This window comes from Xyrauchen texanus, chromosome 9 (assembly GCF_025860055.1).
Source record: "Xyrauchen texanus isolate HMW12.3.18 chromosome 9, RBS_HiC_50CHRs, whole genome shotgun sequence".
Classification (NCBI taxonomy): Eukaryota; Metazoa; Chordata; class Actinopteri; order Cypriniformes; family Catostomidae; genus Xyrauchen; species Xyrauchen texanus.
The window spans coordinates 46,107,461-46,168,860 of NC_068284.1; the positions used below are offsets into that span (position 1 = coordinate 46,107,461).

General features: G+C 39.2%; 2 protein-coding genes across 2 annotated transcripts; both read left to right on the forward strand.

Moving 5' to 3' along the window:
• Positions 1–9,726: 9,726 nt before the first annotated feature.
• LOC127649590 (neurturin) lies at positions 9,727–44,707 on the forward strand. Its single transcript, XM_052134772.1, has 4 exons — positions 9,727–9,832; positions 11,053–11,514; positions 37,008–37,281; positions 41,868–44,707. The coding sequence occupies exons 3-4, from the start codon at positions 37,035–37,037 to the stop codon at positions 42,320–42,322; spliced, it is 702 nt and encodes a 233-aa protein (XP_051990732.1). The 5' UTR covers positions 9,727–9,832; positions 11,053–11,514; positions 37,008–37,034; the 3' UTR covers positions 42,323–44,707.
• Positions 44,708–54,729: 10,022 nt separating this feature from the next.
• capsla (calcyphosine-like a) lies at positions 54,730–59,808 on the forward strand. The gene is made up of 5 exons (XM_052134566.1): positions 54,730–54,799; positions 55,370–55,486; positions 57,942–58,119; positions 58,381–58,590; positions 58,760–59,808. The coding sequence occupies exons 2-5, from the start codon at positions 55,410–55,412 to the stop codon at positions 58,817–58,819; spliced, it is 525 nt and encodes a 174-aa protein (XP_051990526.1). The 5' UTR covers positions 54,730–54,799; positions 55,370–55,409; the 3' UTR covers positions 58,820–59,808.
• The last annotated feature ends 1,592 nt before the right edge of the window (positions 59,809–61,400 follow it).

Genomic DNA, 61,400 nt, shown 5'->3' on the forward strand with positions numbered 1-61,400 from the left:
GTTTTAGCTTTTTTTGTAGTACTATGTTGTTTTGTTGCAACTAGTTGTTTAGAGTGATGTCACCATTATCTGTGTATATGATCTCCTCTTTGGTCGATAAGAAATGTTTTTGGCCGATACCGATTTTAACAAATAACTATTGGCCGATCCCAATGTTTAGCCACTTTCCAGAGCACTGTTTTTCTCAGGAATTGTTGCTTGATGTAAAAAAAAGGGGGTTATTTTATTCGGCCAATAATCGCAAGGTTGGTGGTTCGATTCCCGGTCCACACGACCCAACATGCCGAAGTGTCCTTGGGCAAGACACCGAACCCCAAGTTGCTCCCAATGGCAGGCTAGCACCTTGCATAGCAGCTCTGCCGCCATTGGTGTGTGAATGTGAGTGTGGATGGGTGATTGGGACACAGTGTAAAGTGCTTTGAATAACGCTAAAGTTAAAAAGGCGCTATATAAGTGCAGACCATTATATAAATATCAAATTCATATTATGCAAACATATTAATTTGGCCAAATCCATGGAAATGTCAATCACTTTAAAAATAAAAAGCTACCAGAGGAACAAAACACCCTTTTAAATCCTATAGTGATTAAATCCTATAGTGTGTAAATTGATAATGGAAAATGCTGTCCAGACCGCTAGAGGGCGCCACTTGCTTACACAATGCTGATTGAAGCACTAACTGAAGAGCTGAGTGCAGTCTATTTTTAAACACAGCCTTTCAAGCTTGTGTAATCACGTAAGACCTTATTGCGATTTCAATCTTAACTCAATCAATCGTGCAACCTTATTGGATACATTTACATTTATGCATTTGGCAGACACTTTTATCCAAAGCGACTTACAGTGCACTTATTACAGGGACAATCCCCCCCGGAGCAACCTGGAGTTAAGTGCCTTGCTCACGGACACAATGGTGGTGGCTGTGGGGATCAAACCAGCAACCTTCTGATTAACAGTTATGTGCTTTAGCCCACTACACCACCACCTCATCGTGTATAGGTAAGTGCCGCTTTCACAAGTGTCACGTAACAAAGATTTTTCTTCATTAATGTGAGAACAAGAAAGAATAAAAATTAAAAATTACATGTCCTTTGGAGTACCAACCTTTCTAAATACATTCTGTGGGTTTTTACAAAGTGTGATGATAATGAATTATAATTGAACACGTCGGTTTTTCGATTTGCCTATAGTTTTAATTTGGTCATTAATTGTCTGATAAATATCGGCGGCCGATACATCAATACTGTTAACGCTATCTCAGTTCTCCATTTGCATGTGCAACTGAGGTACAGATGTCTTTGCATTTCTGTTGAGAAAGACATTTATTTAATGAGTGACCTAGAATAAGTCATAATCTTCATTACAACAACATGTACAAATCTGAGTTAAGTCTACTTGCATAAAGTTACCAAAACATAAATAGTTAAGTTCATTCTAGCTATATAAACACCAAGTTAACTGAACTCATTTTCACATGTTTTGCCATTACTCAGTTCAATTGAGTAGAGTCAACCTATTAGGGTTTTCAGTGCAGAATTTTACATTAATATAATACAGGCATCACATTTTAGCTAGCCTCCAATCCAACACCTTATTTTCAAGAAAGGTCTGTGAAAATATTTGGTTACTTAAATACATATTTATGCAATACAAATGACTTGATTTATGTCAATAACGTGTAATACCTCGTCTTGTTCCAAACCCTAATGTTTTCCTTTTTTCCGACGTATGCAACATTATTTTCCTATTAAAATCACGGTAAGGATAGGGTTTGGTTTATGGTTTAAACTTAGGAAAAATCATAATAACATTGTTGGTTGGTTTCTTTATTTTTTCCTTTATTTAAAAGTATTACCTACTACTAATTACGACATGTCTTGAGATCAGGTTGACAGTTTCTAAAATACTTTCAAACAATCAAGTTGCTTTGGAAATACAGTATGTTAATGTTTTTATTTTAACCAGATCCCATTTGAGTTTAACTGATTTGCTTCAAGACCCAGATTTTACTGTTGATATGCCTATTTATATTACTTTCCTATCTATGCACGTGCATAATTATATGGTTAGTTGCATGTTATTATTTGCATGTGGCATGGTTTTTTCCCTGCCGTCCGTGACCCTATCCGAACAGACCTGCGACCCACTTTTGGGTTGCGGCCACCAGTTGAAAATCTTTGCTGGACTGCACCTGTTGGTGCTTTGAAAATCACTGCAAAAATCCAATCTCTGTTATACATCTCACCTTTTATTAAATGTTTCAGCTCACACAAACACAGGAGATGTAACGATGGAGACAGAGTCCTCAACAGGTCAGCAGAACATATGTCAAGCATCTATAATCCACAACAATAACAATATCCAAAGATCGTACATGTCAACAGAAATGTGAAAGACAAGAGACAGTTTCTAAAGTGATTCCAAAACAAATAATTTAATGCTGCCTAGGTAACTACATCTCCATTGCAAATAAAATTATGTATAGATCAAACTAGATCTCTTTCTTAACTCAAAGGCCAAAGTACCACCTTTACAAAAGCACAAGCTTCATATAAGCTCCTATGCATGCTTAATTTTAGTGTTTGTTCACTTCTGAAATGTGTCAGACTGCAATTCATTATGCAAAGTAATCATGCATTGCATTTTAAATATTGCCGTAAGGAGCACTATAGCGGACATTAGTGTAATGGGAGCCAGCTGATAGATAGATATCTGTGCAATGTGTATAAACCTCACTCTCCTGGCCTCAAGAGGTGCACTAGCGACTGACGCTAGGGGCTGTAGCCTTTAGCCTCCTTGTTAGCACACAAGCCTCACATGCCGGAGATGCCTGTTTGAGTTCCGTACAGAGCGGGTAGAAAAGGAGCGCTACAATGGTGCCGTGACCCAGATGGGAGTGAGGTTTAAGGCGGTGAGTGTAATGGGAGCCAGCTGATAGATATCTGTGCAATGTGTAAACCTCACTCTCCTGACCTCAAGAGGTGCACTAGTGACTGACACTAGTGGCTGTAGCCTTTAGCCTCCTTGTTAGTGCACATGCCAGAGATGCCTGTTTGAGTCCCGTACAGAGCGGGTAGAACAGGAGCGCTACAATGGTGCCGTGACCCGGATGGGAGTGAGGTTTAGTGGGGTGAGTGTAATGGGAGCCAGCTGATAGATAGTTGGGCAATGTGTATAAACCTCACTCTCCTGACCTCAAGAGGTGCACTAGCAACTGACGCTAGAGGCTGTAGCCTTTAGCCTCCTTGTTAGCACACCCGCCTCCCATGCCGGAGATGCCTGTTCGAGTCCTGTATGGAGCGGGTAGGACAGGAGCATCACATTAGCATAAACGTGCATCTTCTACACTCAGTTTTCAATTTCAGGTCAACTACGGCCAAGAGAAACTTGCTGAGCACGTTAATTAAATTTAGTTAAACTCTTAACATGTTTTTAGCTACAATAATGGTACAGACATTTAAAGGTAACTATCGACACCTTGTGTACTGAAGTTTGTTACTGACACAGGTCATTCAAACTGCAAACATGCAATACGTTAGTCAAGAGTTTGCATGCTTGTGTAAAGTATGTTTTGGGCACAACACTCAATCTAACTACATCCCGTAAATCAAGAAGACAGAATGTGGACTTTGCTTCTATGCACAAAGCTATATTAAAATGTAGGATATGGGTATAAATATTGATTTTCAGATTAATTGGTTATTTCATTTGAACAATCCCAATATCGATTCTTAAATTCCCAAGATTGATATTTTACTTTTATTTTAAAATGTTACTTCAGTTTTGTTGTGTTTATTAGTAGATGTATTGAATAAATAGCAATTTAACTGCATTGTTTGGGCCCTGTGTTCCTTTTTTACCCTCTTTTTTTGACTGAAATACATTTAATAAAAATGGTTTCCTTTATCTGAGCAATACAAGACCTGGTGACTTAAATGAATGGAAAAGACCAAAAAACAGAGCAATTTATCAAAAACAATCAATAAATCAGCCACAATGCGACTCTAAAACATCCTCAGTGCAAAACATATACAAACAAACTTACACATAAAAATGAACTGGTGAGACTATAATATAGAGCTTTTTTTTTCCCACAATGCAAAACACTCACACAGAGAGAACCAGGGCATCAATAAGTGGAGCTCTACAACCATATTTTGGTCATTGTTGGCATTACAAGTCATCTGTTGTTTTCCAGCTGATGACAGTAATCTGACACACACACACACACACACACACACACGTGTTGGTCTACCTATCATTATAAGGACTTTCCATAGACATAATGATTTTTATATTGTACAAACAACATATTCTATCCCCTAAACCTAACCCTACCCCTAAACCTAACCCTCACAGAAAACTTTCAGCATTTTTACATTTTCAATAAAACATTGTTTAATATGATTTTTAAGCTATTTCAATTATGGGGACACTAGAAATGTCCTCATAAACCACATTTATAGCATAATACCCTTGTAATTACCAGTTTGTAACCTAAAAGAATTGTCCTCGTAAACCACATAAACATGCCCATACACACACACACACACACACTCACTCACACACACACACACACACACACACACTCACACTTGTTGTGTTTCCATGTTTTATGGGGACTTTCCATAGACATAATGGTTTTTATACTGTACAAACTTTATATTCTATCCCCTAAACCTAACCCTACCCCTAAACCTAACCCTCACAGAAAACTTTCTGCATTTTTACATTTTCAAAAAACATAATTTAGTATGATTTATAAGCTGTTTTCCTCATGGGGACCGACAAAATGTCCCCACAAGGTCAAAAATTTCAGGTTTTACTATCCTTATGGGGACATTTGGTCCCCACAAAGTGATAAATACACACTCACACATACACACACACACACACACACACACACACACACATACACACACAAACACACACACACACACACAAACACACACACACAAACACACACATGTTTGCAAAATAAATGTTTGAAATTGCAAAATGTTTACTCTGATTCTTCAGTTATATACTCTGAATTATATCTGAATTGTGCTATTCATTTCTGTTTCTTGATGTTCATTTTCTTGACATTATTATGCATTTACTTTTTACGTTTATCAAATTTTATGTTTGAAATAAATGATTGGTAGAAAAATGCTTATTCTGTGTCTTCTCTTTGTAACACCATGGTCAGGTTTGATTGCAAGCATAATGACATTAACTGACAAACTGACACTTCAAATCAATTTTAAGATGCTAAACTTAGTTTTATAATGTCTAAATATATATCCAAATGCATAGCTTGTGAATGAATATAAATTAGGTTACAACAGGTCATCAGACTGCACAGTATGTGTCTACAGTCATCCAATGGCTGTATCCAAAGGCTGTTACTTCAACTAGGAGTGGTGGTGGTGTAGTGGGCTAAAGCACATAACTGGTAATCGGAAGGTTGCTGGTTCGATCCCCACAGCCACCACCATTGTGTCCTTGAGCAAGGCAATTAACTCCAGGTTGCTCCGGGGGGATTGTCCCTGTAATAAGTGCACTGTAAGTCACTTTGGATCAAAGCATAAATGCATAAATGTAAATGTACTGCCATGACATGGTTTTCAGGTCATGTTATTTATATTTAGTTCACCAGATTGCAGCAATCTGCCTCCAATTTATGTCACATTCTCATATTTACATATAGAAGAGTAGATTCTAAATGTAACTTTTTCTTTTTTTCAAATATTTTCCTATTTGTATAATGCAAATGAATGGTAAAATGTAGAAATGTTCATGTAAATAAGATTAAAATAAATATCATAAAATCCCAAAACAAATGCATAATTTTGTTGTTCTTCAGGGAAGAAGAAATGGTCTCATTATCATTATAGAAAAGGGTTACACATATCACCCTTCCGGTCATAAATGATAGCGAATACCAAAGGGAGGTGCCATTTTTCAACACCATAGGAAGGTTCAAATGAATATTTCTGCAATTTAGTAAGTTAGAAGGTTCCCTGTATAATTTACATTGTTAGCCAAGAATTAATTTTATATGTTTGCAAAATGAACTTTATAACTGAAATATCCAAAAATGGGAAATTAATGCACAAATAAAACATGGGAAAATTAAAAGTCTGATTGCGCATAATGTATATGCATACACACCCCTGTAAGAATCTTACGTAATCAACTTACGTGCTAAAAGCTGCATGTTTGCTCCCGGTTGCTTGATCTTACCTGCATTACTTGATAAAGCTCTAATTAGAAGTTTTCAAGCTAATTATAGCCTTTATAATAGAGATTAAACAGCTTTGCTTGGCCTGTATCAATATGCTTGACCTGTAGTGCACTGTCTGTGATACACAATTAACTCAAGTTATATATATATATATATATATATATATATATATATATATATATATATATATATATATAAAATGTATATATTTCTGGTAGGCACACTTCAGCTACAAATGACACAGCTGACAGATGCCTTCCCAGTTATGGACTTTTGTATGATCAGGCCCAACTGGTTAAAGGCCTTCAAGGGAAATGAACACTTCATGTAGAATTAATAGGAAATGTATCAACTTCTAGATTCCTAGGAAGTATATTAAGGACAGAATATGAATGCACACAATTTCTTGAATATGTGGAAATAGGTATATGACATCCATTAAAAATCACCTGGACATTAGTTGATCAAGTTAATCCTAAATGGCTCCGAAAAGTGAAGTCGGGAGTGTTAAGCAGGTTCCACAGAAAGAAGTATATAATACAATATAAAGGTGTGGTTTTCTAAAAACGAAATATTTTGTGGTCAGAAACATGAGGTTCCACTTTTTGACATAAAGTTAACAAAATGTCGGGACTAATTCAACAAAGCCCTTAATTACTCTATGAACAAATCTACAAGAAATACACTGTATGGCCTAAATTTGTGGATGCCCAACTCCACACCCATATGTGCTTGTCGAGCATTACATTTAAAAACCGTTGCCATTAATTCTTCCCTTTGCTTCTAGAACAGCTTCCACTATTTATGGCTGTATTTTCTATCTTTCAGACTCAAGAGCATCAGTGAGGACAGGCACTGATTTTGGGTGATGGGGTCTGGCTTACGGTCGGCATTCCCGTTCATACCAATGATGTTCAATGGGGTTCAGGTCTGGGCTTTGTGCAGGCCAGTCACACCAGCCTCAGTAAATATTTCTTTATGGACCTCACTTTGTGACCTCACATTTTAATACAATCCGTGACGAACCCTTTTGTTGTGTTCCGTTCATTTTGACCTGGACTACTTTTTTTTTTTTTTTTAACTCAATCCTTGACTTCACATATGGTCTCTGAAAACATACAAATTTGTATTTATTTTTTTCACTTTGTTACACTTGTTGTGTTCCCGGTCAAAAATGACCGGCCATTGGAAATGAATGGATTAGACTACAAATACAGAAATATGAAGTGTTCGGGAGCATCCCAATCCTTTAGATGAGCACATATGTGGATGTGTGAAACAAAGTCTTCGGACATGTGCACACACGCACACACACACACACGCACACACACACTCTCTTTGTGCAATAATTGCAATATTTCAAGATCTACCTATCATATGATGTTGTGTTTGGGCACGTTTGAATCGGGATAGTCTGCTGTAAGTTACGATATGTCATTGTCTATGTTTCAAGAAGTAATACGGAAAAATGTGACAAAAAAACACTCCTGTTTATTATATTTATATGTATTACATTTATGTATCTGTGAGAATTTCATCATTTATTTATTATGTAAATTATGCAATTATAACTTAAAAAGAAGTTGATAAAAAGATCTAATACAATATGTTGGGATAATATATACCATATGAGAGATGTATAAACATTCTTAGTGGGCCCCAGGGCTGGACTGGTAATCTGGCATACCGGGCATTTTCCCGGTGGGCCGACGCACTTTGGGGGCCGATCAGGGGCGGACTGGCCATCGGGAGAAACGAGCGGACCATGTAGCCCGAATGGGCTAAAATGAGCCGTGATATGCAGAAAAGGACAGCGAACACCCAACCCCCCACCCCCCCCCCCTTACATGGCAGCTTGCCAACTTTTGGGCAAGCTGCCATGTAAAATCTCGGGCCGATTTCTCTTCCCAGTCCAGCCCTGGTGGGCCCGTCATTAGTGTGAGCACAAAACAAACACAGCACAAGGGTTAATAGCTGAACTCCAGGTTAAGATCCGCTCTACCAATAATCCTGAAGAGAAACCCTTAACCAATCACAGAACCGCAGCAAACAAAGTGCACCACAAGAAGTAATATGCATTAGCGAGATATAAATATATGGAAAATGTTATGCAAAAGAAGTGGAACGTTATGCAATTCAAATACACAGACAAAATCTACTTTTTTTTTTTAATCCTACTCATCAATAGGCAGAAATTTCCATTAGAATAAACTATCGTTCTTTTCATTCAAAGTCTGTCTTCACTTGATTTTTGAGCGCACTTGCCTTTCTCCATGACACATAAAGCAGTTGCTGAATCACACGGTTGGAATGTAATAACAGTCGCAGATTTTGGAGTCAGTTGTTACAGAATTTGACTTCTGCCATGCTGTCGTACAGACGACTTTTATTTATTCTGAAGATCAGTGCACTAAAGGCCAGACTGTTTGTCTTCCATCTGCTTTACATTATCTGACTGTAACACACTCACTATAAGAGCTGGTGTGATTCTGACGGTTAGTCGAGAGTCTATTGAGTCTGTATCGATCTTCTACGGAGACTGTATCTCCCTGGCAGACTGCATCTTTGAATAAAGGCCATAACTTATGGGATATTTTGTTTGGGAAGGACATGCAGCATAATGTTTTTTAATGTAATTGCATGCTCTCCTGATACGAGCACGCCAAGTGACGTCTTTCTAGTTCCTACGGTTCCATGACTCCCAGATATACGCACCGCGGTCAAGTCGGTTTATTTTGTTTAACGCTTTTCACAATACATTATACATTGAGAAATATAATTACTTAAGAGGTTGCGTTAACCAAATATTTTACGTCATTTACTGAATTTTATAACACTGATGGAAAATTCCAAATGCTATCCGTCCCTTTAAGAGATAAAATACATGAAAGAAAATAGTGTTTTTTGTTTTGTTTGTTTGTTTGTTTGTTTGTTGGCACCATTTGAGTACATTCTAGAGACTGTTGTGTGTGAAAATCCCAGAAATTCTCAAAAAAGCCTGTCTGACACCAATAATAAAAATGTAAAAATTTGTCCCCATTATGATGGTTGATGTGAACATTAACTGAAGCTCCTGACCTGTATCTGCATGATTGTATGCACTGCTGCCACACGATTGGCTATTGGTATCTTGCTTTGTTGCCAGCCCTGGCCTGAGTGTCATTTCCATCCTTGTGTACAGACAGAAAGAGCGACTGACAAGTGATGTGTGAAGTATGTGGATTGTTCCACATTGCAGTTGTCAAGTATGTGGTGTTGAGTGGGTGTTAAGCTCTTGTTCATGGTACCCTGATTTTGAGCATCCTCAGGCCCCATCCAGTGAGAGAGGGGGAGATCCAAGACTGTGCCGCAAACGATTACAGCCTACAGTAATCCGACCCAGTCAAAGGAGGAGTCTCACACACAGGGAGGAGAAACAGAGAGATAGACAGGGACCCGGGGGGGAGTTGTCCATGCACACAACCCCTAAAACATACACACGCAGACTCCTGGTCTCAAACATCGCTATACACACAGGCAGGGATTTTATGAAGACTTCGCTCTGTGTATGAGAGGACGTTAAACCAGAATTAGGACAGCCTTTAAGCTTCACATGGCGCATGGTAAGTCAACATGGAAGTGTAGACGATTATCCCTTGTGTTGTAGCTTTCGTCTTTTTAAAAACATTGTCATTGTGTGACAACCTTATTTGGATCTGTTCATATTCAAATTAAATTCACAGTAAGTCAGAACAGAGTTATGGTATGAACTGAACATTGAAACAAACTCAAAATGAGAGCAAAACAGAGAGAACTACTTTTCTAGACTAATATTTTGAGAATTTGCAACATTTCAGTTTGGTCTAAAATGAAGATCAAGTCATTGGTAATAACCTTAAATTATCAGATTAGACTCCAGATCTGGAATTAATTTAGACAGGACACGAATATTTGCTGGCTCCGTTCAACAGGTCTGATCCAAACCCAAGTGAGCTGCCTTCCAGTCTACAGCCTACATAGGGAGTTACCTTCAAACGCAACATCCTAACCAATACAGAACATCGTAAGTGACTGTTTTGAAAACACTCTACATGAAAATCAACTCTATGTGCTACACAAATAGCAGTCTCACGGGAAACAACTGATTACAATAGAGTTTGAATGTTGATAAGCTTACGACTAAAAAATCTAACGAGCATACAAATAAAAAGCACACACATATTTGGTCAAACAGTTCATTTTAATAATATTTTAATAGTTCAGGGAAGTTTTAATAATTTTCGATATTGAATTAAATATCAGTATGCTATAAGCAGAGATGCACCAATACAAAATGTGTGTGCTTATACCGATATCCGATTATTTGGAATAACGTCAACCGATATTTTGGTGGTTCTGCTTTCTTTTTCAAAATTTGTATACCAATATTAATTAACAATATTTAGAATAACATTTGCCAAAATCGTTTGGTGGTTCTACTTTTTTGTATGTACTGTAATTAGGGATGCACTGACATAACATTTGTTTGCCGATACCGATATCCAATTATTTAGAACAACATTTCTCTCTCTCTCTCTCTATATATACACAGTATATATATATATACACAGATATATATATATATATATATATATATATATATACACACACACACACACACACACATTTATCTTGCCTAAAATTTTTTTTATTGAGCATTAAATGAAATGCTGCCTTTTTTGGAACAGCCCTTAGAGAGCACTTAGGATGCCTTAAATCTAGGAAGGCAGCTCACTTGATTGTGTCCACCTGCAAAATCATAGTGTGCAAAGTTCATCCACCCCATTTGGAATTTCTGTTTCAGGTCTGGAATCCTAGAAACGGACAAGAGTAAACAACTATCAACAAAACACCCCTCCAGCTTCATGCTCAATTTACAAACTGATTTAAATTGCAAAATACATGGTCTGCTAGTCTCAGACTGGCATAACGAACTATGTCTACAGATGAGGAAATTCCGATCCCACCTCCGAAGGGGCTGGAACACTTTGTGATTTATACACACTGGGAAAGCCTAGAGGAGAAGACATCATGAGTAGCAGTCTCTAGGACATTGTTATAGTACCTAATATCAGTACAAACCAACCCATCCCAGACTTTCTGTGAACAGAGGACTTTCTCGCCGCAGTACATGGAACGACGGCACAAGCTATAGCCTCCAGTCCTGCTTCTCTGCTCATCATGAAGGATTGGCCCTCCCCTCCTGTTGCCTGAGGTCAAGCCAAGACAACACCAACCTGATAAGTCTGGCTTAGCTAGCCACTTGGTAAGGACATCTTCTTTTGTTAACCTAAGCTGCTACTTACATCCAGGGTGTTAAACCAGGCAGATCGCAACAGATTCAGGATGTGCCAATGTGCCAGACAGCATACAAGATTAGCAAACAGTTTGTTTTATTAATCGAATCAAGATGCTGAGGTTTTCTGTATTCCTGTCAGTGGTACATTTGAGTATGACTTGTCTTAAAGATTAGTAAGATATCTGCATCTATCTCAGGACAAGATATCTAGAACATTATCTCTAGATAAGGCCTGAAATCTTAGTAGCTTAATGTTGATTGCCACAAACATAATTTTGACTTGTGGAAGTGTCCAGTGGAAGTGAATGGGAGACAATCCATAAACATTCAAGTACATACTGTTTCAAAAGTATAGTTACAAGACGTAAACATTAGATACGTTTTCCCAGCATTGTGTCGTCATGGCAACAAAGTTTCGGATATTGGATATACCTTTACACAGAAATGGTTAGTAAGCAATTTTATCACACTAATATCATGTTAACATTCATAACGTTTAAGCCTTTTTTTTGGCTATACTTTTAAAACAGTGAATATTTGACTGTTTACAAATTGGTCCCATTCACTTCCATTGTAAGTGCCTCACTGTAACCAAGATTTCAAAGAGACGAGTCGAAACTATTTTTTGTGCTAATCAACACTAATGCCATAAATGCTGTGGATTGAGCTTAACATGTGTTGAACCCGAAACATTCATTTAATCAGATGCAGTGCAATTGAATTACAAGTTTGCATCCATTTCTGATAAAGTACATTGTAGCTATGTTATCCAAAAAACTCAAAAAAAACTAATGACGTTGTAAATCATGTATGCATCATCCAAACTAAGTTTGACTTGGGGGCAATGTATTGTCTTGAGGATTACTAAGAAATCTGCATTTATCTCTTGCAAGGGCTGAAATCTTGATTAGATCTTGCATTGGTAAATCAGCTGTTTGATGGTTTTTGCATTAGATCACAAAAGAACTATGAAATCCCTTAGGAGAACCCTTGATTCCTGTCAAGAGATCCGAAACCTTGGGGTCACCATTTATCACGTCCATACAGTGGAACACAAGGTCCATTTAAGTGGAACAAGCTTGACAGAGTCTTTTTCCACTCATGCTTTTGCAAAGCGGATGTGAGCTGGGGCAGATATCAAGGTATTTCTGGGAAGTTCAATCTAGGCTAGGTCCATTTTTAGAGAAGTTTCTAAAGAGAAGTTGTGCTGGCATTCCAAGAAACTCACTTTGTGTTCATTCTCATTTACTTGAATGATCTTGTTGGAATCTGCCAAAAAAAATTGACTGATATGGGTGTATAGAGGCAGATATAGAGATATCTATGGGCAGTTGCCAAACGTAAATTGTGCTGGCATTCAAGCAAGACTCTCACTTTGAGTTAATCCTCAATTGCATGTGTGATATTGTTGTAATCTGCTAAATATTGACTAGGATAGTTTCTGTTTTGACCATTCTGACCGTTTCCTCTTGTTTCATGATGCCAGATTTGGTACTGTATATGTTTATTTTCTTCGATATATGGCGGTTAAATAGTAGTATTTACCTAATCATACTTGTCAAAGGGATCTGGTGCATTTTGGGGGTGGAAAAGGCATGGCAGGTTAAGCTTATACTTACTTGAGCCTTTCGACTCCCGTAACCTGGGATTCAATCTGGCTTAGTTTGCAAGCTTGACGAAGGTCTTCCAAAAGCATGCAGTAAATCGATGCTTTCGCCCACATGACCTCAAAAGGAACTCGTGAGGAGAAATCGGCTTGAAATGCACCCGCAGGTGCTACGTTGCCCTTTCAAAACATGATCCTGTTCTTTGACACCTCTCATTTTGATCCCTCCAGATATTTCAGATAGATGAGCCTAGATGGCTGGGTTTGTTTTCTCTGTCCATCTTGCTCCGACATGCTCAGAGAAATTTACCCTCAACTGTGCCAGTCGCTAATCATCAGGACTTTTAAAATGCCATCATGCACAACTTGAAAGTATGAACTCTACTTGTACATAGAATCCTCGTGATTGTGGGCATGGGAAAACAAACAATGACATTGGGCCTTATTCATGAAACACGCGTAGAATGAAGCATCCATTGTTATGTAAATTGTCCCACTGAATTCATTGCGAAAAATTAAGATAGAATGGTTTTACATATGGTTTACACGTAAATTTGTTTTCCTTTTTTTTTACGAATAAGGTCCCCACTGTTTTCTGCAAGCCACTTCATTTATGTGTAAATCATACATAAGACGCTTGAGTTTTTTGATGGATGAGAGCAGAGGTTTTTTTTTCTTGAGACCCTCTCAAACAAATTGTGGTGATGTAGGTGATGTCTGATCAGGGCTGGACTGGTAATCTGGCATACTGGGCATTTTCCTGTTGGGCCGACGCACTTTAGGGCTGATCAGGTGCGAACTGTCCATCGGGAGAACCGAGCGGGCCAGTGGGTCGGCCGCCTAATGGGCCGAATGGGCCGTGATAAGCTGAAATGAGCCGCCGCGTTATGCAGAACGGACCACAAAACGGTGCCGCAATATGCAGAACACCAGACCCCCACGCTCAACAACTTTCGGATCACCATCAACCCCCACCCACCCCCGCTCAACCAGTTTTGGGCCAGTTGCCATGTAAAATCCCGGGCCGATATCTCTTCCCAGTCCAGCCCTGTGTCTGATATATTTATTTGAGAATTTCTGACCCCATTCAATTTCTGCAAATCTCCAGCTGTGATCCTTGAAGATCCTTTGGCCACTTGAATCATCCTCCTCACTGTGCATGGAGACAATACAGAGTCCTGGAGTCGCCAGTTGGTTGAAACTTGTTCATTATTGCCCTGATGGTGGAAATGGGTATTTTCAAAGCCATTTTCCATTTTGTGAAGCTCAACAACCTTTTGCCGCACATCAGAACTATATTTTCTAGTCTAATCCACTGTGATTGCTGATTAAGGGAATTTGGCCAGTGTGTTACCTCATATTTATACCCCTGTGAAACAGGAAGTCGTAGCTGAACAATTGAATGTTCCTTGTCACCCAGGTGCGCTAAAAAATGTCAAATATGAATGGGAATATACTTCAGATATATTTTACTCATAAGAATATTTTTGACCACCACTGTAAATAATCCATAAATGCATTCATACGTAAATTGGGGGGCAGGGGTGCCAATGCTTAAACCGCCCCCACTCCCGGACAGACTGGATCCCCAATGATAAGATCGATCTGGCAGACGGGCGCGCCAATGACGAGGTCGCCGTGCAAGTAGCCAATCCACCAACTATATTGTTGTAAATTGCACATTTTGATACATGTAGGTTATCCTGGTATTATACGCACACAATTGCAACACATATTTGCACAAAGTTGCATAGAAGTATATCCTCATGAAATAGTAAGAGCAGCATGTTAATATGCTATTCCAAACAAAGCCCCTCTCTTTTCATCTCATGCCATTAGATTCAGGCTGTAAAATGACACAATGCAATAGATTTACGGTTTATAAAGTGATCCATTTTTGAAAACAGATAATACAAATGATATCAAAACAAAAAACAACTTGGAAGTTCTGAATCATGTCATTTATATGTCAATGAAACAACTGTACAGAACACATTAATCAAGATTAGATGTGAAAATTTCACATCCTTAGTGGCTATCGATCATTGGAGTGATGCACATGTTTTTCTATGGCACATCTGGGCTGTTATTCAAGTCATGAGGGTTTCTTACACAATGCTCATTTTTACTGCCAGCCACTAAAACATAAGCGTGGTGAGAGATGGCAAGAAATTCAGTGTAAAACACGCGGTGGGCACACAGAGCCAATGGAATGACTGTTGTAACCTTGGGAAGGTAGACAATACGATATTGTCAAATTCCTGCCACAGTAAATGCTCAGTAGATCCACAAATCAAACTCTCCAAACTAAACTGTAGACACCATTGCTTTAAGATACTGGGCAGGCAGAATTACATAAAACTAGCAAAACATTGAGGTCTTCAAATCTGATTTCAAGGAGACCCTTTGTGTGCAGGGCAAGGGTGCATCACGGAATGAAAAATATAAGAGAGATTTTGTGTGATTTCTGTTGCACTAACATGTTTAAAGCTGCAAAAATAATGTTATAATTTTATTCACGACCATACTTTAAACGCTGATGTGTAGGGTGTAGTATAGAATTGTTGGTAACTGAAATTTGGGGCCCTGCAAGGATTTATCATCATATTATTTTGTGTACTCCTGAAAGTGGCTAACCATTACTATCTGGTCCCATAGAAACATGTTTCTATACAGTACCTACATTTCTGCAAAATCATTTTTACGTGGCTGTATGTATTGCAACAGTTTCCTGGTGAAATGAACACTTGAGGCCCTACAGGGGTTGGATTATGACTTGCACAGGCCCTGGGGCCAATTATCTCCAAGGGCCCCCCTCGACCCAAAAGTGGTTGGTATGGCGGTTCGTTGTTCATGCCCCTAAAGTTATCTGGGCCCTATAACAAAGACTTTTATTCACTTTCACACAAATCACAAGTTAAACGGCAGATTATCAGTTCATAAACACTTACTTTTCACCCTGTTCCTCACACAATACTATCGTATGACATCTAAACACTTACAATAGTGCATTATTTATTTTAACATTTGCATTACAATACCAACTACATTTATAAGCTTGTTCAGGTGCAATTAAATTGTGCGGTACCTTAACAGATTGAGCGCTGCACTTGCAAAGGACTGGAGTACGAGTCCTGAAGAGCACGCAAAGTCAATACGTGACTTCACTAAATGGCGTGCAATTGCGTTTTTTTATCTTACATTTGCTTTTAAGACACTCTCTTTTAAGTTTAGGGTAGGGAGGTCGTTTTGTTCCATTTAAATGAAGATAGAGCATTAAACTTAAAAACATCTGTGGCAGCGGGGGCGTCAAGCACCCGTCCGGAGAGAGAAAGCGGTAAGGGCGATTGCAGGGCTGGACTGGTAATCTGGCATACCGGGCATTTTCCCGGTGGGCCGTTTAGGGGCGGAATGGCCATTGGTAGACCGGTGGGTCGGCCGCGAAACAGGCCGAATGTGCCGCGATAAGCGAAAACGAGCTGCCGCATTATGCATAACGGACCACAAAATGGCGCCGCGATATGCAGAATAGGACAGCGCCCCCCCCGCTCACCAGTTGGGCCAGTTGCCATGTAAAATCCTGGGCCAATTTCTCTTCCCAGTCCAGCCCTGGTCGTTTGTACCCGAGCTAAATTATGTCTAACGCCTGTCTCTAATTCCAGTGAGCATTGACATATAAACAGCCACACAACCGCCATGTACACTATTGTTGTGAAGCTGAACAGTGTGTGTAGGTGCTGTTGAAGAAGTTTGTGTTACAAATAAATAAAGAGACTTACTGGACTGCATCACTGCCCCCTGTCTCGTCCTTTCTACGCTGGTGCCGTGACCCGGATGTATGCCGGCGAGGGACTGAAGGACCGGGTTTCGGTACCAGCGTAGATAGGACGAGACAGGGGGCAGTGATGCAGTCCAGTAAGGCTCTTTATTTATTTGCCTTCACAGCAGCTACACACACTCTTCAGCTTCACAACAATAGTATACAAGACACGCTGGTCACTTGTGTCATTCTCTCTCCCCGTCTGGCGGTTGTGTGGCTGTTTATATGTCGCTCTCCCCATGCTCACTGGAATTAGAGACAGGTGTTGGACATAATTTAGCTCAGGTGCAAGCGCCCTTACCGCTTTCTCTCTCCGGACGGGCGCTTGACCACGCTGCCACAACCTCATCTGTTTGCGAGAACATTTAACTCGCTTTTAGCGCCACACTGTGGACATTTCACCTGTTTTGCAAAGATTTTGCCACAATCCAATTTAAAAAATGTATAGTTTGTCACTTCCAGGAAAACTATTAAAAATACTGATGACTCATCTTGGTTTAACCCATGTTTTTGTGAATGACAATATCCCTGTCCCTATTAGTACCCTGTTTACTAAAGGCTATTGATTATTTAAAGGAGCCATGACATACTCTTTTATTATCTTCCCTGAGGTCCACTTATAATGATAGTATAGTTTTTTGCTCGTAATTTAGTCATATAAAATAGTCTCTGGCCCTCTGTCAGAAATGCTCCATTTTAAGTTGTCTGATCCTTTAAGACTTCAGTGTAAATGCCCACTGTTTTGATTGGCTAACATAGTGCAGGCCCTTCCAACAGAGCCATATTTGAAACGCAGTCAGAAGAACAAACTCCACAAGACCATAACATTTATTAAACTGAATATCGTAGTGTTTTAACAGCCCCATTATTCAATAACAATCCACGCTCATAATATGACCCGAAAACATACAATCAACCCTGAGATGTTCTGAATACATGAACGTAAACAGTCCATTGGGGTGCTTTAACTGGCATAGACGAGCCAAAGCAGAGACGCTGGTCTTCAAATCTCACATCTTCCATGTTTGTTTACACACAGGACTGCATTTGTTTTTCCTGGTCAGTGGCAGCAGCAGAATGAGACAGGTTTTAAACGCTGTGCTTGTACTGGTCTTAAAACGCGGTGCACATCACCAGTGTAGTGCAGAAATGCATCAATACGATCAAAGACGTCCGTGTTTACAAAAGACCAACAATGAAAAATAGCACGGATGGGTGCAAAAATGGTCCAGGACGCTTTCAAAACACTACAACAGCATGACAGCGCAGCTGAATGAAACACAATGGCGGTCTCCATATTAGAGTTATAACTTGACATTGCGTCTTTTAAGAGCAGCTTGAGATGTATTATAATGGTCAAAGCCATTCGTCTAGTTTTCGTTTATGTAGGAAAAACATCGAAATCCAGATAGGAACATGAAGGTGTCCTTCTGTATGCCCACTTTGCTGTAGATTAATCTCCCATGACAGGTCCATCTCTCTCCTCTTCACCTGTGTGTCTGACTGAGCACCAGTGGGTGTGGCCAAAGGTGCAATGACCAGAAGTAGGCATTGATGTCTTGTTGAAGAGGCAGTCATATGCAGATGTATTTGGTCCTTGTGATGTCACAAGTTCCACTAAATATAAATGAGCTGTTTTTAAATAAATGCTCTTTTTCTATCAAGAGGAACGTTTTCAGTTCTGAAACTTACAGTATGTTTTTATAGTACAATGACCTCTTATATGTCAAAAGATCAAGCCAAATTTGATTTCTCATATCATGACATACCATGTAAAAAAAAAGGGGGGGTGGCTTATCAAGCCATTTCGTGGGGTCTTTATAACATTGCAATTGAACCTCTTCTTACAGACTTATGCATTGTTCAGCATAGCGTAACGAGAGGTTTCATAGTTAAAGTCAGATTTTACACTCTTTAGCAGGTTCAGTTCGCCACAGCTGTTGTACTTCATGCACATTGCCCACACATGGACTGGCTGACATCCAAACACACAAACTAGGCGCTAAACGGCAACTTTCACAGCTGTTGACTCTCACCCTTCCAGTAAGCGCGTAATTTCGGAGCGCAGATGCTCACAGATTTAGGCAATGTTTATAGTACGGTTTGAAATTGTGCCTAAATGTGATATCATGTTTGGTTTACATGCAACATATATAGTCAGCAAATGATAAGACAGATCGCCGTGACACTTAGCATGCTAACTAATCATCTGTCCCACATTAAAACTGAATATATTTTAACATACACATAGTAGGAAAAGTTTTTAGCACTAGACTGAAGTTTACGATGTTGACGATGAAGTTTAGTGATTTAAATATTGCCAAAATTGTGGGTGGCCCACTTCAGCTACATTAAGCGCTGTGCACAGATGTCACAGAAGTCATGCTAGCATGATTAGAGTGTTGATTGTATGAATTTAGGAAATTAAAATATTAGTAAGTCAGTGTAAAATATTGGTTGCCACAGAGGCTCCGAACACAAGTAGAAAAACAACACACAAATTTAGTGACCGAGTAAACGGCTAAAATGTTACACAGTTTGTTTGTTTGTTTTTTGTAGATTTATTTAAATTTGCTTTGACATAATTGATCTCAATATTCCAGATGGCCATGAATGTTCTGTATGTAGTATGGCGAGTCAGATCTGAATATATATAATATATTATATATAGCAGAGATTGGGACTCGAGTCGCACTCGAGTCGCATTTTAATAGTCTTAAGACTCGACTCTGGACTAGACCTAAAATGACAAAAAGGACTTGTGAATATTTAAAAAATGACTCGAGTCTTTTAACCTTAATCATTTACATCTTAAAGGAATACTTTGCTTTTTATTAGGACTGTTCCACTGGCAATAACCACTGCGGTGGTTAAAAGCCAATCACCACCTGTGAATGACGTCACACTGTGGTTGAAGGGCAAGGGAGAGAGAGTGTGCCATTTACCCGATTATTGAGCATCAAACTTTAAAAAGTGCATCATTGAACATTAAATAAAAATTAAACAGAACTGTTCTGTCTGTTATTCAGCTGATCATATATAATCTCGTCTACAAAATTACACACAAAAAGTTCGAGTTGTTATTTGATTCCAAAGAGGGGTATGGCATGGGGGCGTAGTCATGTCTGCGGGAGAGGCTCGTCACCTGGGTTGTAATTATCTCTAACACCTGTCTCTCATTATAGTGATGGTGGAAGGAGACCTGAAAAGGCTAGCCATAGTATCAGAGAGAGGAGAGAGTGACCAGCAAGCACAACAGCCACAAACTGAGAGAGTGCTTTCATTTATTTATAAACTATTTACTTGTTTTGATGGTTACCGTCGATTGTGTGTGTGAAGCTGAAAATTAAAAGACTGACCTTGAACCTGCTTCGTGGTCTCCTGACTCCATTGCCCACAAATCAAGATCCTTTGAACAGTGGTGCCGAAGCCCGGCTTTGAAGGAGAACACCATTATGGAGTCCACACCACTGGGCAAAGTCTTCAAGACCCTCACCAGTATCAAGCAGAACCTTAGTCCTTCCCAGTTACGGTTCCTCGGAGGTGGGGAGGAGCCCCGCCCAATCCCCACCCTTGGTCCAGAGGATCCTTCCCCTTGACTGTCCCTCCTACTCCCCCTGTCTCCCACCTATTGGGGTAATGTGTGTGGATGGGTCCTGCAAAGTAGTGTCGTGGTGTGTGACGTGCAACGCTATGGCTGTAGAGGCGGTGCCAGGGCCATCAACCTGGGCTCCACATCAGGATGAAGCAGATGAAGAAATTCCTGTTCTTAGGGGCTTCCCTGAGGGGATTTCCCTCTGGAGCAGTTGCGTGACGAGTCCCTCAAGCATGCCTTCGACTGAGTGTAAGTAATTCATTTTCAGAAAAAAGGACTGAACGAAATGAAAAGACTTTGAACCCTATAATGGCCTGTTTCTTTTGGCCAGGCATTCACGTGGACATCCCAAATGGTGTGCGGCGTGACGTGAATGTCAGTTGGTGAATCCACCAGCCACCCCAAAAGCGCCATTGCGCCCTTGTCAGGCCGTAGCGGACTGCATGTGGCCATCACTTTGTATTAGTTCTGGTGGACTATTCAACACGATATCCGGAACCAGTGCCCCTGCGCAACATCTCAGCTCATCGTGTTGCAGAGGAACTCTTCAAAAGGATCTCCCGAGAGGGGATTCCAAAGGAAATCCTCACTGATCAAGGCACAACATTCATGTCACATACACATCACAAACTATATTTATTATTAGGCATTAAATCGATGCACAGCAGCATTTATCACCCGCAACCCGACGGGTTGGCTGAACAATTTAATTAGACCTTAAAAAACATGATTTGTAAGTTTGTACATGAAGATGCTAAGAATTGGGATAAGTGGCTCGAACCCCTGCTGTTTGCAGTACGAGAGGTCCAGCAAGCCTCCACAGGGTTTTCCCCATTTGAGCTACTGTATGGCCACCGGCTGCACGATGTGCTTGACATCATATGGGAAAAAAAAATTCAATATGTTCCTGACCTGAAAAATTCAATACGTCCACACTTTGGGGCAGGTAACACAGGAGAATTTGCTCCAAGTGCAAGATCGTCAACGCCAACTGTACGACAGGGGCACTCGACTACGGGAATTCACTTAGGGAGATAAAGTGCTTGTATTGCTGCCCAAATCGAGCTACAAATTACTCACCAAGTGGCAAGGACCCCTTGAGGTCACACGATGAGTCAGAGATCGCACTTGACTTGACTTGACTAGAGATCTCGATTATGAGTTTAGGTGAATGGATAGGAGAGGGGCACATCAAATCTACCACCTCGACCTCCTCAAACCATGGAGGGAGTGCCTTTAGCCTTGGCGACAGTAGTTCTGGAGAGGGTAGAGCCTAGGCCGGAGGTATCTCCCAAATAGAGCACCATATCGAGACCACCCTGGGGGTCTTGGTTCGTAGCCACCCCTATCGTTCCTGTCAAAGAATTAGAGGCAATGCTTGAAATGGGCGTAATACAGGAGTCGCACAGCGATTGGGTCAGCCCGGTAGTTCTGGTACCAAAGAGCAATGGCTCGGTCCGGTTCTAAGTCGACTACTGGAAAGTGAACGCGGTGTCCAAATATGATGCTTATCCAATGCCACGAATTGACAAGTTACTCGATCGGTTGGGCGTGGCTCAATTTATCTCGACGCTGGATTTAAGAAAGGGTTATAGGCAGATCCCTTTAACTCCAATATTCCGAGAAATATTCCATACCATTCGGATTACACCAATTTGTGATGCTTCTGTTCGGTTTGTTCGGATCCCCGGCCACATTTCAGCGTCTTATGGACAAGATCCTCAGACCGCACATGGCATATGCCACTGCATATCTAGATGATATTATAATTTATAGTAATGATTGGCAGAGGCATATGCAACACCTGAAGGCTGTCCTGGGAGCGCTGAGACAGGCGGGACTCATGGCCAACCCAAAGAAGTGTGCAATTGGGCGGGTTAGGATTCTGGGGTTCCACTTGGTCACGGTAGGTGCATCCATAGGTTAACAAAACACAGCAATCGCAGCCTGCCCAGCACCCAAGACCAAAAATTGAGGTAAGGAGGTTTTTGGGGCTGGTTGGCTATAGTGGACAGAGTCGTGCCAACAGACTTTCCTTAAGGTAAAGTCCACACTGTGTGGGAGGGCCGCATTTACATGCACCTGATTTCTATCTCCCCTTTATTTTGCAGACTGATGCATCTGACGGGGCTGAGTGCGGTGTTCTCGCAGGAGGTGGGAGGGGAGGAATGGCCAGTGCTATTTATTAGTCGCAAGCTCTCCTTCAGGGAGACAAAGTACAGTGCCATAGAGAAGGAGTGTCTTGCGATTAAGTGGGCTGTTCTTACACTCCACTACTACCTGCTGGGGCAGGCCTTCACCCTCTGTTCCGATCACTCTCCTCTGCAGAGGCTCCACCACATGAAGGATACTAACACGTGGATAGCCCGTTGGTATCTGGCTCTTCAGCCCTTTAAGTTTGAGGTGACCCTCGGCGGTGGGGGTTTGTGGCATGGGGGCGTGGTAATGTGTCTGTTTGTGGGAAAGTGAAAGCAGTAAGGCTCCTCACCTGGGTCGTAATTATCTCTAACACCTGTCTCTCATTATAGTGATGGTAGAGGGAGACCTGAAAAGGCTCGCCATAGCGTCAGAGAGAGGAGAGAGTGACCCGCAAGCACAACAGCCACGAACTGCGAAAGTGCTTTCATTTATTTATAAACTATTTACTTGTTTTGGCGGTTACCGTCGATTGTGTGTGTGAAGCTGAAGATTAAATGACTGACCTTGAAAATGCTTTGTTGTCTCCTGACTCCTTAATTTCCCATGAACTAAGATCCTTTCACAACGGGATTATGATGATAATTTTAACAACTTTAATGAAATCATTGTTGACGAAAATATGACAAGGAATAAACAACCCTGCATGATATTTCCAATGCACTGACAATGTTTCAGAAGAAGAAAAATGTTGTTGAATAAAATCTTGTTTATTTAAATGATCCAATCGTACTGTGAGGATTTGTATTTTTGTCTAAGCAATGTGTTGAGGAATGAAAGGGCTGATCCCAGTGGAAGGGCTTTCATCATCACCTATTTTCAAATGTATCATATATATATATACAGTACATGAGATAAACAAGCCATCAACTGAATAAATATAACATTACAACTTGCATCTGCTATGAAGTGAACGCACAACTGACCTTGAACAGCTGAACTTGTAGAGAGTATTGAGAGATTTTTAATAACCTTATTTCAACGTGTCTTATATACAGTATATCAGGTTCGTTTCAGACCATTCTTGTGCCCTAGGTCAGATCCCTATTGCTGCCCCCGTGGGGAGGGGGTTTGGGGTGTCAGCAGGTGGTGCCCTTGGCGACCGCCTAGTTCGCCTATGCCTAGAAACCGCCCTTTAGTATATAGCCTATATATGAGCTTAATCAGATAAATCAACAACATTATTGATTCACAGATTATGTGTTATAGTTATAATATAATATTCAAGGCAGCAAATGCACAATGGAGCTTGAATAGATTGAGCGCATTAACGGGAGCAAGCACCTTCATTTAATGTTGTTTGTTGACATGTTATCAGGAATAAACTCTGCTGTGCGTGAGTTTGTGAGGGAAATTAGGAATTGTAACTTCAGTCGGAGACAAATGGACATGTAATTGATAAAACCAAGTCATGGTGTGCGTTTGGCTTGTGTTGCGTGCTATGTATACGCCATTACATTAAGTCTCTAAAAAATAAGAAAATGATAAGTCCCTTTGATAAATAATCCAAAACACTGATACTCAAGTTCTAAAACATTATTATACCTGTTAAAGGACATTATTTCAAAAGTCAAAACTTATTGAGAGGGAATGTAAAACTTAATGCAAGGTAACACAAACTGTTGCGAGGTAAAGCAAGCTGTTGCGAGGTAACACAAACTGTTGCGAGGTAACACATACTATTGTGAGGTAACACAAACTTTTGCGAGGTAACACAAACTGTTGCGAGGTAACACAAACTATTGCGAGGTAACACAAACTGTTGCGAGGTAACACAAACTGTCGCGAGGTAACACAAACTGTTGCGAGGTAACACATACTATTGCGAGGTAACACAAACTGTTGCGAGGTAACACAAACTGTTGCGAGGTAACACATACTATTGCGAGGTAACACAAACTGTTGCGAGGTAACACATACTATTGCGAGGTAACACAAACTGTTGCGAGGTAACACATACTATTGCGAGGGAATGCAAAACTTATTGCAAGGGAATGCAAACTGTTGCGAGGTCATGCAAAACTTATTGTGAGGTAACGCAACTATTGCAAGGTAACACTGAGCATAAAAAGTTAAGTAACCATGTTTTTGTTATAGATTAACCAAGGTAGTTCTTGTGGTATCATGGTTTTAATGCATATACCATGGTACTATAATAAATACAAAATTATGATTTTTTATTGCAATAGTTTTCATTTTCCTGTATTACTACTATGGTTGTCCTAAGAATATCAAGGTTAAAATATGGTTCCTATAGTAAAACTATGGTAAATTTATTTCAAGTGAACACAAAACTATTGTGATGTAATGCAAAATTTATTGCAAGTGAAGGCTACATTTATTGCGAGGGAATGCAAACTATTGTGAGGGAAGGCAAAACTTATTGCGAGGCAATGCAAACTATTGTGAGGGAAGGCAAAACTTATTGCGAGGCAATGCAAACTATTGTGAGGGAAGGCAAAAACTTATTGTGAGGTAACGCAAAACTTATTGTGAGAGAATGCAAACTATTGCAAGGGAATGCAAAATTTATTGCGAGGTAAAGCAACTATTGCAATTGAATGCAAAACATATTGTGAGTGAATGCAAATTATTGCGAGGTAACAAAACGTATTGCGAGGTATCAAACTATTGCAAGGGAATGCAAACTATTGCGAGGTAATGCACGACTTGTTGCGAGGTAATGCACGACTTGTTGCGAGGTAATGCATGACTTGTTGCGAGGTAATGCACGACTTATTTCGAGGTAATGCACGACTTATTACGAGGTAATGCACGACTTATTACGAGGTAATGCACGACTTATTGCGAGATAATGCACGACTTATTGCGAGGTAATGCACGACTTATTACGAGGTAATGCACGACTTATTACGAGGTAATGCACGACTTATTACGAGGTAATGCACGACTTATTACGAGGTAATGCACGACTTATTGCGAGGTAATGCACGACTTATTGCGAGATAATGCACGACTTATTGCCAGGTAATGCATGACTTATTGCGAGGTAAAGCACAACTTATTACGAGGTAATGCACAACTTATTGCGAGGTAAAGCACGACTTATTGCGAGGTAAAGCACGACTTATTGCGAGGTAAAGCACGACTTATTGCGAGGTAATGCACGACTTATTGCGAGGTAATGCACGACTTATTGCGAGGTAAAGCACAACTTATTGCGAGGTAATGCACAACTTATTGCGAGGTAACGCAAACTATTGCAAGGAACACAAAAGTTATTGCAAGGGAATGAAAAACTATTGCAAGGGCACACATGTGGACAGTATGGAAAATGCTAATAAAAACAAAAAGGAGTGATTGTAATGAATTAATGAATATTCACCCTGTGCTATATTGAAAGCACTACAACATCAAAGCACTTTTACCTTGTGAATTGAATTGTTGTTTTGAAAATATACACTTATTTCAAATAATATAATTGCAACACACTCTAAAAGAGACGAGTGTTTACCACTGTTTAATATCACCATTTCTTCTAATTACATTTATTAAGCATTTGGGCACTCATGACCCAAGTTTGTTAAATGTAGCAAGCAGAAGTTTTCCCCATTCATCCATTCTATACGTTTTCAGCTGTGCAATTAAACAGGAACTTTGTTGCCGTATTTCACGTGTCATAATGTGATACACATTTCCAATTGTATACAGGTCAGAACTGCAGGCAAACCAATCTAGTTCCCACACTTTCTGTTTACGGCAATATGTGGTTTGGCGTTGTCTTGCTGGAAAAATACGGGACGTTCCTGGAAAGATGGCATCTGGATGGCGGCATACAGTATGTTTCTCCAAAATGTATTCATATTTTTCTCCATTAATACTGCCCTTACAGTTGTGCAAGTTGAAAGCTTGATGGTCCTTTTCCTCTTTGTCCCAGAGAACACAACATCTGTAATCTTTCCAAAAACTATTTGAAATGTGGACTCTTCGGAGATTGATTCAAAAGCACGACCCCTGGAGTGGTAGTCAGCGTCTTTACTCGCTGATCTACCCAGGCCCCAATATGCCTTTTTATAGTAATAATACTTTATTTTTACCATATTTTTAAATGTTCCTTAATATTCACTTATAATATTAGAAAATACTTCTTTTTTTTTTGTGAGAAATACCCGGTTTTGCTGCTGCTTCTCCTTTAAGACTTGACAGTACACTGTTCTGATTGGCTCTCTCTTCTTGCCATCTCACTACTCACCTCTACTGGGCGGGGCTACTGAAATTGTTAAAGGTAAAGGAGGCGTTGATGTGTTGTTGTGGAGGTGGTCAGATGCAAAGTGTGACATTAAAATATGGAAGAATTAGAGAACAAGTCATTTTGACAGCTTGGTTTCAACAAGGAAGAGGAAGTTTTGAGTTCTGAAACTTACAGTGTGTTTTTATAGTACAATGACCCCTTTAATGAAATTTTCACACTATGAATCTGAGTTTATTTGAGCCAAAGCCATCTGCAATAGGCCAGGTCCTAGTCTAAAACAGGGGTTCTCAAGTTTGGGTCCGCAAGCCATTAGGGGGCGCTATGGAGTCCGTGGAAATTTTCCGAGAAAGAAAAATATTCATAATTGCCATTTCAGTTTAATCAAAATGTTTCTCATAAAGTTTATACAGTATGTATAACATAACTTAAATATTGGAGTGAGTTTGTATTACGCTGTCAACGTAATATGAAGTAGGATAAATAATTTTAAATTTAGTTAAATAAAGCTTTAGTACAATAACAGTATAAACGGAAATAATTAAAACTGTCTTTAGAAAAAATATTTCTCCGTTTTAGTGGGTCCTTAGACAGAAATATATATATAGCAACCTTTATATATTTTAGGAGGGGGTTCCTTACAAGGCAGTCATCATATTTGGGGGTCCTTGGCATCAAAAAGATTAAAAACTCCTGGTCTAAGAACCCCAATTTATGTCATAACTTACTGCAGTTTTAACAAAATGTACTGTGTTAGACAGCATAGCCCATGTACATACTAGTATGGGTATAACATACATATACATCATATACATTCATGCATGTTTAGATCGTATATCATAAATGCACCTGGAAATAAACATTGCTATAAGGCCAGCTCATTTCAACACATCATAATTCCCTCACATACAAATGTCCCAAAAAAGTATTTTGACACTTTTGGACACTTGAGTCACACTTAAAAATGTACTAATATCAACTTAAACTAACTTGACATTCTGAGCCATTTTAGCGATTTTTAGCGAATGCATGAAGTCAGTTCGCCTCAAGTTCACACAGGTGTCCTGTAGCAGAAGAGTAACCAGAGGTGCAGTTCAGCACATTAAATATGAACCCGTTCCACTAACTTTTGACTCGCAGAAAGCATTTTTTTTTTATCATCTAAAAATGACCAAACTTGTTTTTGTGAAACGTTTTGCTTGAAAAGTGTGCTTGATTTGTCATTCTTAAAAATAAATGCCACTTGCTTTGATATTTTGTTATATAATGCAAAGACATTCATAGTGTCAAAATACTTTTTGGGCACTCTATATCTACTCTATGTAAAGGGCAAGAATGTGTGTTGTTTACTGGGCTAGTGTGTGTGTGTGTGACGTGCGTAAATCCATTGGATGAGGCGGCAGCAAGATTAGCCGGGCCGGCTGCTCCCACACCCCGCGAGCCAATCCCAGGTGTTAGCCCACGTGACACTAGATAAAGCAGGCCGCATTAGTGCTAATCCTGGCCTGATCTTTGGAGTGTGTTTCCGTCCCCTTCTGCCACCTACCTGACCCTGTGATGGACACAACCTGTGCAAGGCCTTCCCCACACAGCTGACGCGACCAAAGCCTTACATGCCTGTTTTTTCAATGAAGACCATAAAGTAGGTGCCACGCGTTATCAGCGTTTGTTGTGAATTAAGTAACTTCACCTTTCACCGTGTTATCTATTGCTTTGAGACAGTTCGGGAACAGTACAATGAGTAGCTGATGGTGTTTTATGAAGCAGTCAGACACTTTGACAAGTGAAAAGTATAGACACACCTGCTCATTCTGTATTATTACTACTTTTCACCTTTTAAGGCGTTAAAACTATGAATAAGACAAATGAAAGTATGGGAATAGGTAGTGACTAAAATAGTGCTAAACAAATCTAATATTTTGAGATTCTTTAAAGTCTAGATTCCTGTTTTTTCTCTCAAGCATCTTCACGAGGTGCGTCCTGGGATGCTTTTTAAACAGTATTGACGTTCTCATGTATGCAGGACACATGTTGACTGCTTTTCCTTCAGTATCTGGTGCAACTCGTCCATTTAATTACATGTAATTGACATTTGAGTCATTTAGATTGTCATACGAAGGCACAATTTGGATATGTCTACAACACAACTTTCAAATATTTAAGCATATGCCTTTAAAAGATTTTAAAATAATAAGAAACAAGTTCATTCAAGTCTAGTGTGCCAAACATTGACTGCTAGTGAATGTGAGTGATAGGACAGTAATGGAGTAAAAATTGATTACTAGAAAATGGATAACCATTGATTTGTAGTTAGTGATAGGTTGTAATAGGCGTTGTGTTGGCTGACTAACAGATGTGGAAGTTTCCCTCTTGTTGTTTTTTAAAAGCTACCAACAACCTTGCCAATGGATCAAACTTTTTTCTGTTTTCAATTAGTTTGCAGGTTTTGAGTTCATGTTAGGTATAAAATAAGTGTTTATTTGAGGGAATGTTCCAGGTTCAGTTCAAGCTCAAACAAAAGCTTTTTTGTGGCATAAAGTTGATAACCACAAAAGTTATATATATATATATGTTTGCAGTGACATACATTTTGTGTTTTGCAAATTTTGCTGCTTCAGTATTTGTAGATTGTTTTATAACATGTTTCTATGGTATACTAGAAAACAATAATAAGAATTTAATACGTTTTAAAGGCTTTTATTGGCGAAAACATTCAATATATGCAAAGAGTCAATATTTACAGTGTTGACGCTTGTTCTTCATAACCTCTGTAATTCACTCTGGCATGCTGGATATCAGCTTCTGGGCCAAATCCTGACTGATGATCCATTCTTGCCTTATTAGTGCTCGGAGTTGATCACAGTTTGTGGGCTTCTGTTTGTCCACTCGCCTTTTGAGGATTGACCACAGGTTCTCTATGGGATTAAGATCCGGGGAGTTGCCTGGCCACGGATCCAAAATGTCAATGTAATGATCTCCGAGCCACTTCATTATCACTCTTGCCTTGTGACATGGTGCTCCATCATGCTGGAAAATGCACGGATCATCACCAAATCGCTCCTGGATAATTGGGAGAAGTTGCTCTTGCAGGACGTTTTGATACTATTCTTTATTCATGGCAGTGATTTTGTGCAGGATTGTGAGCGAGCCCACTCCCTGTGATGAAAAGCAACCCCACACATGGATGGTCTCAGGATGCTTCACTGTTGGCACGACACAGGACTCATGGTAGCGTTCACCTTTTCTTCTCTGGACTATTGATTTTCCAGATGTCCCTTGGGCTTCATCAGAGAAAATAACTTTGCACCAGTCTTCTTCTGTCCAATCCTTGTACTTCCTGCAGAATTTCAGTCTTTCAGATGTTTTGCTTGGAGAGAATTGGCTTCTTTGCTGCCCTTCTTGACACTAGGCTATTGTCCAAAAGTACTGGTGGTGACACGATTCCGAAGCTGACTCGTCAGGAGGAGACGGTCCTGACACTTGCTGGACACTCTGGGACGTCCTGAAGTCTTCTTCACTGCAGTTGAACCTCTCTCCTTGAAGTTCTTGATGATCCGGTAAATGGTTCTTTCAGGTGAAATATTCTTTGCAGCAATTTCCTTGCATGTGAGGCCATTTTGATGCAAAGCGATGATGGCTGCATGTCTTTCTTTAGAGATAACCATTGCGAACAAGAACACAATGATTTGAAGCACTTCTTCCCTCCTTTTATAGCAATCAGTCTGCTCTTGTAATCCAATCAGAATGATAGAGTGATTTCACCTGACTAGTACTCGTTCACACTTTCCCAGGTGCTGCTGATATGATTAGTGAAATGATGTTAGCTGGTCATTTTGTGCCAGGGACAAAAAATTGTGAAATTTGGGTTTTTGTGATAAAGTTCATTTTTTTGGCCAGTGAAGCTTTTTGCAATTATTTAAAATGCATCTGATCACTCTTCACAATAATCTAGAAACAATGTGATATAAATGTAGTTTTTCAAAAATTTTTCCGCTTCAGTTGTCGTGGTGTTGATTCACATTGTTTCTAGATTATTGTAAAGAGTCAGGCACGGAGGCAACTGAGATTCATCCTCTGACATCCCGATTGAGGCGAGTCACTACGCCATCATGAGGACTTGGGCATGCCAAATTGGGGAGAAAAGGGGAGAAATTTAAAAAAAAGAACACACACACTCTCTACATACACACAAACAATATGGCCGAGAATGTCATCATAATGGGGGAAAAGAGAGTGAGCTGCGGAAACAAAACGACACTAAACGACACTGACACGACACCGCAGCGAACACTTATCATGACATTCAAAATAATTTCAGCACCAGATGAAATAGAAACTGCTACTTAAGAACAGGAGATGTTCTAGAAAATACACATATCTGACGACAGCTATTTTAAAAAGTAGTGAGGACATGTCTCACCCGTCTCAACCATAACTGACAGCAATGTATCTGATAATCATTAAGGGAATACCTGGAAACAATGGAGAAATTCATTTTTTACCTCTTTTTTTTCTTCCACGTATTTGTCAATGTGGTCATTGTTGTGGAGGAACTAAGCTCATCAACCTGCGAGAGCCCAAACACTGTACCAGCGCTGCAATAGTATGAAAGGCAATTGGCCGAAGCTATGATATGTGATTCTAAATGAGAACGACCCCAAAGTTGTTGACCATGTGCCGCCGCCTCGTGCCGCCCACTGCAAGATGGCCCCAATCCACCCCTGCCTGCTGAGGTATAGGGGCAGTGGTGGCTCAGCGGTTAAGGCTCTAGGTTACTGACCAGAAGGTTGGGTGTTCAAGCCCCAGCGCTGCCAACATGCCACTGTTGGGCCCCCATCTGCTCCAGCAATGTTTATTCTGGAATATTACTTCCTCCTACACTGCTAACATTCTCATAATATCAGGCTTCTAAAGAACCATTTTATCAGATGTCAAAGACACAAAATTCCCTGAAACTGTTAGCGGTTAACACCTGCTTTCTTGCTATAACAAGCTATCTGGAAACGATCTGTCTTTCCCACTGTAGAGAACTGATGAGACATGAGTTAACTGATGTTGTGACAGATGAAAGGAAATAGACACACAGTCGCTTCCAAGAAAAACATTTGATTTGCTTCCTTATTCAAATCCTCAACAGAAGTTTCTCTAAGCTTTTACAAAACATGTAGGAAAACACATTAGATGCAATCACTCTATTTTTCTCGGATTGTTTACTATGTGTGTTTGAGTCTTGAAAGGCTTCTGTGTAATTAGCAGCATCGCTCACTTTTTTTCAAAACTTCATGTACACAGATGACCAAATCATCACTTCTGTTTATGACATCATAGTGTAATCACCATCCATCATTCATCATACATATATCAGTTGATGTCAGACTCAACAATGAGTATAAAGTCCCAGAATGTCTCAAATTTAACTTTCCAATTATTTAATAACGGCCCTTGTAATTAAAGTTAATTCATCAGCAGAATCACCATGGATGGTAGTGATTCACCTCAACAGGGCAATGTCCATAAATGTCCACAAAACGGTCCATAAACTCTGCACACACTAAGCAAGTCCAACATGACCCTGTAAGACCACCATACAGTCAATCTGGCAAAACACTTCCAGTGTGTCCCGTCTGGATTTGTCCTCAGATGTTCTCCATCTGCTGTTCTGGGGAAGAGTTTCCCCACTTCCTCTCCGACTATGGAGAAAACACAAGCTAGTGATAGCTAAGAAAAGACTTTACAATTAGGAAACAGAGAGGATGTTTAACTGCAAAAACAACAAAGAGAGACTAGCGGAGATTCCTCGGAAGGAAAGGAATTTGATCTTTTGAGAGGGTGAATGAGAAATATGTGCAAGCATGCTCACACGTGCACTCAATGCATGCAGATATATCTTAGTGTTATATAGCTAACCAAACAAACACAACAGACAGGTGTGGTGGGGTATGTCCTTTTAGCGTGTCCACATGTAAACTGTACGCACAGACTCGGAAAAATAAAACATGCAATGGACTTTTTCGCACAATTAAATGAAGTTATTTCAACAACAATATTACATTGTTTGAACTGATTTGTTCCAGTCTAGTTGTATGAACTTTATTTAGTCATGCCGACTACACGCAAAGCAAAGTTGAAGTATTGAGCGTGATTCAAACTTTGGTCGCCTGCAAAGTTGCACCATCATGCTATGAATCAGACCTCATGTTTCAATGATGAAGACTCTATATGGACATTATGTGAAAATAATATACTCGATAAGTAAAGTTTGTCAAGACAAACTTTGATGTTAGCTTGGCAAAGACTTGTCAGAAAGTTTAAACTCGTTTTTAAAGGTTTGATGGTTACACAGACATTACAGTTAGACAAACAGCTAGCTAGCGAGATAGATATTGTCAGTCGGTCAGACGGACTTTCAACAGGTTTTATGAGATGCATTCAGCTATAGATTCCATATTATAATAGTGCACTAATTTAACCCTGTAGAGCCTGAGATGTGAAAGAATCGTCAGAAAATCAGGAACTTATGGTGAGATGACATCATTATAGCTTGTAATGTAAAATTATGAGATCTTTATAATGACTGAGCAGAACGCATATATGAAAATACACTGAAATATTAGTTCACACTTCAAATATATCTTATAACAAGTATTTGTCAGAATTTTCTGAAAGCTCTGTGATCATTTTTGTGGTGGGCGTGAGTGTAATGTAATTGAGATTTAGATATACACCTCAAAAGTCTGTTGTTTCATATTTAATACATTGATTTCAAAGGGTTTTTTTCAATAAAATAATATACAAAACTTTAACCAAGCACATGTTGCTTATATTCAGCAAATCCTCATTTTAAAATACCAGTAACAATATAATCATTACATTCACTTTTACTTTATTAAAATAAGCTGTCATTTATCCCAACAGAAGTCAGTTTTCGTGCAAGTCCACTGCCATTTTAAATAGATCGATATGAACATTGAAACCACTCTTTGTTTCACATATAACCACTAGATGGTGCCATAAACATGTGAAACTTGCAAACCTTAGATTGTTTGGCTCATCAGCTTGAACAGAGACTGAAACTGAAAAATGTTGTATCATATTTGATATACACAGCTTTATAGGATTAAATACACTGCATGGACAGATTAAAAAAGTAGCGCGAAACTCAGACGTGTGTGTGACGGTATGGATTAGGGATATACCATACTGGTCGACTAATCGACTAGTGATCCAACAACTGACTAGTCGATTATTAATGGGGTCGACTACTAACATAAATATTTTAGTGGAGGTGGTTTTAATGGGAGACACAATTCTCATATTAATTGAGAGATGCAACTTCTTGGAGAGTTTTTATGTGACTACAGCTTGATGTGCTTAAAAGTGGTTAAAATATGTTTGAACTGCTTGATGTCTAATGAACTAGATGTGTTCCCATGTTATGTTGCAGTTCTGCGCTTTTAAGAGTGCAGTGAGGATCGCCTCCCAAGCGTTCTGTTTAGATTGAAGCGTGTCATTCTGCGTTCAGGATGCGCTTAAGCGGTTTTGAAGCCACTCTTATTTTTTACTATGATAGTTTTGTGCAATAAGATGTTTCTGTTTGTTACCATGTTGAAATGCTGTGCTTAGCGTATATATATATATACTTCTGAAACACATCTGATCAGGGTCACGTGATCGGAACGGATCCTATATTATACATCACAGTATTAACTTTGATTTTATTTAAAAAAAAAAAAGAGTAAAATTTCTCCCCAATTTGGATTGCCCAATTCCCACTACTTAGTAGGTCCTCGTGGTGGCGTGGTTACTCACCTCAATCCGGGTGGTGGAGGACAAGTCTCAGTTGCCTCCGCTTCTGATACCGTCAATTTGCGCATCTTATCACGTGACTCGTTGTGCATGACACCACAGATACTCACAGCATGTGGAGGCTCATGCTACTCTCCACGATCCACACACAACTCTCCACATGCCCCATTGAGAGCGAGAACCACTAATCGCGACCACGAGGAGGTTACCCCATGTGACTCTACTCTCCCTAGCAACTGGGCCAATTTGGTTGCTTAGGAGACCTGGCTGGAGTCACTCAGCACGCCCTGGTTTGAACTCCAGAGGTGGTAGTCAGCGTCAATACTCCCTGAGATACAGCCCCCCCCCCCTACAAAAATACATTATTATCTTTAACTCTATGAGTTGAAAAGTATTTCAAATAACCGACCGACTAGTCGAGTATGAAATTTTGCAGTTTTGCAAGGACGGTGACATTATTTTTTATGTAGACCTAAATGGATTAAGTAAACTTCCACTTTATCATTTAAATTGATCGCACACAATGCAATTAAGTTCAAGATGAAATGTTCAAGAATTTTGTTGCATTAGCTTCTTATAATTTATTATAATCTTAAATCCATTTTTTGAATCCTGTCACACCAATTGTGTTTTATTTTTATTATTTCATATTTAGGTTATTTAAAAAAAAAAAAAAAAAAAAAAGAGTGTAGAACTCAAAGCTCAGATCGTTTAACACATTTAACCATATTTAAATATATTTCACAGATTTCATCTGATTTTTCCCAAAACACTGAAAGCTGAAAATGTCAAAAATGTCATCATAATCTGTCTGGGCCTGCCTATTAATGAGCCTTTTGTCCTGTTGTAATGATCATGAATCACTTGTGAACTTACAGCCTCCATGTTACTATTACGAATCACCAGCACTGCTTCCATTGACTGGGACATCTCGGCAAACAGAGCTTCACCCTCAGGAAACATAAGACTAATTGTTTGGACTTGCTTGTGGACAATGTTGTAGGGACTCCACCCAGGCGGATGCTCCACACCTTCATAAAGATAAGGGATGAATAATGAAGACGAGACAATACGTAGAACAGTTTGTGTCCTGAAAGAAAGAATGTCCATATATTCATACCGTGCAAACACAGTTTTGAGCAGACAGTAAATCTTTAGATTATATAATAGTGTACTAAAGGTTGTTTAAAACAGGCCATGCACTCTTTATGCAAAGTATGCTTTTGACACCAAAGAAAATATTGTACATCAGGGGCGAGGCCACATAAGGGTTAGGATGCCGCTGGTTCATCCCAGTTGATGACTGGTGCACCCAAAGGCTGACGGGATATAGTATTGATAGTTTTTAAATAAAAAAGAAACTGTATTGTGTCACGCAAAATGATCATAGGGCAAATGCATGCATATACTGCAAAAAATAAATAAAAAAAGAAAAAATATATATATATTTTTTTATTTTATTTTTTTATGGTGAGATAAATATATATATATATATATATGTATATATAAAATGTATAAAAAAAATTATAAATAAATACATTATATATATATATATATATATATTTTTTTTTTTTTTAACTATGATCATTTTGGTCAAATACATGCATATACTGCAAAAAAAATTAATAATAATTATATATCCATGCAATATATATATTTAATTATATTTTTATATGGGATTTTCTAAGGGAGCGTCAATGTACACCTGCGTCAGATGGATACTTTTGGGGCATCATGTCATTAACGTCCCGTTTTTTAGGTCGTTAAGTTAAACGTAGTTTGAAAAACACGTCATGAGATTCCATGCACTCACGTAAATCTTAAAACAGTGTACTGTTTTCCATTACAATACTTTCATCGTTCACTGTAAGCTTTCAATTATGAAGGGCGGAACATATTTCAGAGAAATCTGCCTAATTTGGCTTTTACAAAATGAAAGATTCATTTGGATCAAAAGTCAGTTTGTTTGGACGCTCTGCCTTTGATGTCAACAACAAAAGAAATGGCAAGGGGTTCCCTCCTTTTATATATTTGATAAGCCTATTTACTTTGCTATCATAACTCTGTACAATTATATGATTAATTGCATTTTATTATTTCCATTTGTCATTGTTTTTGCCTAAAACAGAATACACTTGCGACCCACCAGTTAAGAACAACTAGTCTAGATATCAGTATTGGAAAACCTCACCAATAATTGTTTGAACATCTGTTTGGTGTCTTCTAGAGTTTCAATGCTCCACGCTGTTCTAAGATGAGGGTATGGAAAGAGGTCACCCTCACCTTCATCCTGTTTGGTGCCTCGTTTTTCCTCCTGCTCATAAGAATCACATTACCAGTTGGGACCTCCTACCCAAAGGCCTTAGAGATCTCGTCTTACTCACATCCATCCAAAGCATCTGCATCACCACCATCATCATCAGCAGCATCCTCAACGAGAAGGCCAGTCCCACGGCGACGGGTCAGAGCTACAGAGAACATGGGCTCTCTCCTCTCTGAATGTAAGGAAAACCATTTTTTTCCCCTTAGGAACCGCGCTAGTGTGGATTAGCTCGTGCCAGGTCGGACTGACAGGAAGTATTAATATGTCATTCTACAGTCTGCGTTCTGTACACGCCTCTGCAGCCAAATGCTGCCTCGGACGTATAACTCCTCGTATATCACACGGCTCACATCTATCACACAAAGCACCAACTCACTTTTTATTTAAACTCTTAAAAGTGCGTTTTATTGATGTGTGCTGAAAGTACTTCCTTTTGTTATGATAAGGATTGTCAAAAGTACAGGAACTGACACTTTTGTCATATTCCATTTAGAGTTATTTGAGGAATGTCTCTGTCAAAATATGGTAGTTACGCTAAAATACCATAAGCTTGCCAAGGCAAGCATCACTATTACTACTGATCACACTTAGGATTAAGGATTTGAAACGCCCTACACTGTTTGTGCTACAGACATGAATGAGACCTCAAATTGTGAGGCTTGTTGAGGAGAAAGCAATAAAAGTGATCGACTCGTGATTTTTGTCTGGCAGATAATAAAACATGGAGAGAGAAAAACAACATAAAAACGTAAACTTGCATTGGAGGAACCGAGAACACCCTAGCAACATGCTAAAACCACCCAAAACACCTTAGCGACCACTTAGTAGTAACAACCTAGAAAACCAGCCATGCCCCCGGCATGACATACACCCCCCCCTCCCTGTCTGCCGGCAGGTCATTCCCCGTCTACCTGGATGAGGGAGGGGACAAGGGGAGGGAAACAAAACAAAATAAAATATGGCACCTACACGCCGTAATGGCGATCGTACCAAACAAACAAAACATTTTAAAAAGAGAGGGAAAGACCAACACGGCCGTGGAAGAGAGAGAGGGAAAAAAAAAAAAACACACACTTACTCCGCCGGTTCTCTGATACAACGTAGCTTGGTCTCCGGCCACTCCTCCACCCTCTAGCGGACGACAGCCGCGCCTCCCCGGGTGGATCGGAGGCAGTCCTCTGGCCCCTGGGGGACGGAAAGCCCCGCCGCGTTTTGGTGGACGGTAGGGGTATCCCCCGCCCCAGGCGGTTGGTTGGGAGCCGTTCCTACGCTGCCAGGCGGCCGGGCTCCTCCGTTGGGGTGGATGGTAGTGGCGAGGACTCCACTATGGCGCATCCCTCCTCCTTCCCGGATTTCAGCACCAGTGTAAAGGGATTAATCGAAAGGAGGCAAGACCTGGCTTGACCATATAAATAATAGTTTCATATAAAACTGAAATAAAAAGACAAACACACAAAGGTGTCGGACAGCTGCCCGTAAATCTCTCTCTCTCTCTCTCTCTCGCACTGCAGCTTCCAGTCGGCCTTTATCCCACACATGATTGAGTCTTGATTAGCCTGATTAGAGGCCGGGTGTGCAGAATTATGACTCGGCCCCGTCCTGCCACACATGTTTACAGACTTTAGGGTTTGTATTTTGTGTTTTGTTGTTTAATGCACGTTACATGCAGTTTATCGTCTTATTTTGGTCTCATTATTACAGCTGTTAAAAGTTAATTATTAAATAGGTACCATACAGTATATGCAAGTATATTATAATTTTTTGTCACTCAAATTGCATACATTTTTAATATAGGCACATTTCTGGTGCATGTTAATGCTAACCTTAAATAGCAGGACGTCCAAAAGCTTTTAAATGGAACATTTTTCAAATGAGAAGCTTTTAATGAATTAGCCAGCAGCAAAGACACTTTAGCAGAGACAGGTCACTTCTATTACAATTAATAAGAGATATTGGTACGCCCAATGGTCAACGGATGTGGAAAGAAAGTCCGCCTTACAGTTAAGAGAGCCAATCACCTTTTAGATACAGACATCGCCTGTCAATCAACTCGAGAACGTGCATGCACATTAGCTATAAAAAATGGGAAATTTTTGTTTATTGGGGTAATCTGAGGTAAAGAAGCACCGTTTTTATGATTCCAGTGTTGTCAGATGTTACCAGGGCTGGACTGGTAATCTGGCATACCGGGCATTTTCCCGGTGGGCCGATGCTCTTTGGGACCGATCAGGAATGGACTTGCCATCGGGAGAACCGAGCGGGCCGATGGGTCGGCCGCAAAATGTGACTAATGGACCGAGATAAGCTAAAATAAGCCCCAACCTAAAGTGTACACCTTGACTATTGCAGACTATTGCATACTGTGGAAACTCAAAAACAAACACAATGTTCAGGGTCATTTAATGAACCAAATATCTTTCAACTGTGTTTGATATAATGGCAAGTGATTTTATAGTGCCAAATTAGCAATTTAGCATGATTACTCAAGGATAGGTGTTGGAGTGATGGTGCGTTTTTTTTTCATCAGTAATGTCCTGACTATACTTTGTGAACAGTTGAATGTACAATATCTGTACATAAAGTGTACGTAAATACACACTCAAGCAATACTATGATACTACAACACGTACTTGGTCTGACTCGTAAAGTAAAAATCATCTTAAAGATGTGTGTAATCCTGCTTCACAACCCTGATCGTCACAACGGTTGACAATGAGCCTGTGAGTCTTGGGACAAAATGTGCTGTTTGAGCCCCTTTGAGTTCCTCAGTGCAATAAAGAAAGTTGCCTTCGGTTGTCCTTTGTGTTTAGTGATATCATGTGACTGAGTGATTTCTTGAATGTTATAGAGCTCTTTGGCTTTGTTCAGACAGGAAGCAAAAATAATTAGGGTTAGGGTTAGGGTTAGGGTTCATACCCCACATTCATATGTGGTTTGAAGTCCATTTAAAATCAGAATTTTGGAAATGCGTCTAAACGTTAATTGGATTTAAAGTATTTAAAAAAAAATGTTGTCATGGATTCAACGTGACCAGGGCTGGACTGGTAATCTGGCATACCGGGCATTTTCCCGGTGGGCCGACGTATTTTGGGGTCGATCGGGGGCGGCCTGGCCATCGGGAGAACCGAGCGGGCCGGTGGCCGCGAAACGTGCCGAATGGGCCGCATTAAGCTAAAATGAGCCGCCACGTTTTCTCTTCCCAGTCCAGTTCTGACAGGCTAACTGATATGGACTACACTGTCTTGACAAATAGATCTGATTATATCACTTGCAAAATGACAGTGCAGATGATCCAACATAGTCTAATGACAACTTATAATGCTTTGGACGAAATGGCAAAATCGTACGACTTTCCTGGAAAGAATCGATACAATACAGGCATCACATTTTAATTAGCCTACTATCAACACTTTAGTTTAAGAAATGAGACGTCAATGAACAGTTTTAGCTACAGTACTCGTTCCATATGTATTCAGGCATTAAAAATGACAGATGTCAACAGCCTGTAGTATGTTTACCTCGTCATGTTCCAAACCTGTTTTCGTTTTTCTCTATGGGAGTAAAAGTCGCCATCTCGTACATTATTATGACTACGTCATGTGATCGAGTAGGGACAATCAGTCCTAAAGATCAGATTTGAAAAACAAAACAGTGTGAAGAAACCTAATGATACCTCAGTTGTACCTCAACACCAATGTGATCAAATGGAGAGCAAATGGTGATCTCAGTAATCTCACAAGTGTCTTCTCTAGAGTCTCAGAAGAGATCAACAATGTCTCAGACTGTGCTCAGATCGGCCAAGATACCAAAGTACAAAGCACAAATAAAAAACTATACAAAAACAAATTATTTGACTTGATTTGACTTTTATGTTACAAGGTTTTTTTCTACTTTGGCAACAAAATGGCAATGTTCTCTCTTTCCACTGTCAAGTGCTGAAGAATTTTACCAATGAGAAATTAGCTTAATTAAAGTAATGGCCAACATCGTCCAATCACGGCCAACCATGTTAAAATAAAATGATACATTATAAATTGTGAATCTATGTAGTGATTATCATTGTCCCGTGTCTGTTAAACATGTTGAGTGATCCAAACATCATCTGCAGCCTGAAACTGAACTTTAAATAGGACGTTTGGATTGAAACTTAGCTGCATAGAGAGCTATATGATGCTCCCTATTTGGTGACTGTCAGTACTGGTCTCAGAACAGTTCGAAATGCACCTTATTTTCATCCTAACTCCATATAAAGCCTCTGTAAGCAATGTTTTTTTTTTCCTCAATGTGAAACTGCACCGTAAATAAAGGATATCTAATAATAAAAACCAGGCGCTATTTTACACATTAGTGCACGTTGTAATTTACATGTATTAAAATAAATAATAAATGGCTAAAACTTTAAAAATGGCATATCAGATGAAACTAGAGACTCTAATCATTTGACTCAAACAGGCTTTAACATAACAACTTGTTTAGGTTTCTTACCAGATGCAGTTTTGTTGGCGTTTCTCCCAAAGACAAACTCCGCTGTGATCAGCGCTATGTTGTTTGGTCACGTGAAAGTTTAACACTTTACTGACAGCACAGAGTCTCCTGAACTGAGATCAGCCGGTTTAAATGAAATGAAATGATGTGTTGCGTATAGCGAACCAAAATACAGCATCCACGCATGTGTACGAGGGGTCACACAAGGTTAATAAACAAGAACTTATCTGCAATACCTCCAAGCAATAACATTTTCCTCTGGGTGTTTTTCTCTCCTAGTCTCCTACCTCTTCCAAAGCTTCACCGAGGGTGAACTGAGGAGGGTGATTGCGACCCTGGTGGACCGGAAGGAGAGGAGGGTCCGAACCGAGGCTGGACGGAGGACCAAGCGAGCACGGAAAGGCCCAAAGCCATGTTCGCTACACGAGATAGAGCTGACCGTGAGCGAGCTGGGTCTCGGGTACGAAAGTGACGAAACGGTGCTTTTCAGGTACTGCGGTGGCAAATGCACCCATGACCGACGTAATTATGACTTTGTGATGGAGCATATGCATTTAAATAACGGCTCCAGCGAGAAAGGCCGGCGAGGCCGGGATAACGGAAAAACAGACAAGGTGCGCTACACACCCTGCTGTCGCCCTACAAAGTTTGAGAAGAAAATGTCGTTCTTCGACAACAAGGACAGATTCTACACCATCCAGAATGTATCTGCGAGAGCGTGTGGCTGTGTATGACAATCTGGTAGCTATGGAAACTTCAGGGAGTATGCATGTGCATTACCATGGCAAAAGAGGATGCTTCGGAGCTTGTGGCTGTGTGGGATTCCATGGTAACTGTAGAAGCTTCGGAAAGTGTTACTGAGTGACACGCAGAAGACCACGGAGCTATTCGAGAATGTAGGGCAAATTGCAATTATAAAACATGCTATGCCACCATGGAAAGAGACAAAGCCAGAAACAAAGTCTAAAGCCATGGCAACTATGCAAAGTAAACTTAGAGTTTGATTACTGGCACAGGCAACTGGTTAGTACTGACCAAACTGATGCAAGGTCATTTTTTCAACCAGAGGTGGATCGCTGGTTTAATCGGATGGGACCAAAAGCAGGCGGGAGATACTCTTGCCTTCCACTCGAAGCTTTTCTTAAAAAACAAATACAGATATATATATAGTATTTAACCAAAGAGATATATGTATATTTATACAGTGGGGTCCACACCAGAGGTTGCAACCATGACACTATGTCAGTGATTTACTGCATGATAAAGTGCATAAAAGTATAAGAACAAAAGAACAGAAATGCAAACGTTTCTGCCAACTATACTTGCTTTTAATCCAAGAACAAACACGTCGTTTAGAGCACAATACTCCGTTATTTGAGTGGAATACCTAAATAGACTGATCTTCAGATGTGCCTCTCATCTGTGTCACTTCATGTTGATATCAGACACACTGAAGAAGCAACACAAAGTCCTCATGGTGGCGTAGTGACTCGCCTCAATCCGAGTGGTGGAGGACGAATCTCAGTTGCCTCCGCGTCTGAGACGGTCAATCCGCGCATCTTATCATGTGGCTTGTTGAGCGCATTTCCACGGAGACCTAGCACGAGTGGAGGCTTCACGCTATTCTCCGCGGCATCCACGCACAACTCGCCACTCGCCCCACAGAGAGCGAGAACCACATTATAGCGACCACGAGGAGGTTACCCCATGTGACTCTACCCTCCCTAGCAACCGGTCCAATTTGGTTGCTTAGGAGACCTGGCTGGAGTTACTCAGCACGCCCTGGATTCGAACTCGCGACTCCAGATTTGGTAGTCGCCGTCAATACTCGCTGAGCTACCCAGGCCCCCAGGAGGTCAGCGTTAACCTTTTGGGAGACTATTTAACTCGCTTTTAGTGCCACAGAGTGGACATTTCACCCCTCAACTGCGGCAATACGGAGCCACGTAATATCATTTTGTAAAATGAGTGCCACGGTCACATTATTTTCATGAGATCAGGCTCAAATGTTCTGTTTATATCCAGTTTTAAATGACTAAATTAAAAAAGTTTTCAACGTGGTCTCAAACGTTTGGACCCCACTGTATTTTCGAGAGTTACAACGAGAGCTGTTCACTTTTGTTACGAATCCAATTTCTGAATACTGAAGTATGAAGTGCAACACGATTGTGAAAACTACCTCAATTTCTTTCTATTTGCTTGTTTTCTTGCTTGTTATGCATGCAGAGAATCTTGCTCGACCGCACCCCCATCCTGGGATTACACTAGTCAGAAATATGAATCAAAGGTATAGAGAAATGCTTCTCTCCCCACAAGTCACTCAGGATATTACACAAAGCATCACTGTCAATTGAAGCATAAAGACTTTCTAATTGGTCTTTAAAGCCTTGCCAAAACATGTCTGGTCAAATCCAACTTTCTCTCGTCTTTGAGACGGTTTCTCCACAGATCTTGATACTTAAGACCCTTTTTTCAAAGGCAATAATGAAGTACAGCTTTAGAGGTTTTCCCATAAGTATGGTCCATCGAAGACCTTAAAAGTTGTCTCCATGATCACTGTTCATGTTTACATTCTTATAAACAACTGACATCACATGACAGATTTAAGTCCTTTTCAGCAGCAAAATCCATCCATTTGTTTTCCTTAAACATGTTTATGAACATGTCAATGTAATCTTTACTTGTGCAGATGCAACACTCTTAAAAATAAAGGTCCTTAAATGGTTCTTTTCAGCACAAAACCCTCTTCTTATCAAAAACCATTTCAGCTCTTGGGTTATTGTTTAATAGTTCTTGCAGTTCTGGGTTTTTTAAAGCAACAGTATATCATTTTCCCTCACGCCATTGTTGTTACAAACTAGAGGTCGACCGATTGTGGATTTTGCATATACGATAAGTAAGGTGGTGGGAAATGCAGATAACCGATTAACCGCCAGATCGTTTTTCAAATCTATTTATATTTTTATTTTCTATACTATACTGACGGGCTAAGACAAAGAGTCCAAAATGAATAAAATCCCAGATTTTTTTTTAATTAATTTTTTTCCAAGCAAATCCCAATTATATAACAAGATTTGGTGCATAACGCAGGACTTGTATGTAAAAACAAGCCCAAAACAGATAGGGGACTCTTATTTTGAAATGATGAAATTAAGAAAAAACTATTGACACAGATTAATCAGAATAAATGTAAATATCGGTCTACCTCAATTACAACACCTGTATGCTGTTATTTTCCCTGTGAAACACAAAAGAAGAATTTCTGAACAATCTTCATGCAGCTGTTTTCCACACAACCACAGTTCATAGTGACAACGTCTGTCAGACTCAAAAAAGCATAACCATAAATCACCATTAAAGGAACAGTTCACCCAAAAATGAAAATGATCTCATCATTTACTCACCCTCATGCCGTCCCAGGTGTGTTTGACTTTCTTCTGCAAAACACAAACAAATATTTTTAGAAGAGTATCTCAGCTCTGTAGGTCCATACAATGCAAGTCAACAGATTCCAAAACTTTGAAGCTCAAAAAAGCACATAAATGCAGCATAAAAGGTTGAATTATTGTCTTTTGAAGCAATACTATAGGTGTGTGAGAGCAACAGATCAATATTTGAAATTTTTTCAACTATTAATCTTCGCATCCGGCCTCTCGCATCATGTAAACGCGCCGGTATGTTCACACGAGAACTTATGCCTGCCTGAAAAAACACAGAAGTGCAGCGTTGTTTACAACAGAGAAGGAGCTTTTCTTAATGCTTGTTTTGGTTTGTAAACGGCTATCAGTCCATTCATTTGTATAGGCCACTTCTTGTATTAACATGCCAACACGATAACAAGAGAGGACGCGCGACCCTCGTTGTAGATTTGACTGAAGGCGAAATTTTATAGTTCGAATTTGTTTAAATATTTATCTGTTACTCTCATACACCTATCATATCACTTCAGAAGACATTAATTAAACCACTCGTAACATATGGATTACTTTTAAGCTGCCTTTATGTTCTTTTTTGAGCTTCAAAGTTTTGGAATCTGTTGACTTGCATTGTATTGACCTACAGAGCTGAGATACTCTTCTAAAAATCTTACATCATACTCATCTGGGATGGCATGAGGGTGAGTACATTTTTCAAAATTGTAATTTTTTGGTTAAGTATCTCTTTAAGTACTTCATATGACTTTTGTGTTATATTCCAAGTCATCTGAAGACATACAATAGCTTTTTTGTGAGAAAAAAAAAACTGAAATTTAGGTCATTTTTAAAAGTAAAAAAGGCAGTTTTTTGGTCCGTTCTGCATAACGCGACGGCTCATTGTTGCTTATCGCAGCCCATACGGCACATTCGGCACATTCCGCGGCCGACCCACCAGCCCGATTCTCCAGATGGCCATTACGCCCATGATCGGCCCAAAAGTGCGTCGGGTCCCCGGAAAATTGCCCGGTATGCTAGATTACCAGTCCAGCCCTGTTTCCATCTAATACGCGACAGTTTCTTGCTTCTGTCACACACAACAGCTTCCTATCATGTTTACACACTCTACTGATTGGTTAAGTTTAGATAAGGGGTTTGGGGTCAGGGCATAATATTAGTAAGTACGTCCATAACGCCTCGTGCGCGGAACTTGCGCCTACTTCCGCATTAGACATCCGAAAGTTGTACAACATCGTTTTTTTTTTTTTAAATCTTTATTGCAAAAAAAGGATACAAATTACAAATGACTTATCAAAATATACAAAACAATATACAAACATAATTTATAGAGAAAATACAATTGAATTTTGAAGCTTATAGGTCATTATAACGAGAAGGAGGACCATATGTTGACAGTTTTAACCGCCTTTTTGTTGTTGGAGCCAGAAATCAAATTAATATAATATACAACATCGTGCGAGAACATATGAAATAGCCAACTCGTAAATTATGTGCGACTTTTAGTGAGATGGGGTTGGCTAATCCAACGGCTCATCTTGGGGAATTTCTAAAACGGCTAAAATCGCTTACAGCTCCTTTAAGCTACTTTTTGTTAGTAACTTCTTGTCTAGCTAGAGTAGCTTGACTGTACGGTAGCTTGGGACGCTACCGTTTCAAAGTACCTTCTCCAACACGGCATATGATTGTTGTATGGACTACTTTTATGGTGCTTTTTTGTCCATTTTACAGCAAGACAGACACGGTCATGCTGGGTAAAAGTTTTCCACTTGAGGAAAAAATAACAGCATATGGGTTGCAACAACATGAGTTTGAGTAAATAATTGTCTTCAGAATTTCTTTATTTATGCTTGTGAACTATTCCTTTATTTTTAAGATTGTATAGGTTCCACCTGGATGAATTGCATGTATAGAAGCACCGTTCAGCAATCATTGTATGTGCAAAGATCATTGCACGGCTAAAAAGACTGATGGTGGTGTTGACAGTTCTAAGCTGTTCAGACATACAGGATTAAGAGTTAAGTTTAGCCCTTGTCCTTTCTGAAACCTATTGTTCATTTCCAGTTCATTTGCTGTGGATATATATATGTTACACAATATTACACCAGTCAGAAACACTCACTGGAAAGTCTGGTTTAGATCTTATACAGTTGAATTTGGTCTAAGTGAAATGAGCCACAATAGCCAAAGCAGTTGTTTAGAGACTAATGCCATAGCACAATGTGTTCACATCTGCATCTCTCAGTGTTAGCTTAGATAACTACAATCTTACTCTTCTGGGCTGTGGTCTAATTGAGTAACTCTGAAGTAATTAAGGACAAAACTTCAAATGAGATTGGAGTCACGCTCTAAACACGACTTTCCTTCAAAGCTAATGGAATTACTGTAAAAACAAGGCAACAGATAATGGAGCACTCATTTAACATTTAACATAAATTCAATGTAATTGAAATGTAAACAGAATTTGAATACATCTTCTTAGATAACTAACTCAAAAGGCAACTGACCCAATCTTGTTGCACATGTCAAATGAACCACAATGAATTGAGCAAGTGCAAACGAGTAAATCTTGTCCTGTGGACATATCTTCTATTTGTGGAAGAAATTTAGGGGCACTTTGCCAGTGGTTGAGCCCAAGTAAGCTAATAAACTGTGTCTAAACTCGCTAATTGGATACAGAACGTGATCGCTTGTTTCAAGCAGGCATTTACAGGACTATGCAAATAAAACTGCAATCATTTCTTTTATGCAAACAGTGACAAAAAAAGCAAAATCCAACTTGAACAAAGGCAATTAAACTATCAATGTTAATCAGTATTTTGGTATTTTTTTCTCCAGTAAATCTATCTAAACATCATTTTAAACTGTGTCAGATTTTTTTAGAAGCTAAAATAGATATTAAGACCTTTTATTTGATTTATATTTGATCTTGAATTAAATACCACTTTGGTGAATTTTTTTATCTTGCTTTGGATGTTGCGGTATTGAGATGCTTTTACTGGAAAACAACACAAAAATATTGATTAAGAAAATTATTTTTTGCAGTGATGGAAAGAGATCCAAGATATTTGTCCACCTCTTACAAATGCCAAGGCAGAAATAATAGGGGTTCAATAACGCTACATCTGTTTCTGTTGGAGTACTTCAGGATGTAATTCTGTGTTAAAAAAAAAAAAAAAAAAAAAGAAGATTTTACGCATTTCAATTTCATAACAAAGTTCAATCAAATTGTATACATTGATTTTTTTTAATAAACCTTAAAATATTTAGTTATTTTATTTTGTTAAAGATTACTCAAAAATAAATGAATAAAGCTTAAAATATAATTTTTTTTTATTTTGTTAAAGATTACTCAAAATTAAATTAATAAAGCATAAAATATGTCGTTTTTATTTTATTTTGTTAAAGATTACTCAAAATTTAATTAATAAAGCTTAAAAAAATATTTTTTCTATTTTATTTTGTTAAATATTACTAAAAAATAAATTAATAAAGCTTAAAATATTATTTTTTCTATTTTATTTTGTTAAAGATTACTAAAAGAATTATTAATAAAGCTTAAAATATGTCGTTTTTATTTTATTTTGTTAAAGATTACTCAAAATTAAATTAATAAAGCTTAAAATATTATTTTTTCTATTTTTTTGTTAAAGATTACTAAAAATTTATTAATAAAGCTTAAAATATGTCGTTTTTATTTTATTTTGTTAAAGATTATTCAAAATGATATTAATAAAGCTTAAAATATATATTTTTTATATTTTATTTTGTTAAATATTATTCAATTTGATAGAATTTTGTTATGAAATTGAAATGCGTAAATTTTAAAATAATGTGCGCGTGTGTGTGTGTGTGTGTGTGTGTGTGTGTGTGTGCGCGCGCGCATGCGCGTTAATATTTACTGTGTCAGCGCTTCACAATCTGTGGAGTCCAGTTTTGGCAGTGTTGGATTTTTCATACCGACAGCAGAAATGTCGATGCAGTGCATCTGTGTTGTGGATTTAACTGTATTTATTGCAAAATATTTTTCATTTATATGTAGATATTTTTGTTGTGAGGGAGTAGCTTATTTATTATGTCACACTTGTGCCAAATGGAATTTCTAAAATCGGCTGAATAAACATACCCAGCTTAAAACAAAAAGTTGCTTGTTTGTCTTTCCTAAGTTTCCAAATTCCATTTCCTGTTTACAGTCATCCACCAGATGTGTACTGTAGACTGCAGGTTTACAATGCTGCAATTTCACGACATAAACAGCATAATTCAATTCTGGCGGGAAAATACGTTGGGCGATCTGGTTTGCAAAGTGTTGCTGTTTAAGCTTTTGGGGTGCGATGACGTGACGGTCAAAAACACAATATTGAACCAAAATGTAGTAGGCTAATTAAAGCAATAAGGATGCACCTTGGAAATAGTAGCATATTAAAAGGGAATCTCAAGAAAACATGTCTAGTTCACATTTCACCCCAAAATAAAAAAAGGGTGTTTACATAAGAACATAAAAATGTTGCATTGTGAAATTATTTGTTTGACTAATACACACATGCCACCAAATAATTTTCATTAAATTTGTAATACAGTATTTTTATTCTTTTAAAGTAAAAAACAAAAACAAACATCTGTTATGCAATTATTTTACTATTTAAATCAGCATAAATTAAAGGTAGCTAGTAGCTTAAAGTGCTAACATGATACTAGGGATGCTCAGATGTATCGGATATAAGCATGAAAACACCGAAATGACTTAAACGATGGTTTATTTATGGTTACACCATGGTCTGTTCGAATACTCGATTCTGAATCATTTCATTAATTCAGTAAATCGTGCATTGATGGATACCACACCGCTGTCTCAGTGGGATTCTCCTTATTAAACAGTAAGTACTTTTACTGTCACTGCCACATTTGTAGTGTTGGTTTTTCCACAATAACGTGAAAAGGACTATGAATAAAAATGAAATAATACATGTTCTCTGGAGTTCCAACCCCAAGGTTGGACTGGTAATCTGGCATACCGGGCATTTTCCCGGTGGGCCGACGCATTTTGGGGCCGATCAGGGGTGGATTGGCCATCAGGAGAACCGAGAACCCCATTCTATTATTTCTCATTCTCACGGTAATGCGAAAAAAACACCATAAACGGTCGTGACAGTTGTGAAAGCTGCACTTACCTATTTACTGCATGATGAGGGAAACCATCCAAAAGGCTTTGAGACTGACTTCTGATATATCGGTATGATATCCATTAAAGGAATGTTCCGGGTTCAATACAAGTTGAGCTCAATCGACAGCATTTGTTACATAATATTGATTACCACAAAAAAATATTTTGACTCGTCCCCCCTTTTCTTTAAAAGAAAAGCAAAAATCTTGGTTCCAGTGAGACACTTACAATGGAAGTCAATGGGGCCAATTTTTAAACATTAAAATACTCACCGTTTCAAAAGTATAGACACAAGACATAAAGGATATGCGTGTAAAAAATAGTTTTAATGTGACTACTAAATACTATCCTTTTCTGTGTAAAGTTATAGCCAATTTTACAACTTCGTAACCATGACGATGTAATGTCAACAAACCCTAAAACTCTAAAATGACTGTAAAAATGACGATTTAAACAACTTTACAGCTCAAATAATGCATGAGTTTTAACAGATTTAACAAGTGCTTTTCTAAAATTATACGCTTCACATTTCTGTTAAACCCTCTGAATATTGGCCCCATTGACTTCCATTGTAAGTGCCTCACTGTAACCGAGATTCTTGCTTTTTTTAAAGAAAAGGAGGGACGAGTCAATACGCATTTTTGTGGTAATCAACATCATGCCACAAACGCTGTTGATTGAGCTTAACTTGTATTGAACCCGAATATTCCTTCAATGCTGCACGATTGATTGAATTAAGATTGAAATCGCATATATGGCCAATCCAGTTATCTGATGACAAAATAAGGTAAGTGGCAAAGTAACGGTATAGGGCGATAATTTTTTTCTCCCCAATTTGTAACGCCCAATTCCCAAAGCGCTCTAGGTCCTCATGGTGGCGCAGTGACTCGCCTCAATCCGGGTGGCGGAGGACGAATCTCAGTTGCCTCTGCGTCTAAAACCGTCAATCCGCGCATCTTATCACGCGGCTTGTTGAGCACGTTACCGTGGAGATGTAGGGCGTGTGGAAGCTATTCTTTGCAGCATCAACGCACAACTCACCACACGCCCCACCGAGAGCGAGAACCACATTATAGTGACCACGAGGAGGTTACCCCATGTGACTCAACCCTCCCTAGCAACCGGGCCAATTTGGTTGCTAAGGAGACCCGGCTGGAGTTACACAGCACGCCCTGGATTCAAACTCGTGACTCCAGGGTTGGTAGTCAGCGTCTTCACTCACTGAGCTGCCCGGGCAGTTTTTGTTAAAATCGGTATCGTATCATTCAAAACATCTGTGCATCCCTAATAAATGTTTTGTTGTTGTTGTTGTTGTTGTTGGTCCGAAAACTAGGCATAAAGTATTGTTTTTATTTTTCCATTGATCTTGTGGTGAGATATGACCCGGACATGTTCTTGATAGGTTTTGGAAGATTAAACTTTATACACATATAAACTAATTTGAATAAACACCTTGTTTGGATTTAACCTATACATAACTTTAACAACAATGGAAAAGTTCTGATCAAAACTTTCAAGACTGAAATAGATGATAAAAACCTTTCACAGCAGCGAAAACATCAACAATGGACAAGTGTTGCCAATGGGCAGTAAACATTTACCCCATTGTGGGGTGGTCTGGGTAAGATTGGGGTTAATTCATTCTGTGGGCGTCATTCAGACCACAACATTACTGGAGCATATCAATTTTACAAGAGCAATACCTCTAAAACCTCAAATGGTCTCGGTGAAATCCGGTTTTGATTAAAATCACTGAGCCACTGTAAACAACTTAGTATAAACTACTGGTACAAAAAGCTTCTAGATTCAAATCCTCATGAAAGTGGCACAATATCAGAAAGATTGAGGTGACGGTCTGTTTCTTTGCACTTTCACCACACATGAAAACAATTGAATGTACTTCAACTGCTTCCCCTTAAAAGACATTTTCACATTTGACCTGTAAAAAGTATGGTAATGTAAACAACATCAACACACAAGAAGAGTTTTGTGGCCTTTTTGGTCTTCCTGTCATTAACCAAACACCTTTAGATCAATCTCGCAAAACTAGTCAAGAAATATCTGTCATATTTCACCGCAAAAGCTATAAGATATACTAAATTATATGTTTTACTTAAAGAAAATGAAGCCTATTTTAAGCCTGTTCAGTGCATTACAGTAATGGGAATCACCATAGGAAAATAATGGGAATTACAAACAATCCGTCTTGATGTTTCATTGTTGTACGGTCTTTAAATGACACTTTCTTCATGCAAAATATAATATAAAAATATCAAACACAATCTCCATTTGATTTTTGAGGTGAAATGTGATCTAAAACAACAAATTACCTCAATCTAAATACTAGCCCAACCATGAAGAGGATGCCTTTATACACATTTCCCTTACCTGTACTGAAAGGTCATCAGTTGGAGTCAAGGGTGTAGCTAGGAATGACTTTTGGGTGGGCCTCCATATAAATGGATGGGCCAAGTTTTCAGTGTTTGGGAGTAGCTAACTACATGTAGCGACGCTGCTAACTTACCTACATTTTTCAGTAACTTCACAGTAGCTCAGCTGCTTTTAAAACGGAGTCGTTTTTCCAGTAGTGACTACTTTTTCCAGCAAGTAGCGGTGTAGAGTGACCAAACGCTACATCATGTTGGTCAAATTATATTTAATAGCCTTCCTAAATGCGTAGAAGCCAAACTTTTACCGGCAAAACGTCCCACGATCTGGCAGCATATTTCTGTCTGCTGATCACAATCAGGCAGCGTCGACGACTTCTTTTATAATGGCAGATCATAATCAATAATAGTGAATTACTGCAAACTACTGAGAGCTTATTACAGCTCACTTGGAAGACTCATAAGAAAAGATTGTCTGATGGTTATATAAAGCGAGCAACCACCAGGGCTGGACTGGTAATCTGTCATACTGGGTAATGTCCTGGTGGGCCGACGCACTTTGAAAAAATTTGATCTTTGGGGAAGTGGGCTACACCTGGCCAAACAGCAGGACTGAAAAGTGTGACGTGAAAAGTGTCTGATATTTTTTGTTTTTATTTTATACTGTTGTATTTTATTTTATGGCCACTATAAAAAAAAAAATATTATTTAAAAAAAAAAAATTTTGTATTAATGTTACTATTCATTAAATCTATTAAATACATTTAATATATTTAATTAAACACATTAAATGTATTGAATTAATACATTAATTAATATATGTCATTAGTGTACATTTTGTTATTAACGGGTAACTAAACACCTGCTCAGAGTCTGACTCCACCCACTAGAAATATTTGAAAATGCAGGAAAAGTGGGCAGACCCGGCGGGATAGAGGGAACGAACCGAGTGCGGGGCAGAGCGGGGGCACCTGAGACTCGTAGTGACGGATTAATTGACAGCTGCTGTCAGACTCTGTTATTATTATTCCTCACACGGTCGCAAGACTACATGTACATGAATCTGGCAGTGGTGAGCTGGAACCTGCTTACGTCAGCTGTCACCGCTTACGTCACGAAGTACCGCAACAGCCAATAGGAAAATTCAACTGCAGTAGCCACCGTTCAACCTGAAGAGGGCAGCACTCAGACGTTTTTACACCATATATTGTAGAATTAAAACACTTTATACACAAATGTCAAAAGAATTACTTGAATCAATGACCAGTACTAATAAAGCCCCATGCTTACAGATCATTAACTAAAAAAATTTGGTTTTAGGGTTTAGTTACCCTTTAATATTATTGTTTTGACAGTAACATAAAAAAATATTGCCTCATTAACTAGCTTCAATGTAGCTAGCTACTTTTTGATAGTAACTTGTAGTGTAGCTAAATACTTTTTCAAAAGAGTAGCTTGACTGTAGCTGAACTACTTAAAATTATGAGTAGCCTGTAGCTTGTCAAACTACAGCTTCAAAGTAGCTTTCCTAACACTGCAAGTTAGAATATATGCATTGTTTTGTTTTACTGGTTTATAAATATACATTTGAAGGAAAATGTTTGTATTTGGGTGGGCCCAGGCCCACTCCGGCCCACCCTTGGCCACACCACTGGTTGGAGTTAATTTGTGAAGAGGATATTCATCAAGGATGCTTCAACATCAACATCATTCCCACCAGCAAAAAAATAAATAAATAAATAAAATCACTATGGCAACCATCAACCATCAAGTACAGTCTAAACGGTCAGATTGTATTTTTACAATGAAACTGTGGTAACTTAACACTACTGTCGTTAATAAAATTGTTTAACAATATGACAAAAATATTCTGAAAGCTTCTTTACCGTTTGAAGGAGGTCCGATATTCATGTATTATTATTTTACAGTGGTAACTACGCAAGGGCCTCCAGATAACAGTGTTTTCGTAAACTGGCATTTTTTTTTTTATACCATATGGGAAATTACATAATTCAGCTACTGATATGTTGTTTAAAAATGTATTGGTTGTTGCTACACATCGCAACAACAACCAAAATGCATACGGGGCTTGGTGATGATTGACATGCGTTACAGCCAATCAAAGAGAGAGCTGAGTTTGAAGGGGCGGGGAGATGTGCAGGTGTATATAAGAAACACTTGAAAACCACATGAGACTGCAATTCACCAGAGGCCACCGCAACAGAAAAGGTATCTCAATATATTCTTAAACTTGTCGACATGTGTTGTATTTTAATTGAATTTATATTTATGTCAAACCGCTTTTAATCCTACAAATCATCTGCAAAATCGGTGACCTCAAGGACATAATATTTAACAGAAAGTAATAAAGATATAAAATGAGCTTTTGCTTAATTCATAATAATTTTTTTTTTTTAATAAATATTGATAATGAACAGCTACATAGAGTGAGACTAAAATAATATATTCACATAAATGATTTGTGTTTATTTCTTTTTTCTTGACAATCTCTAGGTAATCGTTCGTCTCTATTGTGTTTATGGCGCCTTATGTTTACAGTTGCCACGGTTACACGCTTTGCATTTATGTTTCCCAGGCAACAGAAGACGCTATAACACTTCATTGTTTACGCACATGATGTCACGACGACCGCCTCAGTCCATTTCTTCATCTCTAATGCACTATTTCTAGAAACGCCAGTTCTTATTGTGTCTAACCGATTAATCTTAGGGCAAAGGTCTAATCTGAGCTCATCAAATTGTGGTTTATAATTACTATTGTGCAAATTCTCTGCCACAGAACTTGAAGTGGGATCCACAGAGTCTCTTCTAAGGTGATAATGGCCGCAGATGCTTTGCAGGAGCTGAGGCAACAGTGTCTTAACAGAGGAGCATCAGGAATCAAGGGTCTCGGGAGGCAAGATAAATATTATAGTTAACAATCCACATGTATATTTCTATTTTAAAGCTGAACTATGTCATTTTTTCAGTGTTTAAATACTTTCTTCAATCCCAGCTTAATATGCAGTGACAACTGTAAGTTAGCCATTCATAGGGCCATTTTCTTGACAACTGCAAACACTGTGTCTGTGGCACTATAAAAATTCCTGTGTTTGTTTTGAGCGGCCTGCTTTGTTGCGGTCCCTCGTCAGCTTATACATTGTTTCTCCAACTTCATATTGTGAATAATAATAATAATAAAATATAGGCTATAAAAAGCTTAATTTGGTCAATATTAAATATAGAGCATTGTAAAGTCTAATGTCATTTCAAAATAAAAGTCCCTAGTGTGTTTCAGGCTTGTTTAGTGTTAAAAGTCCCCTATCACCCCATCTTCTTTTTTCTGATTATTATTGGGATTTTGGTTGAAAAATAAAATACATCTGTGATTGTTTACATTTAGACTCTGGTCTCTAGTGGCACATTACGGTTCAACTCGACTCTACTCCCTTTAATTTCTTAGCTTGCTTTTCTACTGCAGTTTTGTGCCGCCTCAACGTGGGTGGGATTACAGGCTGATCGGCATAGTTGCGTCGCCCCATCCAGCTCTCGTTGGATCCTCTCCTCCGCTACTAATGAGAGGAATGCCTGCACCTTGTTTATTGACAACGGTGTGGTTTTGAGCACAGCCATTTATTTTTACAATTCGAAAGTCGCATGAACAAATGATACTGCTATCGCTGTTGCTAACTTTAAAACTAGCGGGTTGATGTCCCATGTCACAAATCCAGTGACGCTGGTAGTGACGATTCTCTCTGACCAATCAGTGATCTGCAGGGTTTTGACGTCACATTTAGTATCGGCTCGGATCGATTAAAACCTCGACTGAGGTGGTACTAAAAAAAGTACCAAGTACTATCCACAGTGGAAAACCCCCAAGCAGAGTCGAGTTGAGCAATATCCCAGAGCAAATTCTTATAGAGTTTTTCATAGCTCAGAAGACTTGGAGTTTTGTAACATATCCATCCATCTTCAACCGCTTATCCGAATTCGGGTCGTGGGGGCAGCAGCTCCAGAAGGGGGCCCCAAACTTCCCTATCCTGAGCCACATTAACCAGCTCTGACTGGGGGACCCCGAGACGTTCCCAGGCCAGTGTGGAGATGTAATCTCTCCACCTAATCCTGGGTCTTCCCCGAGGCCTCCTCCCTGCTGGATGTGCCTGAAACACCTCCCTAGGGAGGCACCCAGGGGGCATCCTTACCAGATGCCCAAACCACCTCAACTGACTCCTTTCAACGCAAAGGAGCAGCGGCTCTACTCCGAGCTCCTCATGGATGACTGACTCACCCTATTTCTAAGGGAGAAGCCCGCCACCCTTCTGAGGAAGCCCATTTCAGCCACTTGTACTCGCGACCTAGTTCTTTCGGTCATGACCCAGCCTTCATGACCACAGGTGAGAGTAGGAACGAAAATTGACCGGTAGATCGAGAGCTTTGCCTTTCGGCTTAGCTCTCTTTTCGTGACAACTGTGCGATAGAGCGAGTGCAATACCGCCCCCGCTGCCCCGATTCTCCGGCCAACCTCCCGCTCCATTGTCCCCTCACTCGTGAACAAGACCCCGAGGTACTTGAACCTCTTCACTTGGGGCAATACCTCCTTCCCTACCCGGAGTACGCACTCCATCAGTTTCCTGTTGAAAACCATGTCCTCAGATTTAGAGGTGCTAATCCTAATCATTTTATTATACATAAATAACTTTGTTATCAGATGATTCTCCTAAAGTTCCCCAGGGCAAATAAAAAATAGGCACAAATGAGGGACACTGACACCTAGTGGCTTGGATGCAGCATCATTTAAAACAGTTTTCAGTTTCAGATGTCATTGTAGAAATGTAGTATTCACAGTCAGCCATGATTACTTTCATCAATGAGTGAAAGTGTCCGATAACAGGACGGTTACTGAGATTAAGCGAGTAGTATTCGACTGGTCATGTGATTCCAACATGGCCGCCCCCATGCGGCGACCCTCTACATGTAGAATAAAACAGCTTTTATAAGGTTACTGATATGACTGGAGTGTATATTATAATGTGAGTGCTCATGATGTCCTACATATATCGCAAAATTACAATTCATGTCTTTAGGAGTTAAACTTTTTTAATGAGGAAGAAATGACTGAGTGCTCCTTTAAATAGCTTTAATTATCAGATGTTTCTCCTCAAGTTCTTTGTATTTTATTTTAAATGTGATGGAATTTTTGTTACGACATTTTCATGTGTAAAAATATAGAGTCGTAAAATGAACGTGTATGGCACAACTACAATGATTTGGTCTTTGGAAGAACTTATGAGAAAAGTTTGAGTTCATATGGTCTCGTTTATCAAATCAAGAGCAGAAACGTCTGCTCAGACTTCTCTTTATGTTATCTCCAGGATGTTTCGTATTATGGACGATGATGGCAGTAAGTCTCTGGACTTCTCGGAGTTTGAGAAAGGGCTGGAAAACTATGGCGTGTCTGTGGGGAGGGACAAAGCCAAGCAGATCTTTGCCTTGATGGATAAAGACGGAAGTGGCGTACTCAACTTTGAGGAGTTTCTTGAGAATTTAAGGGTAAGAATAACGTGCCAAAGTTTCTCTTGTGTCATCAAATGAGCCCAAACATTGATTATGTTGATTACTAATTATTTTGTTATCCAGTATTATTACATCATGTGAGCAAGATCGACAATATTTATAATAGTTCAGGCTTAAAATATAAAACTGTTGACATGACAATTCGAGGAGGATTATTATTTTTTGCGCCCACTTTCAGGAACCCCTATATCATGCTAATTATCCATTCTACCCGCTGATTCTATTTCCATGCCTCAGCCGCCCATGTCGAATGCACGGAAGCAGGTGATCAACAAAGCTTTTCAGAAGCTTGACCGAACAGGAGATGGCGTGGTGACTGTAGAAGATCTACAGGGCGTTTACAACAGCAAACATCACCCCAAATACAAGAGCGGGGAGTGGACCGAAGAACAAGTCTTCCACACTTTCCTGGACAGCTTCGACTCTCCATACGAGAAGGATGGAAAGGTACCATGCCACTACTTTTTCGATGGATGCATCTCCAGCCTAAATAAAAGTGTCTTTGAAATTATAGACTGTTGTTACTCCAGTTTAGGAAGGATTTAGCATTACACAGTCCCCTCAGTTTCTATAGGACTGGACATATATAATGTGATTATCTCCTTTCCTTCCTCAGGTCACACTGGAAGAGTTTGTGAATTACTACAGTGGAGTCAGTGCCTCCATTGACAGCTGATGAGTATTTCATCACCATGATGCAGAACGCATGGAAACTCTAGACATACTCATGAAACCTTCATTTCTATTTGTGTTCACGTCAATTCGAATCATTCACATCAGTGTTTCTCAATGCGGCTCCCAGAGACCATTTCCCTTTCTGACACTCAATACAGCTTATGAGCGGAAGAGTTGAATCAAGGGTTTTCAGCACTATTCCAATGGCAATTGTTTCTCTTTTGCATTCAGACGGCAATTATTAACAAACTAAAATACCAGGAGAAAACTTTCCGTTAGCATTCTCATCTCAATGCATTTACATTTACATTTATGCATTTGGCAGACACTTTTATCCAAAGTGACTTACAGTGCACTTATTACAGGGACAACCCCCCCGGAGCAACCTGGAGTTAAGTGCCTTGCTCAAGGGCACAATGGTGGTGGCTGTGGGGATCGAACCAGCGACCTTCTGATTACAAGTTATGTGCTTTAGACCACTACGCCACCACCAGTCCATTTTATTTTGCGAAGCAAAAGCTTAGATTATGTGACAATGCGTTTTTCTTTTATTTAGAATAACGTCATGACGCACACCATTTTACCGAGAAAAGGACATTTGAACGGAAACGGCTATTTTAGCAACCAATTTTTTTTTTTACGCATATTCACCTTGTCGATAACAGAAGAGCGCAAACATTGGAGGAAAACTTGGTTACTGTTAACCCCAAAAATGCAGATTCTCTCATCATTTCTTCACCCTCATGCCATCCCAGATATGTATGACTTTCTTTCTTCTGTTGAACTCAAACGAAGAATATCTCAGCTCTGTCGGTCTATACAATGCAAGTGAATGGTGACCAGACCTTTGAAGCTCCAACAATTACATAAAGGCAGCATAAAAGTAATCCATAAGACTCCAGTGGTTTAATCCATGTCTTCAGAAGCATTATGATAGGTTTGGGTGAGAAGCACATCTATATTTCAATCCATTTTTACTATAAATCTCCACTTTCACTTTCAGAATGTGAAAGTGAAAGTGGAGATTTATAGTAAAAACAAAAGGATTGAAATATAGATGTGCTTCTCACCCAAAGTGATTGGATCACTTCAGAAGACATACAGTATATTAAACCACTGGAGTTACTTTTAGGCTGACTTTGAGCTTTTTGGAGCTCAAAAGTTTTGGACCCCATTCACTACATTGTATAGACCTACAGATCTACAGATCTAAGATATTCTACAAAAAATCTTCATTTGTGTTCTGCAGAAGAAAGTAAGTTGTACCCATCTGGGATGGCCTGAGGGTAAGTAAATTATATTTTTGGGTGAAATATCCCTTCAGTAACCCTCCAAAAAGAAGCAGTCACACAAGCCATTGTGCATAGTGTTGACAACTTTTCACCACTTAAATACAGCTTGAGCATTTTGCAGCTTTAATACGAGACACAATCCTTTCAAATCAAGGGGCATCCCAAAATGCCAAATTAAGGAAAGTCCCGGGTAATACAGGACAGTTGGCATCTTTTGTGCCAAATACTGTGCAAAGTGTCCAACAGTACCCCTACAGCAGAAGCTGTCAAAAAAGATGGTCAAATTGTTTTTGGGCCTCTTACTCTTTGTAAACTCAAGAGGTGTCGATTCAGATGGGAATTATTACATGAACCTGGTGTTGTTGTTGTTTTTAAAGTGCCAGTAAATGCTGAAATTACCTCATGTGCCAACGTAAAACAATTAGCGCCCAAACGGCTTTAGCTAACATGCAGTGTTCCCGGGGCCACATTGAAAAACACTGATCTACACAGAAAACCAGCAAGTGTTTGCATGCTTATCTGAAGCCTTCAAAACTCTGTCTCTTCAAATAAATGAGACATGTCATTAATAGTAGCACTGAGATGGTGCCAACTGCGATATAATTTATTTTAAATGGTACGTATCAACAATGTCTCTTTTATCAATAAAGGCCCTTTATTTCCATGTCTTGCTGTCATGTTTAGCATTTTGTTTGCTTCCTGAAGTCAATCAATGTTTGAAATTAAAGTAAGCAAACTACTTCCTCAGCTGTCTAACAAATCCACCTGAAGTTGGTCAGCCATGGTGTTTACACAATACTCTGTCTGAGTCCATTGTACATTACAAGTCCAGCATGAAAGCAGCTGTCAGAATCAATCGTGTCAGATGTCACTTCAAAAGACTTTTATTGATTTCTTTGACATTTCTATCAGCAATCCAAATAGATTATAAAACACACCAGTTATGAAATTTTAGTTTTTAAGTTTGTGCATCCATTCACTCGGTCTGTCCTATGGGGAGTGAGATGTTCATTTAAGATTGTGTCTATAGCGCCATCTGGTGAACATTAATAAAACTATTCAAAAGAACCTGTGTTCACAAACACGAATATGTTGGTCAAACGGATGTTATAATATGCTTCTCTAAGAAAAATTAAACCTTTTTTGCAACCATTTTTTTTTATTGAGCAAATTTACCCTCCAAATTCTCATAAGGGATGGGAATCATAATAAATGTAACTTCAAATTCCTAAACGGTTCATACTTTCCAGGGACAAATGTTTGAAAAGTAGATCATAATTACAACTCCAA

Excerpts from the sequence above, each read along its gene's own strand:
- LOC127649590 (XM_052134772.1), top strand. The coding sequence starts at position 37,035 with ATGAGGGTATGGAAAGAGGTCACCCTCACCTTCATCCTGTTTGGTGCC. Across the intron at positions 37,282-41,867 it reads GGGCTCTCTCCTCTCTGAAT|TCTCCTACCTCTTCCAAAGC; the intron begins GTAAGGAAAACC and ends TTTCTCTCCTAG.
- capsla (XM_052134566.1), top strand. The coding sequence starts at position 55,410 with ATGGCCGCAGATGCTTTGCAGGAGCTGAGGCAACAGTGTCTTAACAGA. Across the intron at positions 58,120-58,380 it reads AGTTTCTTGAGAATTTAAGG|CCGCCCATGTCGAATGCACG; the intron begins GTAAGAATAACG and ends TCCATGCCTCAG. Across the intron at positions 58,591-58,759 it reads CATACGAGAAGGATGGAAAG|GTCACACTGGAAGAGTTTGT; the intron begins GTACCATGCCAC and ends TTCCTTCCTCAG.